Source organism: Peromyscus eremicus, chromosome 5 (genome assembly GCF_949786415.1).
Source record: "Peromyscus eremicus chromosome 5, PerEre_H2_v1, whole genome shotgun sequence".
Lineage (NCBI taxonomy): Eukaryota > Metazoa > Chordata > Mammalia > Rodentia > Cricetidae > Peromyscus > Peromyscus eremicus.
Genome location: NC_081420.1, coordinates 49,920,183 through 49,992,271, shown reverse-complemented (window position 1 = coordinate 49,992,271; position 72,089 = coordinate 49,920,183). Strand labels below are relative to the sequence as shown.

Sequence of the window (72,089 nt, the reverse complement as noted above, 5' to 3'; positions counted from 1 at the left end):
AAAATCAGATAGGTATATTTGATGTGAAAGTAGAAGTGACATTGTGCTGTTGGATGGTCTTTCTGTATGCTGTGAATATGTGTTGCTACCACTGGTTGATAAAGAAGCTGCTTTGGCCAATGGTAAAACAGGTTATAGCCAGGTGGGAAATCCAAGAGAGATACAGGGAGAAGAAGGTGGTGTCCAGAGAGACACTTTGAGCCACTATGGGAAAAGATGTAATGGGACACAGGTAAAGCCACAAGACATGTGGCGATACATAGATTAATAGAAATGGGTAAGTTTAAGATGAAAGCTAGTTAATAATAAGCCTGAGCCATAGACCATACAGTTTCTAATTAATATAAGCCTCTGTGTGTTTATTTGGGACTGAGTGGCTGCAGAACACAGGAAAACTCGCGGCTACAACACTGTCTAGTGGAACAATGTGGACTAATGAGAGTGAGGAAGGGGCAAAAGAGAGGGTGAGGAGATATGGAAGTGGATATGCTCATGCACATTTATATGTATAGGCAAGATGGCTCAGTGGGTAAAGGTGTTTGCTGATAGGCCTGGTAACCAGAGTTCTATCCTCAGGACCCACATGATGGAAAGAGAGAAGTGACTCCTGCAAGCTGTCTTCTGCATGCGTGCATGTGAGCGCATGCACGTACACACACACACAAACACACACAAACACAAATACACACACACATACTCTAAATAAAATGTAAAAAAAAATAACAACAAATCAACAAAAAGTCATACAATCTGGTATAAATTTGAAAGAAAGTCCGGGGCTGGGCATCTTGTCTATCAGCCCCACCCAAAGAAACTACTTGCTACAAAGCTTCATAAGCTGGACATACTCCATGTAGCATTATTGCTTCTAAAAGTTCAGTTTTCTCATCTGACCACTCATTTTCAGTTTTAACATCTTGACTCACTTGCCTGACTTGTAAATAAAAGGGTTTCACATTGCTGAGTCCTGTGTCTGTCTCTGTCTACTTTTCTTCCATCCCCTTTGAAACCTACATTCCACCAAACACATGTTTTCTCACTAGCTGCTCCTAATTGCTTCACAGATACAGTATTATTTGTTCCTGGTCCTGCTCCCAACATGAAAATGCACTGAAAGACTTTTAGTGTTATAAGAGGATATGAGACATGAATTAAGAATATACGTATGCATGATATATATATATATATAATTTTTCAAACGCCAAGGACAATGGATTCAGACCTTATATTTGTCTTAAACCACAACTGTCTCTCGGGTTATTTGCATTCATTAACTTATCTGTAACTTTTAAACTGCCTTTTCACTTGTAAAACATCACTGTTTGAAAGTTTGCTTCATCCTGCACTGATAATATATAAAGTAGTCTATGAACTGAAACATCTTACTTAAGTTACTACTGCTATTTCAATCTGGGCAGTCATTTCACCTTTAGACATCAGTGGCTCCTATTTTTAAACATTAAATCAGGATGGAAGTGGTCAGGAAGCTCTTTCCATGGTCAGGATGCTACAGCTCCTAGAATCTAATTCTGCTACTCCTTTCTTAATGAGAGAGAATGGGCCAATACAGAGCAACACATGCTTGGTTTATTATAGAATGTTGTAAGACAACTAGTCAATAAAACCAGAGACTCAAACTAAATCAAATACTCATTGATCCATCAAATATTTATTAGGTATTAGGAATGATGGTAGGAGCTAGAACTCTATAGGCAAGATAATGCATTTGTCCCTATGGCTGTATGGCTGACAAGCTGGTGTGGAAGATAGACACTACCCAGCAAACACATGCAGCAACAGGTGATCATACGGTAATAGCTGCTGGGAAGAAAAACACATGGAAGTCTGATAAACAGTGGTGTGTGGAATGGCCATGGACAAAGTTGGAAAAAGCTTTTCTGAGGGGATGGCAGCTGGAACGTGAAGAGCTGGAAGCAAAGTACTCTAAGAATTCAGAATATGAACAGGTGCACATACCTGTGTCTTTGTCTCTAAGACCCCATGTTTCCTCCACCACCATCCAACTGTCAGATCTTAGAAAAGTCCCCTGACTGAAAGGTTTAGACATGTAGGCAATAAAGAAAGACAACTGTATACGATTTCAGCGAAATTGGCTAGTCTCACTTACTTTGAGATCTTGAATTTATAGAGACAAGGAGATGTGCCAAGTGGAAGTGTCATTTACAGCTCTTGACTTTTCTAAAAGTTACTTCTAACACATCTGTGGAAGGCAGGCTCCGAAAGCACCCAAGGCAATTCTGACACCATGCTGGAATCCAGCAAGGGTGGCATGAGAAAGAAAGCAGCATGACATTTTCCTTTGACAGCATCCCATTTCTTCCACCCCAGAATGCATGGGAGATTGCTGTGGCAAGCCAACAGACTGTGTTTGAATAGCAGTGTATACATATAATCTGTGTGGTATGTGTGTGTGTGTGTGTGTGTGTGTGTGTGTGTGTGTGTGTGTGTGTGTATGTATGTATACATATACAGTTGTGTGTGTTCATGTATATGTATGTATTTGTAGGTTTATGTACATGTAGAGGCCAGAGTTCAACCTCAATTGTTGCTATTCAGGAGCAGGCTGCCTTATTTTTTGAGCCAGGGTTTTTTTTACTAGGACTTGGACTCATCCATTAGGCCTGGCTGGCTGGCTACTGAGTCCCAGGGATCCACCTGTCTCCATCTTCCTGGGACTGCAATCACACACAACCAATCCTGGTTTTTAACAGGGATGCTGGGGATCTGAACTGGATTTCTCATACATCTGTGGCAAGCATTTTGCTGTGGCCAGTCACTTAAAAACCATTTTTTAGATGCCTATTATACCTTGGACACAATTATACCATGGACCTATGAAATAACTAATGAGCATCCTTGTCACTGGATGCTGCACAATCCATTTCTCTTCAACACAGAGGGAAGTATGTGAAGACAGGTTTGTTTCCAGCCTGCACTCTGATGCTATTAGTTGTGGCATGCCTGGGCCTAGTACAGGTTAAGTCCTTCAGCTTCAATTTCTTCATGTATAGGATACTCACATTCTGTTTTTAAGATCTTGGTGATAATTTCATGAGGCAGCATGGCAATCTCTGACTACACACCATTGAAAATAATTCTACATTGTATTTTATTAGTCAATACACAACCTTAAACAAAAACACTTACATAATACATATGCATGTTTTATCTTCTGTTCATACAATCTTATTATCTGTATAAACAATATCAACGTAAGCAATCAACTTGATTCATGTCATTTTCTATTTTTCTCCCTGTTGTATTTTAGGTAGTTTACATGGGTGGGGAAACTTTACACATTACCATCCACTACACTGGATTAATTTTCTACCCCATATCCTAACGATGTTTGATACTTTGGGGACAGGGCGAGAGCAATACAGTCTTCTCAACTGAGAATCTCTGGGCCTTGGTTCACAAGGAATACCCACAAGAGTATTAATAATATACTCAAGAAAGTCACATCTGAAAGACTTGCAGTTTTGCTACATGACTCCTTATTCTGATGCGTGCTTTCTAGAACTTACACAATTCGTATAATGATATTTACAAACATTGAGAGCCACTTGCTCTAAAACAAAGCTCACTCTCCACACTGTAAAGTCAGGAAATTCAAAGCCTAAATGTCTCTTTGTGGACATCTCTACACCTAGGCTTTCAGCACTCCAGAATGCCCATTTCCCCATGTCCCTCTCTGTTATCTGTTGCTGTGTAAAACAATCAGCCCCAAACATGGAGACTAAAACAATGGTATTCATTATCCACTCAAGGGTTCATTTAGACAGGAATTTGAGAAGGCTGGGTGTGGCTGCTTGAGGGTCATTCATGCAGGTGACCCAATGACCAAATATGAACTTGAAGGCATGAAAGAGGGCAATGAGGCCCAAAAGACATCCATAAGAAATCCTGTAGAAAGCAAAGAACAGGTGCAGACACGTGTTGTCTGGACATGGAGGGTTTACCAGGGCCTCGATGGGGCTATGCACCAGCTGTTTAGAGGATAATTACAAGGCTGGCAAGAGAGTGTCAGGTGGTAGCTAAAGGCTTCACCTCTTTCCACATAGCCTTGTCTTTCAGTGGAGTTTCTTCAAGTTTCAGGTGTTGTGTTACAAAACACCTGTTTCTCTTAATGCCAAGAAATCCAAGAGAGGAAGATAAATGTTGCAAAGCGTTTTGGGACATAGCTTGGAAGTCATACACTCTCAGATGATTAAGAAAATATGCTCATGTTAAAGGGATCAAAACATTGGTCTATTCTCATAGAAGGTTTCTGTTGTTTCACTCTTAGAGAACTACAGTGGCTTGAGGAGAAGCTCAGGAGATAAAGTTCCTCCAGCAAGATCGTAAGGACTGGAGTCTGGATCATCAACACCCATGTAAATGCTGGGTGTGTATGTTGGTATGCTTAGAATAGCACTTGGTGGAGACAAGGGATCCTTGAGTTAGCTGGCTAGGTTAGACTAGTTGAATTGGCAAGTTTTGGGTTCAAATGAGAGATCTTGCTACAATAAAGAAAAGTGTAGGTAGTGGTGGCTCACACCTCTAATCTCAGTACTCTGGAGGCAGCGGCAAGTGGATCTTTGAGTTCAAGTCCAGTTTGTTTTACAGAGCAAGTTACAGGACAGCCAATGCTATGCAGAAAAAACCCTGTCTCAAAAACAAAAACAAAAACAAAAAAGTGTAGAGCAATAAAGGAAGATACTTAATATTAACCTTTGCCCTCCACATACATGTGCATACATGTTCATTCGCCATATCTCTGTGTCCATGTGCATATACACACATGCATACCATCTACACATATACCCGTGCACAAAAGAACTATGGTTAAGATAGCAGTATCCATCTTTCCCATAAGTACCTCCTATGCTCAACAGTGCAATGAAATTTCATAACTTCTACAAAACACATACATCGAAGAAATCCTTTGACAACTTACTGGAATTCATATGGTATAGTATTTCAGCATCAGAAATCACTTCAAACACTTAGTGAATAACAAAGATGTACATTTATACTCTCTCTATTTATGGGAAACTATTATTATCATGCTAACACTTGAGAGTTGCAGAAAATTTTTTGGTGCAGAAATTTTTCAGTGAATAATTACTGAAAGAATCTGAGTCCTTGGAAGATGGAGAAACCCGTTGTCTTATGTTTTTCTCCTTCTTTTTCTCCCCACTCTTTCTTCGTGTGTGTGTGTGTGTGTGTGTGTGTGTGTGTGTGTGTGTGTGTGTGTATGTACTTGGGGCATGTTCATGCTGAGACCAGAGGTTGATGTCATGTATCTCCTTTGTTCACTCCTCTCTCCACTTGGTGTTTTGAGACAGGGTCTCTCACTGAACCTGGAGCTCATCAGTTAGTTGACTATCTGGTGAGCTCCAGAGACTCTCCTGTATCCTGCCACCCTCAGCCACCCTGTCTCACTGGTATTAGAGATCCAAAATCAGATCCTTGTGATTTTTATGACAAGCACTTTTGATCGATCCATCAAAACAGTTCCTCATTGCATTCCCCTATCCCCAGAGATCCTTTACATACACAAAGTCCCCACTTCACTGGGGCCAAGATTCTGAAAATGAAGAACATGAACAGGGCAAGGCTGGCCTGACAGCTATCATTGGTCCATGATAGCTGTCAGAGACTGAGACTGCAGAGACTGAGACTGTTCCATTTGATGATGGCTACAAAGCAGGATCATCAGTCACCAGCTAAAAGCTGCCATCTAGATTGGTCGCTGAGACCCAAAATGAGACTTCTGGATGCTGCTACAGAAATGTGGGAGGACCAGCTAATCTAGCTCATTTCAGTACAACCCTGAATAATACAACACATTCAGAAGGATTTCCTGCATGTTTCTATTTTTATACTCTCTGTCAATCCTCCCTCCTTAAAGTTCATATTGGGTCAAGTGTGTTTTTTTTTTTTCTTTCCTATGTTTCATAGTTATGTAACTCCAAAGAGAGTGGATTTTTAGCAGGATCCATTTGCAACCCTTCCCAAGTTGGTGCTAACAGCATGCCATATATGTACAAAATGCCTTGGATTGAAGTTGCCTTTTGAAAGTCAACAGATGCCTCAGCAAATACATCAAAGTCTCCCTCCAACAAGGTCAATATTAGATCTGCTCAAGGGAGCTTCCTGCCACAAAGGTTAGAAGAACCTGGTGTGAAAGCTATTTGAATTACTGGCTTGACTTAAATTGTGACACACGCGTTATGATTGTTAAATACTGGATTACTTATGGGTCACAAAAAAATTCCATTTCCAACCATTCCTAATATAATTCTATTTAATTTTTGTATTCATTTTTGGGGTAAAAAAGTATCAATATATTGTAGAAAAATAGATTTTCTCAGCAATCATTGGGCAAATATAAATATTTGGCTTTTTATATACAGGGTGATATATTTTGAGCCCCAGGAGGTAAGGAAAGTGAATTAATTGTTTTTTTAAAGTTCTGAGGATGGAATGCAGTGTCTTGCATATGACAGGAAAGTACTCTTTTGCTGAGCTGTATCCTCTGTCAAAAATAAGTTTGATCCACATGAAAATGAGAAAATAAGTTCCAATATCAATAAAATTGGGAGAACAGTATTTTATGGATAACTATTAGGAAAGCCAAATTAATTCTGATCAATGTTTAATATTCTCTGTTAAAAATCTTTGAGCTAACTGTTATTTGACTCATTCTAAAATAGGTCCTGGTGATGAAAGAATGTTGATTCTTGCCTTGACCCAGCTAATGAACTGTACATCAATCACTAGCAAAATAAATGTCACAAAAAAGAAAGCCATATGCCTAATATCAAATAAAGAATTAAAACTTTGCAAACTCACTTTGACATGTCTTAGAAGACACAAAAGAAGATACATTTATTATGATTATCTCTTAAAGGATGCTTTATTTCAACTGTAATGTCACCTGAGCATCTTTGTTTAAATTTGGAATTTTAATTTAGTTTCCAGAGAGAACGGTCTACATAGTTTTTTTTTTTTCTTATCTAGAAAGTTGTATATGACATGCTAAATCTTATAGTATTTATATGGAGCAAATAATACTCAAGTTAGATGTACTTGCATTCTTAAAGTAAATACTTGTGAAGATATTATTTTCAGTAGCCAATCCTGAGTCTAGTGGTGAGCATATACTAGACTTATCATTAATTATTAGATAGGTATACTCAAAACAATCAAAGAAGTAAAGCTGAGAAAAAAATCGTCTGTTTCCCTTGTAAATAAGTGTCTGGGAAGTGGAAATAAAAAGGTGATTTCTCTTTGATCTCACCACCAGATGCTTTGCAAAATTTCAAGTAAAAGTGTCAATTCAGTCTAAAAGGCAAATCTTTATTATGCAAATTCCCTTAGTCCATTATTCTGTAGTCATACCAATCTTTGTATAAAAGCACTGAAGTAAATTCTGGAGAGTTAATGGGGCAACACAGATGCCTGGTCCATGAGCATCCCAAACACTACCATCTGCCTTTGGGAGGAGATTTACCTGGAACTAGTATATATCAACTGCCCCTGATGAACACTATGTAGAGGTTTTCCTGCAATGATCCCAAGTCATGTTGTTGTCCTAACTGTAGTAATGCTTTAATTGCTTTTTAAGACATAAAAAAATCAAAGCAAGCAACAACTTCTGCTGGTTTTCCTCAAAACTTTCAATTTATATGAACATATGGGCCATGCCTATAAGCCAAGGCCAGCAACTGGGAGGCTGATGCAGGAGAATTGTCATAAATTTGATGCTAGATCAAGTTATATGGTGAGTTTCACTCCAACCTGGCATATATTGCAAACCTCAGTCTCAAAGTAAATTAAATAATTAATAATAATGAGAACAAGGAGGAGGAACATAGAGAAAGAGGAGGATGAAGAAGAAGGGGGAGAAGGAATGAGGAAGACAAAGGAGGAAGGGCAGGGCGAATATCCAATATAGAGAGAAAATGAAAGAAGCAATGTTTTACCAGGTAGACCAGCTGTCTACATTTGGCTACATTTATATTTTCTGTCTCCCACCAAGAACATCTATCTGGTGGTCCAAGTCTTTATTTTGCCACACATTAAAGCATAATAATCTATAACTGATCAAAGGAGCTTCATACTTATGTTATGAACCTGTCAGGAAGTTGAGAATGGCTTGTAGGGATCAGGTAAAAGAATAATCTGTCTCAGTTTCTGTGGGTGTGACCTTTATGTAGCTACTGGAGTGGGTGTTCTAAAAAATACACAACAAAACAAGATAACAATTGCCAATAACTTGATTTGTGAAGAGGTGTTCGCCCCACCCCTGGGAGTCCTGTGGAGTGGGGCCAATGGTTTTCCTCATTTTGGAGATAAGAAACCAGAGAACTTCTGCCATGCCACACAACTGGTGGAAAACAATCAGATCTTCCCCAGACTTTTTAATACGACAGCATCCTGGACCTTTGATAAGCAAGTCAGAGCTTGAAAAGCATCCCAAGTCAGATGCAGTACTATTAACATTGCAATGGATGTGGTCAGTGCAGGGCACATTCATAGGCAACAGCTCTACAATTTTCATAATAGCCTTAGGAAGTAATTTCATGCTCATTTTACAAATAGGCTGAAGGTCTAAGGCTTTAGGTCATATTTTCACAGTTCCAGAAACAGCTTGCAAATCCGTTTCCATGTTGAGCTTATATATGGTTCTTGCAAATAAGCACAAAAACTGCCTCTCAGCTTTTTCGCATTCTAGACCAAAATGGCATGGGAGATGGGGGTAAGACAGCAGTGACTTATCTGTGTTTTAAAGGCTATTAAAAGTAATGTTAAAGAAGTTGGAGAGAAAGCTCAGTGGTTAAGAACATTTCCTTACTCTTACAAGGACTTAAATTTGGTTCCAGTAGCCATGCAAAGGTGTTGGTAGCCAATGGTAACTCCAGTTTCTGAGGATCAGATGCCTTCTCCTGGACTCCACAGGAACCTGCACTCATGAGTACATACCTACCCACATATGCACACATACACATAATTAAAAATAATAAAAATAACTGGGTGTGGTGGCGCATACCTTTAATCTTAGCACTTGGGAGGCAGAGGCAGGCAGATCTCTGTGAGTTTGAAGTCAGCCTGGTCTACAAAGCAAGTTCCAGGACAGCCAGGGCTATCACACAGAGAAACCTTGTCTCAAAAAACAAAACAAAAAGATGGAAAAATAATAAAAATACATTTTTAAAATGTAAGGTTAACAGGGTGATTATCTTACCATCCCAATCACAAACATATCAAACAAAGCTGTCAGATCCTTAATTTCATAGCTCATATCACTAAGGAACTCCAAAGTCTTCACTTTATTTTTATCTTAATAACTACAAATTATAGCAAAATTTTAGACATTTAGCATGTTCCTGAGGATAGCATAGCTTTATTTATGGTGAAGTGAATAAATCACATTTTGTTTGGTTTTGGCAAAATAGAGATGGAGTCTAGCAACTTCCATCTAATTTTATTCATTTAAGATGAAGATTTCTGTCTGCATAAAAGAATGATGAAAATAGTTAAAGGCCTGTCACTTCTTATTTTTCACAGTAATTGTTTGTCTAGAACACATTTGTGGGTATAAAACATTCGTGTAGAAAATAAATGAGTTAAAGTCCAGAGAAATAATTTCTCCTTGGCTTACTGCAGAGAAACAAGACTCAACAGATCTCTTTCTCTCTCTTGAAGTCCAAATACTACAGAATTCTTTAAGCAAAGACAAAATATAAAAATATTACCTTAACACCATCATTACTCCAGAATATTTTAAAAAGCTATGAGCAACTGCTATCTTAGATATTCAATTAAAGTAAAAAGTTATATGTCATCAATCTAATAGTTATAAGCCATATCTATGTTCTTGAAATTTTTGACAGTGTTTAAAAACTTATAAAGCATTTTGAGTAGCTTAAGGCTATTTAAATGAATATTTGAATATTTAGTTCAGCTCCAGAAAAATGCATGCATGCATACATACACTTTAGTCAAACAAGACATACTTTAAGTTTTAGGCATGATGGCTCTTGGAACCACATATTGATAAAGAAAAATCCAAGTATTTCAATGTACAACTTAGCAATACACTTACTTATTGTTCTGAGAGGTACTATATGTGAACATATGGGAGATTATATGGAGGATTAAGACAATCTTTAAATTTTAAAATTTTATTTTTGCCTTGGTCTAAGTAATGAAATATTTCTGTTTGCAGTGTTTCTTCCAGGTCAAGTTCAGTAGCCAGGACTCATAGTGGAAGGACTGAATTAAGTAATACACATAAGACACTTAAATTCTGTGCATGGAAAACACTGACACTCTGAAAACCTTAAAAAAAAGTATCTCATAGGTTGAGGTTGTGAGAGTAGGAGAGCTGGTCCCATACCCCTTATCTGCCAATGTGGTGGGGAGGGAAAGATGGCTTCCCGCTTTGCTTCTTGCTGCCTGTGGCATGCCAGAGAGCTCATGCTACCCCTCATCAGCTGTAACACTCAGAGTGGGCACTGTAGGTCCCCTAGGCAGCATAGTAGAGCTGACCCTGTTGTTGGGGCATGGGTGAGCCAGCCCTGAAGGCGTGAGAGTGGGAGATCTGGTGCCACCTCTCTCTTGTGCCATATGGTTGCATAGGCTTGAGAGAGAAGTCCCCCCTCCCCAGCCCCCTTTCCTCTGCCTTTCTGCCTGTGGCAGGTAGGAGAGCTGGCCCTGGGGACACAGAGCAAGAAAACTGGCCCTGCCTCTCACCAGCTGTAGCACTAGGGAGAGTGGCCCCTGCATCTTGCCTGGCCAACACAGCAGAGCTGGCCCTGAGGTCAAGGTCATGACAGTGGGAAAACCCCCTTCTGCTTGCTGCATAGGGTGAACTAGCCAGAATTAGGGTTAGGGTTAGTGGTGGTGCTGGAGAGCTAACCCTGGTGGTGGGGATGAGGGAGAGCTGGCAGGCTGACCACCCAAACACAGAACCAGGGCTATATGTTGGCCCATCCCAACATCCACCCCATCTGTGATCTGCTGGAGCACATGAAGGGGCTGGTCCTGTGGACCCAAGGCCTCAGACATCTCCAGGACACAGGATAACAACAGGATATCCAGGAGGAGTCCCAGTGAGGATAGTGTAGTAGAAATTAGAGGCCTTGAACCAGATCAACAACTCATTGTAGTGAATACTTGCAAGTAGAGATGTATGGACTGAAGAGTATATTGTGTAACTCACTGTGTCATGCTACAACTTCCACGATGAGTTTTTTTTTTCTTTTTCTTTTCTGTTAAATTTTATTTTGTTTTATATTGCGGGGGCAGGGGGGTTGCAAAAGCAGAGGGTAGATCAGATGTAAAAGAACAGGGAGAAGAGTGGGATCAAGATACATAATGTGAAATGCACAAAGAACCAATAAAAAGTTAAATTAGAAAAAAGGCATCTCATGAGAAATGGGAAGTTATATCACTAAGAACTGGAGCAAGACAACGATTGAATGCTCACTGCTCCTTTTCAGCTTTGCATTAGAAGTCTTAGTTACTGTGGGAATGTGAGAAAAGAATATAAACCATATACCAATAGAGAAGGAAGCACGGAACTGGTTTTGTTCATACAGAGCCTCATATTTTATGTAGGCAACTAAAATAATAATGATCCTGGAATGCCTGGAACCTTAACAAGGTTATAATGTGTGAGGTAAATGTGTCAAAGTCAATCATTTTCCTGATTACCAGCAGTAAATAAGAGGGATTTGAAATCTAAAGCACAAGACTGTTTACAGTTGAATCCCAAAAAGTAAAATTAGCAAAATAGGTATAAAATTTATAAATTTAGTAAAGAAAATAAAATAACTAACCAGTGGAGAGACAACTTGATACTGTTCAAGTACCTTTTTTTTTTTTTTTTTACCATCTTGATGTATACATTCAATGCAATGCAAATCAAAATCTTAGAGGGTTATTTTATGATATTGAGGAACTTGATTTCATCATATGTAGATGTAAAAGACTAAGAATATCTAAATTCTGAAGAACAGGGTTGGAGGGCTGATAGACCTGATTGCAAACCATTCTATAAAGTTACTCTAATCAATGTGATGGATTGTTGAAAGAACAGACGGAATAGAAAAAGTCAACTGACTTTTGACAAAGGAGTGAGAATAATTCTATGAAGCAAAAATAAAAATTTTAATAAACTATATTCATATATGCAAAGTAAAAACAGAATTTTACAGTATTCATGCAAACTAATTCAATGAATAATAGACTACTTTATATAGAAATTTACAATATATAGCTGCTAAAAGAAGCCAGGGCAAATTAAAAAAAAACCCTGGATTTGACCATTAATATTATTCATTTATATATATCCATATAATATAATAATATTCATATAATGCCAAAAGCATGATCCAAGGGAGAAGTAACTCTGACCTTGTCAAGAAGAGAAGATAACACACAAATTGGGAGAGGACATTTGTGGAGCACATACCTGATTCAGAATTTTTTTCCAAACTATGTAAAGAACTCTGAAATCCCAATCATAAGAAGACAGTAAAAAAAATCCATTTTAAACATGGGACAAACACCTGACAAGACTCTCGAGTCAAGAAGATATGTAGCCGGGTGGTGGTGGCACATGCCTTTAATCCCAGCACTCAGGAGGCAGAGGCAGGCGGATCTCTGTGAGTTTGAGGCCAGCCTGGACTACAGAGTGAATTCCAGGAAAAGCGCAAAGCTACACAGAGAAACCCTGTCTTGAAAAACCAACCCCCCCCCAAAAAAAAGAAGAAGAAGATATGTAAATGGAAATCCAACACAGGAAAGCAGATTCAAACTCACATGGCATTAAGGAGGAAATAATTAGAGGCTGGAGAGATGTCCTATTGGTTAAGAGCACTTCTTTCTCTTACAGAGGACCTGTGGTTTGGTTCCCAGCAGCCACACAGTGGCTCACAACTATTCACATCTCAGTTCCAGGGGATTTGACTCCCCATTCTGACCACTGAAGATAGGTGGTGAAATACACACACAGCCAAAACACTAATACATACACAAATAAAATAAAACATTTATAAGGATTTAAAAATTAAACAACAGAAGACACACTTAATGGGACAGCCCACATCTAAAACACTAACATCACAAAGTGCCGATTACAACCTGGAACAACAGAGAATTGCTGGTGGAAATTCAAATTGCTCAGTTTACCTTGAACAGAACTTCACAATATTTCACAAAATTAAATACAGCCTAACCATATGATTTAGCAATCACACTCCTTGGCACTTACCCAAATCAGGGAAAACTTAGATCTCTGTGAAGCAGCACAGATGTTTATATATATGTGTGTGTGTATACAACAGTTTTATTCATATCTGCCAAAACTTGGGAGCAACAAGACGTTCTTCAGTCGAGAATGGGTAACTAAAATGTGGTACCTTCTAGACAATGGAATCTTGCTCCATTCTAAAATTAAATGGGTTATTGAGTCATGAAAAAACATGGAGGGTATGCCAATACATATTGCTAAGTGAGAGATGCCAAACTGAAAGGACCCTTGTAAGACTTCATCTGTGTGGCATTCTGGGAGAGGTGAAACTAAGGGAATCAAGAGACAGTAGGAAGATAAGCATAGCCAGCGTTAAGGGGAAGAGGGAGGAAAGAAGCAAATCATTGATGATTGTTAGGCCCCTAGAGAGACTCTGTACGACACTGTGATGTTGGGTAAGTGTTGCTGGATCTTTGTCAAAATTCTTAGGATCACAACTTTAAGAAGGAACCCTGAACCAGGCAGTGGTGGCACACGCCTTTGATTCTAGCACTTGGGAGTCAGAGGCAGGTGGACCTCTGAGTTTGAGGCCAGCCTGGTCTACAGAGTGAGTTCCAGGACAGCCAGGGCTGCACAGAGAAACCCTGTGTAGAAAAACAAACAAACAAAACAAACAAAAAGAATGAACCCTGGGCTAGAGTGATAGCTCATCTGGTAAAATGCTTGCCTTGTAAATATAAGGACCTGAGTTTGGTCTCTCAAAACTCATATAAAAAGCCAGGTGTCATCCTCTCCTGCACCTAAGGCTCAGGAAGCATTGCAGAAGAGGAGTTGGAAAAACTGTAAGAGTTGGAGGACCAGGAAAGCTGCTGTGAGGTTGTACCTCCTAAGAATGGTAGGGAAGCTTCACCTGTGCTGCTGTAACAATATGGCTACCTAAACAAGACTGAACAAGGACAATACTAATAGATATGTTAACATGGAAGAGGGAATCTCATAGGGCCCCAGTTCTAGACAAAGAAGTACAAGTGACTAAGGAATGCTGAGGATGGGAGAAACCGTCTTCTCTAGGGATGAGCCCCTCATCTGGTTAGCTATGGATTTTGAGTAGTGGTAGTGTGTTGACAAAGGTTTGTCAGTTATAGCAAACGCAACACTGTGGCTCGGGATGGTGATGGTAGGTGTGCTTTTGGGTGTGTGGGGGCAGGTGCCACATGGGAACCTTCTGTGCTTGCCACTCAGTCTTCCTAAAACTGCCTTCCACAGTAATAATAATTACTTTTGTGAAGTTATGTCATAAGTGAGTTGTTCTTTCAGGTGCAGTTTTAACTGCCATTTTCATTCACAAAACCAACTCTAGTTGAAAGAGGAAATAGCATGAAAGCTCTGCAACAATTGTTGGAACCTTGATAACAGGAAGTTTGTTCACAATGACTCTCCAGTGCCTGCAACAATGTCTGCTCACTGCTGTCACTGTTTGTGACAAATAACTGCTTGGATTCATTTGTATCATAAATCATAGAAAAATAATTTCATGAAACCATTTATTAAAGGTGACATGTACATATATGTATACACACATATTTATAACACACACACACACACACACACACACACACATACACACACACACACTGGAGAGATGGATCAGCAATTGTAAGCACATACTGCTACTATGTAGGACCTGATTTAAGATGCCAGCACCAACATCAGTCAGCTTACAACCACCAGTAACTCTAGCTCCAGGAACTCCAATATCCGATGTTTCTTGTCTCCAATGGCACTTGAACTCATAGGCACATATCTCCTTACCACCACACACACACATACAGACAAATAAAAATAAATCTTTCAAAAGTTACTTATATATTTATAGCTCAAAAATATTTGTAATTGTTAGAAATTGTAGAAAGTATGTGAGAGACAGAAAAATGACTGCATTGACAATAAAAGGTGTTATTGTGAAAAAGATAAAATTCAAAAAGACAGATTTAAAATATAATATAAGAATAAAGAGCTGTAGGGTATAGGATCAGGTTATGGTAGCAAATGTTTACAGTACCCTTATTATTATCCACATTTGTATTATATCCATGGAAACAAGTAAAAATATATCATTGGAAAATATTGGATTAACTTCCCAAATCTGGATTTTGTTGTTAGAGCAAAGTTTCAGAAATATGACTTAAAATGCTAAATCCCTCCAATGGCAAAAGATCCATTAATGCTGAGGACATGAGTGTGGGCACAAGGATATCCACCTCCCAAAATCCTGTGAAGGTCTACCCAACGTAAAAGAAGGTGACCACCAGACCTAACTGTGGAGGGGAAGCTAAAAGCAGATTGTTAAAAAAAAAACCTCAATCTGCTTTCCCTGGGGCATCTGTCTGTTCACCCAGGAACCTTGGTTCTAATAATCTTCAGACCCAGATCTGTATGGCAGGGATTTGGAGTAGAAGGTAATACATAAAGCTGCAGTCCTCAAGGGGTATACTTTTCAGAAGGCTGGGCACTGAAAACAATGTCTGTCAACAGAAGGGCAGGGACAGGACTGAAGAAAGGCATGGAGATCAGAGTGGGAAAGGACTGACAGCTGCCTTTCACATAATGTCATCAGGTGAGTTCTGCAGTTCTTGGTAAATAGTGATGGAGTGGGTGTGCATGGCTCCAACTCTTTGCTGCTTCTCAGACTCTCTTTCATGGCAGCCATTTTCCAAAGCCTCTGAACCAGGCATTGGTGCAGTTAGACTACTGTTGATTTAAAGGCAAGAGCTATCCCCAGAGCTCAGGCAGTCCCCATTCTCTGCCAGAAGTCCCAGATGCAAACCCTTGAATTCTACCAGCAACTAGAAAATACTGGCTTGTGCAACCTAGGGTATGAAATTTGTGTTGCTCTCAACCTTAGCCAGAGAAGGCTCTTTTTGTAGGAGGGTAGTGAGAAATGCAAAGGTTCCTAACTGTTCAAAGTGCTGAGAATAAGCATCTGTGAGTGCTCAGCCTTAGATGGAACATCAGTATGAACCCTGCTTCCTCAAGGCTCAGGAAACATTGTGGAAGAAGGGGCAGAAAGAATGTAAAAGCCAGAGAACTGAGAGGAGTGCTGTGAAATACTGTCCTCTGGACATAACGTGGCTGCACACAGGAACTCACAGTAACTGTGGTTAAGCAAGGCAGATAAGATGGCAACAGGGGTGGGTAGGGGCTCCTGAAGTCTCATGCCTAGCTTAGGGGCTATTGGGAGGGCAATGAAAAGGTCACAGAGTTGATAAGGAGATATGCTGGGAAGACTTGGACAGAGTTCACAGTGAAGAGTAGGAGGCAGATGTGATCAAGATACATCATTTACATATATAAAATTCTCAAAGAACAAAAAAATTATTTTTACTTGATTCTACTTGGAGTGATTTCCCATGTTTCAAATATTGTGTTTTTCAATCAGATTCTTTTCATCCAGAATTTACTACTCAAAAGTTGGGCTCACCTGGGATTTGAACCCAGGACCTATCACACCCTTAGTGAGAATCATACCCCTAGACCAAACAAAAAACTCAGAATAGCTAAAACAATCCTATACAGTAAAAGAACTTCTAGCGGTACCACCATCCCTGATTTCAAGCTGTACTACAGAACAATAGTAATAAAAACAGCATGGTGTTGGCATAAAAACAGACAGGATGATCAATGGAACTGAATCAAAGACCCAGAAGTAAATCCACACACCTATGGACACTTGAGTTTTTGACAAAGTTTTGACAAAGAAGCCAAAATTATGCAATGGAAAAAGAAAGCACCTTCAACAAATAGTGTTGGTCCAACTCATGTCAGTATGTTGAAGAATGCAAATAGATCCATATCTATCATTCTGCACAAGACTCCAAGTGGATCAAAGACCTCAACATAAAACCAGATACACTGAACCTGATAGAGAAAGTGGGGAATAGCCTTGAACTCATTGGCACAGGAGACAACTTCCCGACCAGAACGCCAATCTCACAGACACTAAGATCATAATTAACAAATGGAACCTCATGAAACTGAGAAGCTTCTGTAAGGCAAAGGACACTGTTGATAGGACAAAGTAGCAGCCTACAGAATGGGAAAAGATCTTCACCAACCTCACATCTGACAAAAGGCTAATATCCAAAATATATAAGGAACTCAAGAAACTAGACATCAACAAACAAACAAAAACCACCAAATAATCTAATTAAACAATGGGATACAGATCTAAACAGAGAATTCTTGACAGAAGAATCTCAAATGGCTGAGAAATACTTAAGGAGATGTTCAACATCCTTAACCATTAGAGAAATGCAAATCAAAATGACACTGAAATTCTGTCTTACACCTGTCAGAATGGCTAAGAATAAAAACACAAATGGCAGCTCATGCTAGAGAGGATATTGAGCAAAGGGAACACTCCTCCACTGTTGGTAAGTATGCCACTTTGGAATGTACAGCCACTTTGGAAATCAATACAGTGGTTTCTCAGAAAATTGGGACTCAATCTACCTTAAGACTGAGCTATACCATTCTTGATCATAGACCCAAAAGGATGCTCCACCATACCACAAGGACACTTGCTCAACTATGTTCATAGCAGCTTTATTAATAATAATCCAGAACCTGGAAACAAACTAGATACCATTCAACCAAAGAATGGATAAAGAAAATGTGGTATATTTACACAATAGAGTATTACTCAGGTGTTAAAAACAATGATATCATGAAATTTACAGATAAATGGATGGAACTAGAAAAGTTGATCCTAAGTGAGGTAACCCAGACCCAGAAAGACAAGCATAGTGCGTACTCACTCATAAGTGGATTATTAGCTGTAAAGTAAAGGAGAACCATGCTACAATCCATAGACCCAGAGAAGCTAAGTAACAAGGCAGGTTCAAGAGAGATGTATGAATATCACTGTGAAGGGGAAATAGAATAGATATTACCAGTGGGCATGGGAGGGGTCCAGATGGGGGATGGGCATGGGAATAGGAGAGATCAGGTAGGGGGAGGATGGAGAGAGAGTATTGGAAGAGACAACTGGAATCTGGAGACATCCCTGGGACAAGCTAGAAACCTAGTGCAATGGAAACTCCCAGCAAGCTATGAGGGTGACCCTAGCTTAGACTCCTAGCAATGGGGGATATGGAGCCTGAACCAGCCATCTCCTGTGACCAGGCAAGACTTCCAGTGGAGGGATGGGACACCAACCCAGCTACAAACTCTTCAACCTACAATTTATCCTTCCTACAAAAAGTGTTGAGGTAAAGATGGTACAGAAATTATGGGAGTGACTAACCAATGACCGGCCCAGCTTGAGACCTATACCATGAGACAGAGCTTACCCTGAGGGCCAGGACCCAGAGGCAGGATACCCCAGCAACCTAGGATAGAACCAAACATGACTGGCAATCTAAAAAAAGTAATGAAATGATTCCTATTGATATTCTGCCTTACTCATAGATTGGTGCCTAGCCCAATTGCCACCTGAAAGGCTCCACCCAGCAACAGTTGGAAACATATGCAGAGACTCACAGCCAAACTTTAGGCAGAGGATCTAGAGGAATCCTGTGGAAGAGGGGTAAGGAAGGACTGTAGGAGCTAGAAAACCCACAGAATCAACTAATCTAGGCTCATAGGGGCTTACAGAGACTGAACCAATAACTAGGGAGCCTGCATGGGACTGATCTAGGCCCTCTGTACATCTGTCACAGTTGAGTAACCAGTTTCTTGTGGGACTCCTAATGGTGGGTGACTCTGTTGCCTGCTTTGGGGACCCTTTTTTTCCTACTGGATTTCCTCATCTATCCTTAATAGAAGAAGAGGAGCCTAGTCTCACAGCAACTTGATATACCGTGGCTGGCTGATATTATCCATGGGAGGCCCAGCCATTTCTGAAGGGGAACAGAAGGGGAGGAGTGGATAGGAGGGAAGGAGAAGAGAAAGGGGAAGAGGAGAGGTGAGGGAGAAGGACTGGGAGGAGAGGAGCGAGGGGAAACTTTGGTTGGCATGAAAAAACAAAACAAACAAAAAATCATTTTTTTAAAAAAGAGAAATAAAATATTTTTTTAAAAGAAAATAAAATTCAGGCTTGCTGTTCCTTGCTTCTTCGGAAGTCTTGGCAGCCTGGGGGTTCACTAGGGCTTAGACTGAAGCTGGTTCCTCCTAAAACACTCTTTCTGGACTTCTGTTTATGCCTTAGATCCTTCTTTCACACACCCAGCAGGCCAATCCACTTTCCATGCTGGAACTTCCTCTGGCCAAGATCTTAGAACAAAACACCCTTGCTCACTTTTGGCTACATTTCCCCCATTCCTGCACTCATCCTAACCACTCAACACATCCCTATAGTCTTCCCACCTTTAAGTGAATGTAATGTGTACATGCAATAAAACTCAAAATGCTCATTCATTATAATATCAACTGCTTTAAGAAAAGTTTATTTCACCTTCTGGATCTCTTCATATGGCAGTGACTAATTTTTTTTGCACTTTTCCTCTTTATTTCCCATGTAACATTTTTCATTTCAATCCACAGACACATTTGAAAATATTTGTTGTACTTCACTGGAATTAAACTTAATCAAAATAAAGATTAAATTTGTTTCATATCAGGAAAAAAATCTTCCAAATTTCTCCTAATACAGTTTGATGCCAATCTTGAACTAATTGAGCCTGATTTATTTATTAAATATCCCAACATTGAAATCATTTCATGAAATAATGACAAAAATGGAATAGACTTATTCAATCTTTTGGAAATCTGTTTTTCAGGGAGAAAAATAATCATAAAAATTAGACTTGACATTTTCATTTTTTCAGTGCTTTAAAAACAATCTCTGCAAAGGGAAGGAAGATTTGCTTTCAGTCTTGTGGTCACAAAACTGCAACAACAAATTAACTCAGCTTTTTTGGGTCTTGATTTTAAACACAATTGAAGTATAATAGCTAGAAGAAAGCTGGAGGCAGTGACCAACACAGGGACAGATGATGTCCTCACATCTGTGTGTAATCAATTGAGCCATTTGTCCAGCAACTTACTTTAAAATTTTTTATTTCTTCTTTAATTGTTATTTTATGTACATATGGCTGTTTTTTCTGCATGCATGTATTATTTCACATTAGACGACATCTAAGTGGTTAGCATAGACTGTAAGCCCATTGTGATCCACGGATGCCACTAAAGTCCAGGTTTTCCAGGTCTCTCAGTTGTGACTTTGGATTTTCTGTGCTGGCCACACATTGGCTGTGACATTAGACTCAACATCAGGAGAAAGAGTGAAAAGAAAAAAATGTTAACCCATTTCCCCTCCCCATGAACAAGAACATTGGGCAGAACCCTCCAGCTGGTTCAGCTCCTATCTCATGGGCCTAGAATCATGCATATGCTCTTTCCTAATCAATACTTGGTAGGTAAAATGAAATTGTCTTTAACTGCACTAATAATCTAGAAGATTTGGGTAGGGGGAGCATCAACCTCAATGGCAGCTCCATCACCTACAGGAGTTCAGAATGGTTACAGAATAAACAGCTCTTTACTTCTTAAAACTTTTCAATTATTGATGAAGGAAATAAAATCTAACACATACAATTTCTAAGTAAAATGGGTGCTTAGAGAGATACATAAATATTTCATGTACCGAGGATTGTCTCACACATAACAGATTCCCATTATTCTTACAGATATTATAACAGAATAAATAAATAGTTCTCAGGGAAGCATAACTTTTTGGAAGCCTGGTCCTATCTGCTACTTACAGCATAAACATTTCTATGTCCCAGGATGGTTTTTTCATGCTTCCAGAAGCCCATGAGTTTCTTGCCTAGAGTGCACATGGAAAGCAGTCCCAGGTGCACCTGAAGAAAACATTTGCAAGCACTTTATACCCAAATTCCTTCAGAGTTGGAGGCATGGGAGCTGTTGAAGACTCAAGGTTAGTTTCCTCTTTGTAGAAGGAAAACAGCATTTCCTGGGTTAACACCACTGATGGAATTTGTTAAAGTAATTTCAAGACTATAATAAAATCAGTAGTTACTCAAGAGTAAAAGTAAAAATGTCCCTGCTTTCTGGCATACCACAACAAAGGTTAAAAGAAAGAATATTTCCCATTTAATAATAGGAATCCAGGGTGTAGAGATGATTAAAGTATTTGCCATGCAAGAGTGAGGACCTGAGTTCAGATCCTCAGCATGCATGTACACTGATAATCTCAATATAGGGGAGGTAGAGACAGGAAGGTCCCAGGGGCTTGCTGGCCAGCTAGTCCAGCCAAATTGATGAACTACACATTCAGTGAGACCCCCATCTCAGAAAATGAAGTAGAGACCAATTCAGGATGATACTTTTCATTGACCTCTATTGTTCATGAACACCCAGAAAAGCACATACATGCACACATACATAACACATATACACACATACAGATGTATGCATGCACAGAAGTGTGCACATGTGTACACACACACACACACACACACACACACACACACACACACACACACACTTCTAATCCAATTTATTTACCCTTACCATGCATTTTTTCATTAGTTAGGATCTCAGGATGCTGTGACTGGAGGCAACGTGACAAATTCCTTAACACTGTCAGAACTGGTCCAGATGGCCAGTGAGTATTTGTGGCTGGAAACACTGGACATGGTGTGAGGTACAGCCTCAATCTTCTCACTCTAGGGTCAGAGTATTTACTTGCAATAGTTTCAGTAGAAACAAATTCCTGATTCTCTATAGCTTTTTACTTGGTTTACAAAACCCACAAAGTTGATTTGCACCTCATCTTTTCCGGACTTATTATCTACTATTTTCAGACATGTTATCTTCTTCCCAACACACAGGTGAACTCCCTCTAAAATGCAGATATTTCAATAGATAAAAATATTAAGATCATAAGTGATTGACTTATCCAGTATACTAACACAACCAGGAAAAGAGCAGGATGGGATTAGAATGGAACTCACATAATCCCTGATTATGGGTCAATTAATCAATAAATATATGTTGAATGCCCACCAAGTCAAAAGAACTTTTTAGTAAGCTCCACAGCTGATTTCACAAGAATGTGAGGATTGAATTATAAATAGGAGGTTTGGGGTAGAATAGTAAGAGTAAAAACCAGATTTCTCTGAGTTAAGGAAGGGAACAGGGCTACCGAAGTAGAGTCAGTTTTACCTTAAGCCGTAGACAGAATAAGAGTGATTGCAGGTACTAAGTTATGAACAACATAAACAAAACCCACTGAACTAGGATCCAAATAGAACTACTAATACAATTTCAAGAAAAAGACACTATGCTAATATTTGATGCACAAACATATCATTTACATCTTACTGAGAGCTTCTGGCATTCATGATAACTCACTCAAAATGCAGAAACTTTTGGAACATTTTTGGCACATCATTTGGGCCCCCTTGTGTTGTATGGAATAATCCAACTTTATAATTACTTTTCCATATTCAACTATCAGCTTCTCTTGAACAGAAAAAGTGTAGCCTCACTTCTCATTTTTCTTTGACTACTGACTTTGGAGATTTGATCAGAATCTTTTCTTTGATATTTGAATTCAATTAAGACACAAAGATTTGAAGGACAGGCCTATCTGATATCACTTTATCTGTTAATGCCTCTTTTGTTATACCAGGTAAAATTGATATTTTTCTAACTTGGACCCCACAGAATTTTGCTTGAAATAGTTACTGGATTCTGCCTTGTATTTCTAGCAGGCATATCCCACGAAGATTGTTTCCAATTGTACTTTCAATGATCAAATCACTTCATTACTCATAAGCGCAGAGTTCACATTTCTTCAGGGATGTCTTTATACATTGTCAGGATATCCTACATGCAGCACAAGCCCCGCAGTGCAAGCCCCACAGCACAAAACAGAATCTCCTTCTTTATTTTAATGGCCATTCTTCACCTAATCAGTACAGCTGTGCTTGACACACAAAGTAAATGAAAGCAGTTCCCCAGATTCCTTGAGTGTTAGTCCATTTATATAAGTAGGAACACAAACACAGCATTGGCAATATTACACAGTGAATACACAACCCATAGAGAGGTGATCTGTATTCTATCATCCCCATTATTGTCAAGGCTAGCAACAGCAGCAGAAGCTCTACCATTGTCACCACCATACGTACCTTTTACCAGACCTCTGGCACTCTTCTACATGTTAATTTCATTTATTTTACATACCATGGTGATGCAAATATCAGTATAATCTCAATTTTAAAGCTAAGCAACTAAGGCTAGTTGAGGTCAATATTACTTTCAAAATACACAAGTGATATACAGTGAAGATTTCAGTTCTTATTACAATAGTATTTAATGATTCACACGATCAGTTATGGTGAAGCATGAGTGTTAAACATGTTAAAGAAAGTAATGTAATATACAAGAAATAATAACTTGATTACAAAATTATATGCAGAATTTTGTATAACTGTGTGGTTACTTATAGATATGATAATATAATTAGTTAATAGTAAAACTAAGAAAGGACTTAGTTGTCAGTCACTAAGCACTACTGAAATGTAAAGTTAGTGAAGATTAATAACCCTTTTCTATTTACAGTCAGTCTGCAGTTTGGGCAGGGAGCGGGGAAAAATTCACTGTGTTCTCAGATAACTTTCCTGGGGACAGGAAGACTGCCTTTCAAGATGGTGCACCAGTATGACCACCAGCTGGGAGCCTGTTGGGGCTGAGTGAAGGAGGTCTTTGCTTCTGTCTGCAAAGGATTCTGGTGTTTTGGTCTTAATGATAGCACAGTAGGTAGCTAGTTTCCTAGAGTGACTATTTCAATACAAACAGGTGATAGTTCTATGACATGGCTTTGGAAGTTGCTCTCATTTTATTGTTTGTTCAAAATGGTCACAGAAGTCTCTAGAACACATGGCATGTGAGCCATGGTGACACCTCTTTAAAAATACAATCTACTATAGAGACTTGTGCAATCCAATCCTAGCCACCTTCAGTCCTGTAACTCCAACCTTCTCAGCCATTAAAAACTCCATATTGTATCTGGACAGATCTCAAACTTCCTTTTTTGCCTAATGGGTGCATTTAAGGCATGCTTGTTAAGTGAATGACTCTTTCCTCTGCCTAAAATGTCTACTTTTAAAACCTAACTTTGAAAATTATCTCCTGTGGAAAGTCAATCCTGATCCTTCCTACTGAAAACAGGTTTCCAGTCTGATTTACAGGAGTCCTTCCTTTGTACTTCTTTAAAGACATAACATACCACCAACTGAATTTCTAAATCTACAAGTCAAATCTCTTCTACAGCATGGGACCATCAGAGGTGGCACACTGAACTAGAGAGATGCAATGTGTTCTTGTCTTTCTCTAATCTGCTTCTGGACCTTCTAAGCCATGCAGAGATCCTAGTCCACATTTCTTAGAGTTGAAGGGGTTATCAAAATAAAAGTCTGAGCTACAAGTACCTTTATGTGTACAGATAAAGTAGGAGCGGCATGTAAGAGAGTGTGAAAAATGAAGTGGATGCAGCAGAGCCCAGAGGAGGGAAAGATCAAACAAACTAGGTCAAAGGTATAATTGTGGAGAAGCTTGTAAATGTGTATAACCTGGAAATATCTATTAAAGTTCTATCAGTCGTCTGCTCCGGAGAAGGATAAGAGGGCAGTGGTACAGTTTACATGAAACCCTTAGAAACTGGCTTGCACGCAAAATACATCAGGCTTTGGCAGATACTTCCATTCTAGTTCTTGATGTTAAAGGGACATCAATTACACCTTGATTAATAATTTAGAAAGCAGTCAGAAGGTTTGCTCATAAGCAATCTGAAAATCTTTGCTTATGGTTTATGTTTCCTAGTGTGCTCTATTTATTAGTTTAAAAAGAAGATGTGATCATCTGTTGGTCCAAATGCCCTTTAGAAAATGGAGATTACACATGAAAAAGATGTGTGATCTGTAAGGTAAAAATTTAATATAATTTAAATAGAATTAATTTTTAGAGAGTAAATTATTTCTCTCTCTGTCTATTTCTCTGCCTCCATCTCTGTCTCTGTCTCTCTGTCTCTGTCTCTGTCTCTGTCTCTGTCTCTGTCTCTGTCTCTCTCTCTCTCTCTCTCTCTCTCTCTCTCTCTCTCTCTCTCTCTCTCTGTGTAAGCCTGAAGTTGATACCCAGTGCCTTCCTCAGTTGCCCACCACTTCTACTTCCTTTATTGAGAATGTGTTGTTTGTGAAACCAGAAATGTCTGACTTTGTGAGACTGGCTAGCAGCTTTCCTGTGGCTTTGTTGCTCAGTGCTTGGATTATAGGCAGCCATCATACCTGCCTAACTTTCTATCCAGGCTCAGAATACCAGTCCTTAAAGTACAGTGAGGGCTTTATCCACTGAACCATCTCCATAGCTCCACAATTATTTGTTAGACATTTGTATTATTTGTTAATTATTTGTTAGACTGTTGTATTTTTAAGATAAGATAATGACCATAAAAACTAAAAATACATGTGATCAATTGTATGTAAAATGCTGAGTAGTTCTCTAAATCTGAATAACTTGACAAATTGAGTTTTTGTACTTCAAAGGGAAGAAATTGGTGTCTGAAAGGTTCTCTTTTCATTTTACTAGGCAAGTACATGGATATTAATTTGCATATGATTAGTAAAACAAAAAAATCAAATTCTTAAGACTTCAAATCAATAATGCTGCCCATCCATATTTCTAATGTTGTGGCCTCAATCTGGCTTTGTGTGTAGCCTCTAGAAAAGACATTCATTTAGGATGCATGATTTTAGCCCTTTCAGTCAGTCAATTATTGATTTAGTTAGTAAAGATAATGATCATGAAGGTTGTTTTACATAAGTCAATAGTTACTGCCTCATTTGAGCAGCACAGAGGCCCAAAGACTAGACTTCCCAGATGGCTCCTATTCTGAAACCACTGAATGACTCTAGCATGGAGTGGGTGCTGCCTGTACCATGGTAGTTGCTTACAGTGATGCATATTCTTGCTCATATTGTTTCTCTTCCTGGTCCACACTGACAATGGTCTTCTTGCCAAAGTTCATCACTGTTGCTCTGAAACTCCTGGCTTCAGACTTCCATCTACCTCTCCACTCCTTGACACAGAGAAAAGAAGACACAAAAACCAAGTTTCTACAAGTTCTTCAGCCTCTCACTTTCTTTCTAAATAAGGAAAGGAAGAATTCAGAAGAGATGGTCTGGTCTTTTTGCTTCTTGGAAGGAAAGTGATGGAGGAATAGCTTGTGTAAACAAGAAAAGAAATTAAAGATGCACAAGCAGGCATGAAATTGGTTCTGAAGCTCAGTGACACCCACCAGGTCTCTCATATCATGCTGCCCAATTCTACCTGCCATTGCTCCTGCTCAGAGAAAGCTGCTGACAAATGAATTCATTGATTCATTTATATTTCAAAAAGTTAGTTGCATTTGAGTGCTTTTTAATCAGTCCAGATTGCAATGAACAAAATGGAAAGTAATTGCAAAATCAAGACTGATTACGAACTCTCCTCCTCATCACTAACAACCTTCCAGAAATGTGCTCCTTCCTGCCATTCCTTGAGATTGCATTTCACTCTAAATTTACTCTTCCAAAACATGACTCTACTTACTGTTTTCAATAGACCATATTTGGGAAGTTCCATGCAACTGTATTTTCTGGTCTCTTGAGTTATTTTAGCACACACTCATCCCAAAATATTCCTTACTAAAAGTATGAGAGGACTAATTTGGTGTCTGCGAATGAGGTATAGATAAGAAGATGGTTCAAAAGCTGGAATTTTCAAAAGCAATTGAAGCTGAGCACAAAATTCTCTAGAGCAGAGAGATGGAAGATGCATGAAATTATGGTTACACATGGAGATTGTGTTACTTTTTATTAAGTTTGTATTTATTCCTTGAGATTATATAATCTACTTTGTATATAATATTCTTTGATCATATCCACTCCCATCCCTCCCTCTGATGTTTTCCAGATCCTCTACTGGTCAACATTCCCCTCCCTACTCCATGTTTCCTTTTTATAATCTGCTGGGCCCCACTAATTGCTCCCCATATGTGCATGGGTATAAGGACCATCCAGGCCAAGAATCCACGGCTAGGGAGGTCCTAGGTCCTAGGGGAGAACCTACTACTATGATTTGTTTTTTTGTTTGTTTGTTTGTTTGTTTGTTTGTTGTTTGTTTTCAAGACAGGATTTCTCTCTGTAGTTTTGGTGCCTGTCCTGGATCTCGCTCTGTAGACCAAGCTGGCTTCAAACTCACAGAGATCCACCTGGCTCTGCCTCCCAAGTGCTGAGATTAAAGGCGTGCGCCACCACCACTGGGCTACTACTATGATTTTGCTAAATGTATATAACACCAAATTGCCTTCCAAATATTCATCAATATACCCATAGGTTATGGCAGTTCTAAGCCATTATCAGAGAAGCTTCTTTTTGCAGTAGATGGCAGTTAATAGAGATCTACAACTGATAAAAATGCAAAGAATACATGGCATGGCTGTGCAGGGCTTAGTAGGACACCTACATCACACTCATTCCCCACAAGGCTCAAGAAGCATAGTGAAAAGGAGGCAGGAAGGTTCAAAATTTAAAAGCACAGGCTGTAGAAGTACAAAATATGTACATAACTCATACAAAGTTATGTTAAAACATGGATAATTCTCAATATCAGTGCAAGTAACTAAATAAGATTAATTTCTAGTATAATCTGGAAATAAACAAGGCAAGAATTTTCATTTATTGCAGAGAGATCATTGCATCTATAAATTGGTTTATATATAATATATATGATATAAATCTGAATATATCAAACATATAAATATACATATATATTAACATATTAGTAACATTATATATTGATAGGTATATTAAATATAACTATATATTTTACAATACCTGTTATATATAAACTTTCTCAATTGCTAATTTATAAGGTAAGCATTATGCAAATTTAAGAAATGAGGAATTTAGGATTTAGCTATATAAATCTTTAGAACTAATGAGTTGTGGATCTGGTACAGGCAATTGGTTTAGTCTCTACAAGGCCCAGGATTCTTTTTTTTTTTTTAATTTTCTTTGAATTTATTCTTTGTGTCTTTCGCATCATGCATCTCGATCCCATTCATTTCCTGTCCCTGTGTATCTGACCTCTGTCCTTGCAGTGGCCCCCCCTCCCTAATAAAACTTAAGAGAAAAAAGAAAAAAGGAAAAAAAAGGAAAAAAAAATCGCATCATGGAAGCTGTAGTGTGACATAGTGAGTCACACAGTAAACCCTTTTGTCCATATATCTTTACTTGAAAGTGTTCATTGCAGAGAGTCATAAGGCCCAGGATTCTTAAATGTAAAATAAAAATAACAATATCCATCCTGTAGCCAGCTGCTGCTAGCCTACCCTCCAATAACATGTCATGCCTCTGATTTGCCTTTAACTGGTGTCTCCGTCTATATACTCAAGTAAAAGATAAATAAGAGATTCTGGCAATAAAGTGGTATTAAGTATTTTGTAGAATATGGGGAAAGAGGAGGAGTGTCCCAGGCAGCACAGAATGTGCCTTTGTTAGCGGTAATGGGTACGGGTAAGGGTGCGTATGGGGTACATATGAAGGTCAGAGGACAACCTTGGATTGTGTTCCTCACTTTCTACCTTGTTTGGGGCAGAGTCACTTGTTGCTCAGCAGTACATAAGCCTGGCTATCTGATCTGCAAGCTTCCAGGTAGTTTGTCTCCACCTCCCATCTTGCCTTAGGAGTGCTGGGATTACAGATAAGTGTTGCCATGTCTGGTTTTCTTAAGTTCTGGGGAATCTGAACTCTGGTCCTCATGTTTTCATGTCAACCACTTTACCCATAGAGGCATCTCTTCTGCCCTGTTAGAAACTAGTTTTCCTTTTAAACAAACTTTTCAAGAAACTTCAACTATAAATAAATGTCCATCTTATAAATAAGTGATAAGAGAAATTTCCCACAGACTAATTTAGAGGAGATATTTTCAGGACAGGATGGGTAGGATTTAAAAAACCCACATATCAGATAGAGTTGAGATAAAAGGCAGCAACTTGAGAAAAAAAACAGCCTATTTTATATCATTTAGCATCAAAACACTAGCTACCCAGATGGACAACAGGATGCTTCCAGATGGATCTTGCAGACCTGGTCAAGAAATAGTATGTCTGATTATGTGAACTACACAAAAGATACTCAGAGATCAGTATGTATACTAAAATAGCATATTCCTAATATTTTAAAAAACACGATTTCTACCCCAGGTGGCCTCAAGCTTTCTATGTAGCTGTGGGTGACCTTGAATTTGTGATTTTTTTTGCCCCTGTCTCCTCAATGTTGGGTCATAGGTGCGAAACCACCATGCCAAGTTTATGCTCGCTACAGCACCCAGGGCTTCATGCATGCCAGATAATCCCTCTATCAACAGAGCTATGTCCTGATCAGCCTTCCAATATTTAATTATGTGAAAAGACACAATTCTGTAGAGTTTTGCTTTTAATGTTTGATTTTCTTTGCAGTCTCTTCTCTTATTGGAAAATACCAAACCATGTTTTATTATCAGAACAGGTATTGTTAAATGTACACATTTTTAAATAATTTTGAACCTCAGTTTCTTCAATTTGCAAGTTTCCAGAACTCTATTTCTTAAATAGTGCATTACTGAAGTTTTGAGAAGAGATTCAATAAATGCCACAGACTTCTCAGATAATTTTTAGATAACTGATATAAAGTCAGATGTAAGCTATGGAGGTCTTTATTACTCTGAGTGCTGATAAATGTTGGCTTAGAAAACAGGTAGACTGAGGCTGACCTCTCTACCTGCTGCAGGCAGCCAGGGACTCAACAGGTCCTAGTTTTCTTCAGTTCATAGTTTGTCCAAGGGCAGCAATAGCCCTGTTTTCTGTAGACAGGAAAGAGTTTTGCTAAGCAAAGTGAGTCAGAACACTCTGATCACACGTCATGTCTTATCTGCAAGGTTGATCTTTAAGGATAGGGTGAGGAGGTAAAATGGAGATGGGAGTGTTTGAGGACATCCCTCCCCGAAATCATAAAAAGGGAAGAGACATTTTCCTTTGACAAATGAAGCTGACTCCTGCCTTTTTAGGACTGGAGGAAGGAGGTGTCATGTTTGAGAAACAAATTAAATAAAGAAGTCTTCTGCATTGGAGCCATACAATTTATTGTTTTCTGTTGGCTATCTGTGGTCCATGGGGTTCAGGTAACATACTATGGAGGCACCAGAAGTAGTTTGCAATACCAAATTCTGTCTTCCACAGGGAAGAGAGGGACATTAGAGAGGGGTGAGAAAATCTCCAAAGAAGAGGAAGACATCAGTAAAGAATGGAAGGGTTCACTACGGTAGGAGTTAGTTGCTGGATTCCTGTTAGTGCCTAGCTATCTAGTTGGCTAGACATACTTATTTAATCAGTGCCCAAGTGTCAATCCAGAACTTTCAAGTTGTGTGTTCTTCCAAAATGTTTTTGATTCCATAATTTCCTCACTTGTCACTTTCTTCGTGACTAAATACACCGTTACAGGATTTATCCCAATACCCATGCACTTGTAGGTGAGTACCTGGCCCATGGGTAGGAGTACGTGAGTGTTCACTAAATCTCTACTGTGGCAGTATTTGAGTCCTACCACTTGCCATGTGTTGCCTCTTATCTTTCTTAAAAGACAATCTAGAAGGCTTTAGAAGGCAAAGTAACGAAAGCATTATGTAATCAACTCAGGAAATATTTATTGACCCCTTAGTTCTGTACACAACAGCAGGCATGTAAGTCATTGTTTCTGAGCAGCAGCCTCATGTCTGGTGGAGGAAGACAACTGAAACACCCCACCCGAAAGGGAAGAGACGTACAAAGTTTTATTTGACCTGAGTTTTATTCCTTTTAGTTCATAAATGCACTTAGAGATGTCAGACTCAAAGTAGGAATCCAATATCATATAACGTAGACAACATGTGATCTTTATTTCAACCAGAATTTTAAATATAGATTTTCCTAAATGTTCTCCTGACCTGTTACCTATTCTTCTAAAACTTGTATGTGCCTAAAATAAAATATATATTAGGCAGAGTGTATTCTTGCTGGCAGATAGTGTATGCCTTTATACCACATTGATAGGCTACATCATACCTTCAAAAGTATTTCTATAATTAGGATAAGATAAAGACAACCCATGGCATACTCCCTCTAAGTGGAATGTGAAAATTCTTGACTTAAGAAAGTAGCTGTTTACTAGAGTTATACTATGACCTATTATTTTTGCTGTTAATTTCTTACTATGCCTGATTTATAAATTATACTTTATCATAGTTCTGTGTATATGTGGAAAATAGTAACCAAAATTATATTTGATACTTTTCTCACTTTCAGGCATCTACTTGGGGTCTTGGGTGACATCTCCCATAGATAACAAGGATAGAGTACTACATTTTCCTAAGTAAATGCTTTATTATATTTCCTTCTGCTGCTTTTCATGGAGTTTTCAGGCTTAACAAAAATAATACCATGTAAAACAATATAATTGCATACTTATTTTGAGTTTAGCTCCCCCCTTCCAATCAATCATGCACAGAAGTCACAGGAAACAGCTTTGGCTTTCCTGCCAAACTTAAATGTCATAACCTAGGGCCTGTTCCTCACATCTGCTCTGAGTCTATTGACTCTACACAATTTAAATTTTCCTTACCAGCATTCACAATTGACAGGAAGAAAGAGCGACACAGTTCGAGCAAGAACCATCTGGGCTCATTGTTTCTCTCCATGAGTTCTACTTAGGAATTGGGAATGGTGTAAATGTCCACACCCAGAGATTTCAATAACACACAGCTAACAGTTCTTCAGTGCTTCTAGCACTCCATGTCACCAGACATGGAGGAGAACAGAACTTGGCTCTGTACCTATTGTTAAGCAGGTCAGTCCTGCCTGGCAGTGCCAGCAGAAGAGGTGGAGTGGTAAGTAAGAGGAAGCAAGAGTGCTTTCCGGGTGGTGGTGCCTCAGAAAGCAGAAAGTTGGGAGGGGAACGGGGCCAAGGAGGGAAGGTATTCCAAGTCAGGGGAGCGGGACTATTAAATGTGAGCCACTTGTTTTATACATGAAGTTTTATTGAGACTCAATCACTTTCGTGTATTTCATTGTTTTATAGCATCTTTCCTCCCTTTTCCCTTTTCTACTTTCAAATCCCTTCCTTCTCCTTTCTTTCCTTCCCTTCCCTCCTTGCTTCTCTTTCCTTTCTGTTTTTTATTATTTACTTTTTTGGGAGGACAGGGTCTCATGTAGCCCAAGCTGGCCTGGATCTCACAATGTAGCTTGAACTCCTGATCCTCTGCTTTTGCATCCTGAGTGCTGTGATTACAGAAAACACCTCGATGTTGGTTTGCTTTCTCTGGACACCTATAGAGGCCAGCTACTGCATCAAAGATCATATCTCCAAAAAGCAGAAACATTCACCAAATGGTCCTTTATAAGTGCTTTCCAATCAGTTCTAAATCATGTCATGATCTAGTTGCCATAGGCAGAAAACAACAAGCAATTTTCTATTATTCCTGGAGGATATGGGGTGATGGGTGGAAGCCAAAAGGACTGGCAGTGGGTAGAGGGTCTATGGAGGTGTAAGCTGTAGCTAAGAATGATGTCTGCCTTGGCTTAAGTGGGCTCCATGATGAATAAGGGTTGATATAGAAAACTGACCACAGACAGTCTGACTATAGCCTTCAACCAGGTTATAGAGTTGAGATCACATCTGCTAGTAGGTGCAATTTTGGATGCTATTAGGTGTGGCATGACCAATACAGCATTGGAATAATAAACTTGATATTCAAACAGGAGAATGTGCAGAAAAGAGACTGCTGAATGGGAGTCTGTTTGGGAATATGGTCCCTTCACCTTTGTGCCCCAAGGACCCCACAAGGTTTACCTGCCCAGCGGTCACACTGGGTGTTTCTCTTTGACTAAGTGAAAACTAATGTATTATTTAAAGAGTAAGTTAATCACAGTAGCCCTAGGTAGTATTTCACAGAGGTAGACAGGGAAAGAAAGCTTTGAGAAAATGATAGAGAAGAGTATAGATGTTGAATAGGCTGCTAATAACATTATAAATTATACTGAGGGTCTTGATCTTGAGGGAGTGCTTTCAGGAGAAGAGCAGTAGTGCTCACAGGAATTAGTAAGTAGGAAGTAAAGTTCTTGGTAAGAGGTAAGAAGCCCCAGTGAAAATGTCTGGTACATAGTGGCAAATGGAGGGCTGGGGAGAGTTCAAAGGTCAAATGATTAAATATGGCATTCTCATGGGGTCACAACATATTTTAAGGGACATTCATTTAAAACCAAAAGACTTTTGGGTCTGCAAGATAGGTCAATAGCTAATGGGGCTTGCCACCAAGGCTGACAACCTGAGTTTGATTCTCAGTAGCCACATGGTAGAAGAAGAGAACTAAATCCCCCAAATTGTCACTTGACCTCCATAGGCATGTTCTAATGTGTGTGTGTGTGTGGGGGGGGAGGGCACACCTGTGTGTGTGAAATAAATAAGAGTATATTTTAAAAAACAAATTGGGAGATTTAAATTATGATATCTGGGTTTTTTTCCCTTTCAATAGCAGCAGAATGGGCTATACTATCTGCTAGTCGCATGTGATGATGACAAGCAAAGATAGGATGGAGCTCTGCATTAGGGGGCCAAGGTCCTCAGCATTCTAGAGCCCCCAGGATTCTTTGATGCCATCTCAACTAAGGATGCCAATAGCGATTTTCAAGTTATCACTGAACTTGTATTTTACTTTGTCTTAGTGGAGAAATAAATTATGATTTACATGACTCTTATCAAATGATAAAAGACAGGTCGCTATACAGTTTTTTTTTAAAAATGACTAGCAACATAGGCCCTTGAGACTGAAGACATGAACCTCACCTATATAATAGTAACATGCAACTCCTTAGTTAAGTTTTTCCATACAAATCATATGAAGGTAACACACAGCAATGGACAGCAGTTAGATTTCCTAGGAACACAAAGACAGCTACAACTATTAGCCTATGGAGTTTTTTCACGCTTTGATAAAGTATATAAGCTTGCTAGAGAAAAATTAATCATGTTATCTTTCAAAGTATTAATAAAATACCAGTAGTTGACTGACATCTGGCTATGAGTGATAATGAAAGAGAAAAGTAGTCTACAAAAATCAACTAAGGCTGGACAGCTGGTAAAATGCCTTTGACCCAAGGATGAAGGCATGAGTTTGGATCCCCAACACCCACAAATGGAGGTGTGCTTCTATCTGTAACACAACTGTCCAAGTGGCAGAGACAGGTGGATCCCTAGAGTTCATTAGGCAGCCATTCTAGCTGACTGGATGAATTCAAGGCTCAGTTGGAGACTGTCTCAAAAGAAAAAAGAAAAGCAGCAAGTAATCAAGGAAGACAACTGATGTTACCATCTGGCTGCCATCCACAGGTGCACACGTATGCATGGGCACTGCATACACATGTTTACACATACACATACATAACACACCTGCACATACACATCTAACTTTGAGATGGTCATAAGCACACATATTCCTATTTAATAAAATTGTATAGAAAAAAATTATTGGATCAGAAACAAAGTTCTTGTTTGTAACATGTGTTACATGGGGGATGCTTTCACTCTAGACCTTTCCCACTTTTGCTCCTGCTTTCTCACAACATAGTAGCTCAGGGACACGCAGCTGATGTTGTCCCTGCCCCATACCTGACTTTGTCCTAGTCTAATAACCACAATATTTCAAGTTGGAGTTATACATTAGAACCATTAAAAAAAAGATGTAATGATCATAATAAGAGAGATGTTTCAACATTGAAAAAACATGCGCTCATTTTTTTTTGTAATCACATTATTTTTTCAGTAAAGTCTATTGTGGTTAAATTGCTGTTTCCTTCCTGTAGAAAATAAGAATCCAAGAAAAAAATGTAGCTAAATCAGTAACTGTGTTAGGAGACAACAGTATCCTGGTTGTTCATAAGCAACACTTGTTATGACAGCAAATTATCATTTTAGCCAAATCTGGATCACCTCAATAGTAATAATTTACTTGGTATGAGGGTATAGAAGGGTCATACTATGTATCCACTGCTAACATTACCCTCTGTTTACTTGGATCATGTCTCACCAACGTTCTTGAATAGTTTTTCAGACCCTATCCAATTTATCTCTAACTACAGCTATGTAGGTGGCAGCCTTTCAGATTAAATTGTCTTCCAGTCACTTCCTCATTAAAGAAAGAAAAAAAGATGTCAAGCAGATGACAAAGCATCTTGTCAAAATGATTTCATAGTTGAAGATGCTCTACAAAGGAAAACTTCTCCCCACGGCTCTCACGAATCCTACTCTTCTGAGCGGCTGTGCTTTCTGCTAGGTGGGCGCCATCTTCCCGGAAGTCTGTGAGTGAGCCTACCCTTCCAGGCCCAGGCGCAGAAGATCGGAAGTTCAAACCGGAAACTCAGCAGAGGAGAATTAGCCAATTTACAGAAATCATATTAGAGCGATTTAGAATTTCAAAAAAAGCTTTCCGCAGGCTTCTGGAGAGGAATGGTCTACTGGGTAACTTTCTCGAGGCTCGCTTGAGTCAGCAAATCTTTACTATGTACTGTACATACGTGTCCATACCGAGAAAGTTGGGACCAAAGACACTAGTCGGCTGTAAGCCATGTAATATCCTCCTGTCGCCGAAGTATTTTCTTTCATACTGTCTATCAAGCTTGTAAATCATACATCTTTATTTCTAGTCTCCTCAGAGTATCACTCTTTCTCCCTCAAATTTAGCTTCAGAGGGCCCTGAACAAGAGTGTTCCCTAAAAAGACCCATTTGATTCAAATAGTGTCCTTTAAAAACATGATCGTGGAGCCAGCAGCAAAGAGTTTCAGTGGGGCTGGGGAAGAGAGTAATGCTTGCTAATACAAAAATTGTCAAAGGCATCAGAAAAATTTTGAGGCATTTAGTTTCACTGAAAAAAACACGAAGTCTCCCCCCCACCCCCATGTTTAGACCACAGTATTCATTGGATTTGAATATTTACTGGGCATGCCCTCATTTCTAGCTGTTAAGCCAGACTTGGCTCATCATAGGTGAAAATGATGAGTGGGAGACAAAACAATAGAATCAGTGATCTATAGGGGTGTATAGATATATGTACCACTGCATCTGAGTGCACAGGGAAGCTAGGAAAGTATTTTAGTTTTCTTTCTGTTGCTGTGACAAATGCCAAGACCAAAAGTAACTCAGGTAACCAAGTTACTGATTATATGTCATTTTCAAGGGAAGTCAGCAAAGCAACCCAAAACAGGAAATGCAGTAGAATCCTGGAGAAATGTTTCTTACTGTCTTGTCCTCCATACTTTGGTCAGCATTATTTTTACAGAATCTAGGACTGCCTGATGGGGTATGGCATACTTTGATCAGCATTATTTTTACAGAATCTAGGACTGCCTGATGGGGTATGGCAATACCCACAGGAGGCTGGCTTTTGCTCTTCACTATCAATTTAGCATTCAAGAAAATATCACCACAGACATGGCCACAGTTCAGTCTGATGAAGACAATTCCTCAGTTGAGATTCCTCTTCCCAGGCATGTCTAGATTTGTGTCAAGTTGATAAAAAAATAACCTATGGATGTCAGGGCTTCCTGTGAAAAGTGACAGGTAGTCTCAGATCATGCTAGGTAAATGGGTTGAGCAGGTGAATTGTGGATAGGGTAGAGTGAGGAAGAGAAGGGTGCTCTAGAAATAAGGTTAACTTGGTTTTATTGATTAAAGGAATTGCATATAGTTCAGGGAGACTTTGTGCCTTCTGAGCTCGGCCCTTTAACATTTAAGGACAAGGAACTTGAAAACTTTGGAAAGGGGTGGGAGAGGGTCCATCCTCGTGGGTTCCAGAGTTTCTCATCAAAGGTGCCCACATCCATGTGGATAGAAGCTTATTTAAAAAGAAAGGCAAGGAATGAACTGGATGCCTTCAACAGTAGATTGAGAAAATGCTTTTCCTGTGAGTAAGCAGAGAGGCTCATAAAGTATGTGGGTGTTACAGGGTGGATGCTGCCTTACCCACACAGGAATAGAAATACAAGAAGAGAGAAGTCGAAGAGAGAGAAGGAGGCTGGCTGACAACAGAAAATGAAAACAGTCTGTACAATGAAAAACAGAACTACTTTCAACAATTGCTTCAAAGAAAAACCTCACCTGGCCAATCACATTATTTTCTTGTTTGTTATTTTCAGACACAGGAGACTGAATGCAGGGGCTTGTGCATGCCCCGACAAGTACTTCACACCCCTGACCTAAATTCCCAGCCTTCTTTTTGTGGGAAAGGGGCTTACCATGTTGTCCAGGTGGGTCTTGAATTCTCTCTGTAGCCCAGGTAAGAGTGAAATTTGAAATTATCTCCAGTGTGTAGGGTTATAAACATATGCCACCATCTACAGATTGTAACACATTATTCTTATTGTATCCAATTCTTTTCCATTCAGAATTATGTGATGAACATTATTCCAGTGCAAATCTTAAACACTTAAATCTACTCATTTCCATTGAACAGCAAGCATAGTTTTAGACCCTCTGATTGTGCAAGAAACATACACCTTCTTCATGCATTGTGCAATGCATAGATAGAGTCAAGGGCTTTCGGCTTTGCATTTTAGTGACTCTTGGCATGTAACCTCATTTATAAGAGCTTCATTTTCCTAGTTGATCAGAAAAACTGTAAGATTGCATGTTATTGTGGGTAAAGTATGTTAGCTGGCTTACTGGCAACAAATTTTGAATAAATTTTCTGTCTTATTTTTCTATGATGCTATTATGTCAGAGACCATTCATGATCTATGAATCTTAAAGTATACCATTGTTTTTAAGTTTTGACAGTAAAATTTAAAGATATAATAATGTTCATATTTTATATACAAACACATATACAAACACAAATCAAAGAGCCCTTTGGTTTTACATATATTTTTAATTCTTTATCATTCTTCATTTCTATCTTTCTTTTATCGACCTAAGATCACGTTTCCCATTAGCCTAAAATATTTCTTTCCGTGTTTCACTTAGTATAAATTGGTTATCAAAAAATGAGCTTTTGCTTTCCTGAAAATGTTTGATTTATGCATAAGGGGTGGATTTCCTAGATGTAGGATTCAAGGTTGACTTACATGTTCAGCCCTTTGAAAATGTGGTTCCATCATGAGTTGGCCTCCACAGGGTCAGAAGTTAGCTATCATTCTCATCAGTCTTCCCCAGCAGACCATATATCTTTCCTCTAGTTATCTAAAGTTTTCTTACCCATCTTAAATCCATTTGAACATAGTACACGTATGCACGGTCTTCTTTGTTTAGGGCTTCCTGAGTGCAGCACAGCTGCAGATGCAGTGCTTATTTAATTTGGTGGAAATACAGCCATTGTTATATTCAAATGGTTCTTCATTCTTAAAGTAATTCCAGAATGCACTAATATCAAATGTTTGATATTTCCCATAGTTTTTTTCAGTATTCCATTCTATTTTTGACAACTCTTTTATTTCCTACATAAATTTTATCTTTTTTATGGGTAAAGAATCTAGTGTTATTTTTCTATTATATATCATTCCTTCTGTTGAATTCATGACAATTTTTTATGTCTTATATGCTCAATGAATAGTCTTGCTTTTGTGTTCTCTTTCACAGTCTTTGCTGTTGTGTTGAAACTCCAAAGTGCTGACTCAGTCCCCGTTTCACTAGATCTTTAGGTATGTTTATTTTGGGCATTATAAATTCCTCATGTAAGAATGCTGACACCTGTGCCATTTCTTGATTTATGTATGCTGACTCTTCTTTTGACTACTAGCTACCATTCTTTGCTTCTTTAACTTTTTGTTTTTGCCTCATTTTGCTGAATAGTGTGTGTAAAGATGAACCGCATGTTCTCCCAGCAATAGGTGTACCCCCTTTTTCCATCCATTGTCTAGTGGGGAGTATGACTTTTCTTATCTGAACCTGAACTATGTTTGGGGTTTTCATATCTTTGACTCAGTTGACAATGGTATTAGTTGCTTTTCTCACCATTATGACCAAATACCTTACAAAGCAACTTAAGATAGAAAGGATTTATTTTGGCTCATGGATTGAGAGGCCATAGTCTACCATAGTGTGGAAAATACAGTGGTGTGTAGCTAGAGTTTTCCTGCCTGGCCCACAATCAGGACAAATCTCTGTTACCCGCCAGTCCCACAGCCGCTCAGACCCAACCAAGTAAACACAGAGACTTATATTGCTTACAACTGTATGGCCGTACCAGGCTTCTTGCTAACTGTTCTTATATCTTAAATTAATCCATTTCTATAAATCTATACCTTGCCACATGGCTCATGGCTTATCAGCATCTTCACATGCTGTTTGCCATGGTGGCGGCTGGCAGTGTCTCTGACTCAGCCTTCCACTTCCCAGAATTCTTCTCCTCCTTGTCCTGCCTATACTTCCTCCTGCCTGACTACTGGCCAATCAGTGTTTTATTTACTAACCAATCAGAGCAACACATTTGCCATATAAAACATCCCACAGCAGTGGTGGATGATTACGTGATGGTGGGAGCATGTAGTGGCTAGTTATATTACATAGCAGTCAAGAAATAGATCAGTAAGCAAGATTGCTAGGCTGTTGTCCCTCTCCTACAATTTACTTTGTCTAGCTAAGCCCCATCTCCTAAGGCATCACAGCCCCTAAAACAGCACAATGGGGACTGCATGTTAAAATACACAAGTCTTGCTGTGCATTTCACATTCATTGGTTTCTTCAGATAGAATTAGTATTTTGATCTATTGAACCCTAGGAACTCAGCCCCAGCAGGCTTCCAGATACTTCTTTTTCTTACAGTCCTATGTGGTGTGAGTTCTCTGTTTGCTTTTGATCCTGCTGCCAGTTCATTATGCCATTTTCATCCTCTCTAGTTCTACTTCTGGCTTTCTGCACCTCTCTTTAGCCCTGTCCCAACTGCCTTTGGCATCCTTTGTGCACACTATAAAGCCTGAAGAACAGGGCTGTAAGAAACCTACTCTGTTAAAAACCTCAAGCTGCCGGGCGGTGGTGGCGCACGCCTTTAATCCCAGCACTCGGGAGACAGAGCCAGGCAGATCTCTGTGAGTTCGAGGCCAGCCTGGGCTACCAAGTGAGTCCCAGGAAAGGCACAAAGCGACACAGAGAAACCCTGTCTCGAAAAGCCAAAAAAACCAAAAAAAACCTCAAGCTGCCACAGCACTTGGTAAAGTCTAGAGTCCTACCAAGGAGTTTATGTCAAGACTTCCTCTCTTCCCCTCTACTATCTCCTTCTTTACACTTCTTGAAAGCCTGGGTTCTAGAAAGTGTTGTCTCTCTTTATCTCTGATATGTCCCACTTTTTCAGCTATACCCTCATCTCATACACTTCAAAACATTCTGCATAGCCAGTGAAGGTTCATTGGAAAGACCTTGGAAAGGGTGCTAAGGATTTTCACCCAGAGTTCTCATTCAGACAGAGGTTTATTGATGTTTAGCTGGTCCCCTCTTACTCCACCAAATACAGAGCCTCCTTTTTTTTGCCGTCATTCTGAGAAGAGAGTAGAGGGAGTATTTCACTTTCTGGATTTTTAATTTATATCTCTTGGCTTTGGTCTTAGATTTAACAATTGATGATGTCATACCATGCCTAGAGTGTTCCCACTGCCAGGGTGGCAGCTACAGTCTCCTAGGACATCCCCACTCTTAACATGAAATGAAGTTCCCATAGGCATTTGTCTAAGAACTCAGAAAGAATTTCTCAGGATGAGCACTGGTCTTTCCTCAATTTTAGAGTAGGAAACGGAGGCACAGAAAGAACAATTTGTTCAGTTCACATAGCTAATCCATAGTCATTTTTTTGCCTGTAGTAATCCTTACTTGTTTTTAATTAGCACATGAAGCATTAGGTATCACTATGATATCTTCAAACAAAAGTTGTTTTGGTTGATTGTCTTCTTCCTTTCATCTGCCACTCCCCCAGGTTTTTTCCTTTTCACTTTCATGTCACATGTGCTCTTTTACTCCACCCCCTTCCTTAGCACTTCTTTTCATCCTCTTTGGGTCTCCTTTATAGTTTTTAAGATCTACTCACATTTACATCCATCTATATACATGCATGTACACATTGCAAGCTAGGGTCCGCAAGAAAGAACATGCTGTTTTTGCTTTTGTGAGTTGGTTGCCTTGGTTAATATACTTTCCAGATCCATCCATTTTCCTACAAATTTCAAACATCTGTATTTAGTGCTGCTCTAGTCACAATAACTAGCAAGTGGAACCAGCCTAGATGCCCATCCATGGAAGAATGAGTAAAGAAAATGTAATGCATGCACACAATGGAATCCTATCTTAAGTTATACAAAACTATGTAGAGTTCTGTGAAGTAGGCACAATGCTCACCTCCATACGTACCTGGAAGCCCAAGTGTCTCCTCCAGACAGCATGTGGATCTCATTCCCACTCACCCCCAATACCAACACTGCTCATCCTGCCTTCTTAGCAATGCTTTGTACACCCATTTCCCAGAAAAGTATTTAAAGATTGTTTTGCATTCGAGTTTTATTTTGTCAGCTAATGATGGCATCACTTGATTTCAATTTGGAGAGCTTTTCCTCAAAATTTACCTGAAGGTCCCATTTTTATTTGTCTATATCAGCCATAGACACAAAAGGTATTAGGGTTTATTCTTATGTAATTTTCTCTTAACCAGACTACATGTGATTTTGTCAACTTAATTTTACTTAGAAATTAAATCATCTCATGTTCTTAATTGTTTTGTTGTTCTTCTTACAACTTCCTCTTAATTGTGTATATCTGTCTGGTACTTTGGTGTCCTGAAACAAATACAGGCATAAAAGTGTAGCCTAACATTTTTTTTTCTTGTGGGCAGACAGTGTCGCTGGCTCTGCTTTGAGCCCCAATAGCACACAGCATCACAAATTTCTTTGAAGTAAATATGGACTAATATTGTAAAATTCCATTAGTTTATGATTTTCAAAATCATAAAGTGTTAGTTATCCAGTTATGATGGTTTTAGATAATTTTTGGAAGGGGAGATACATTAGTATTTATTTATTGCATTCTCTTTATATAACACTTCAATTATAGCAAATTCCATCTACCAAAGTAATAGTTAGCATTGCTTTTCTTTTAATATACTGAATTCATTTACTTAGAGCTGTTTATTTCCCTTATCAAAAATCACATTAAATCTTGATTCTTGATGTTATTTCCCTAATATAACATTCTAAAATTGCTTACTTTGCTCTGGACAGGGATGTATACTCCACATTCTGATGACAAAATGATGTGAAGGAATTAGGGAACCCACACCAGGAAGAGTGTGTGTATAAATACATATGCATATACACATGATGCATATGTCATACTGACTATCATGTTTCTATGATTGTGGCTGTTCATGTTTATATACTCGACTAGGTCACTGATTATTTATTTATGACTGAGAATAAAAATGAGAACAATACTATATACTCTTACCTCAAGTGCTTCCTGAGGAGTTAGGGTGCCCAAGGGAGGTGAGAACTTTGCAGAATGCACAATAATAGGTCATAACAAAACACAAATACAAAAAAAATTGAAACTTGTTTATAACTAAATTACGATAAGTGGTTAAAACTTTTCTCATTGTCTAGGCTTAAGCACAAGAAAGGGATGATAAGGGCTGTCTTCAGGAGGGGATGGGCCAGGAAAGGAATAGTCAGAATGACTGAGGCACATAAGTGATTTTCCTCTGCCCTGAAGTTTCATGAGATCACAATCATCTTGGTCCATCCATGCATGGCATGATGTCAGACACAGCAAAATAAACACATGGAATTTCAAAAATCTTTGAGCTGAATATTTGTCTAGTATCCATAGATTGGGGAATATTTGTCTACTAACCATAGATTCCTTTCTATTTGGAAACAAAACAAAATGTCATTGGATGAGCTCAGTTTCTAGTCTAGTTAGAAACCTACACCTGGTTTCTGAAGTCCAATCACAGGACACTACAGAGGGGTCTTCTGGTAAGCCCCCCCAGACAAGCTCTGCTTCATCCAGGCTAGCTGCCCTGCCAGTGTGCAGAGCAGCCTCTGAAGGGGGCTGCTGCTCATGTCTTTGCTCCTTCCTACTCATGTTCTTACCATGTGAGTATTCCAGGTTCAGCACCTTCAATCCTATGGATCTTTATTACAGGGGTCCTAAAGGAGGTGGGACAGGGGACCTTTAAGACAATGTTCACCTAGGATCCAGTGAGGTATATGTCCCTGTACCTACTCCTGAATTTTTCTTGTCACCTGCTGCAGACCTCAGAGTCCTCAAAGCCTTTAAAGCCTTCATTCAGTTCATAGCTCTCTCAACCATGACAGGGCCCCACATCCCAGATCAGCTCAATCTGAACCCATGCATCATCCCATGGGGGAAATGGACCAGGGTGAGTAAGCACCATCTCAGCCTTTAGTATCTTTATTTATAACATTATAGAAAGTGAGGTAAGATGTGATTCAGTCATTCCTGGCTACTGGAACACCTACCAGCTTCTCTCTGTCCTCTCTCCCTGTCTTTTAGCTCAGCTCTTAATGCATAGATAGAAAGGGTCTAACAATAGTGAACTATTAAACAATTTAACAAAGATTTACCAGCGTGAATTCATATACTTTTTGAAAAATTTCAAAATGCAATTAATGGTTCATTGAATTGTGAATTTATCCAATCAGCAAATTTAGGCCCCTTTCTTAGAATACTTAAGACACTAGAATGATCCATAGTTTTAATATATAAAATAGAAAATCTTGTATAAATGTAATTGACAACAGGCTGGGAGTTCAGCCTGAAGAGGTAGTTTTTTTTTTTTTCCCTAGAAACCACTTTATTTGGCCAGAACTTTTGCAGAAAAGGAATTTAGTTTTTAAAAGGACCCCCCCCATGATTCTTGAATTTAATGTGTGTATTTTCCTAGTCCTTTACAAAGTGCAGCCTGAAGCAAGGGTTAAACTCCCAACACTTTATTTGTGGAGTCTAACTCAACAGCAGTGATGGGAAAGTAAGGACACAAAACAAGGCCATGCTGCTGTTCTCTACTCCACAGTGGGCTGTGAAGAAAGAATTCCCTCCCTAGGTGGGTGTCATGGGAGGGCTCTGCCTGAGGCTTGCCTGGGATGATTTCAAGGGGCAATCACACTATGCCTAGTACAAGAAAGGAAGAAACGGGGAACATTGTTCTGTTTCCAGTAGTTAAAGTTAACACACACACGGTGCTGACACCTCCACAGTTCTGTTCTGTTCCCTGGAGTTCTCTGATGATTACATCACAAGATCTAGTACCCCTAGTACTGGAGAACTGTGCCTTGATCTGCTAATGCTATGATACACAGAAAATTACCTACCACAAACTGAGTGGCATAGTGGGGATATAAATGATGTCAGCCATTGCAGAAATCAGTGTGAAGGTTCTAAAAAAAAACAAAAACAAAAACAAGACAAACAAACAAAAATCCACCAAGAATTGGCATATGACCCAACTGTATGTACCACTTTGGGTATTTACCTGAAGAACTCCATCCAAGTCACAAATGTACCAACATATTAGTGCTTAAGGCAGCACTATCCACAATTGCTAAGTTATTATCTGCCCCCCCCACACACCTCAGGATTTATTTTGGCTCATGGTCTCAGAGTACAGTCTTTATTGCCCAAAGGTCAAGACAGCAGAAGCTTGAAATGGCTGGTTATGTGATATTCACAGTCATGAGTGTGAGAGCAATGGATTCTGGTATTCAGCTCACCTCCTCCTTTTTTTTTTTTTTTACAGCCTGGAATCACAGCTAAGGAGTTGGTGACAATCATAGTGGTATAAGTTTTCCCATCTCACTTAAGGTAATCAAGATAAAGCCCCACAGGCATGCCTACAGGCCCATTTCCCTGAGATCCCAATTCCTGTCAGATGTTGCCTTGGAATGAGAGGATACAAAGCACTTTCAAATATGTCTTGTTGATCACACTGGGATTCTAAACTCTAGTGAACCCCCCCAGAATGATGTCCAGATTTCACTGTTCCTAATTTCAAAATGTGAAAGTCCAATGGTAAGGTTCTAAACACTTGGATGAAAACTCCAAAACAGTGAATTAAGACTCAGCTGTCCTATGTAGGAGCACAGGAAGTTACTCCTGAACTAGTTGGTTTTGTTCTTATAGGACTGTGAACTTCACCCTTAGTTAGACAGAAACATAAAGCCAAACTTCAGCAGATTTAATTTCCCTAAGAAGAATCATAGTTTAAAATGTATGCATACTGAGTCATTATTCATGAATATATATATATATATATATATATATATATATATATATGTACACACACATATATATGTAAAATATATGCACACATATATATTCCCCTTGTCATGAAATTTCAAGAGTGAAAACAGATAAAGACTTTCTCTCATTTCAGAAACTTCCCAGAAATCCCTTTAATAACCTCCTAGAGCCTATGTTCTTTATCTCTAGAGCTGGGAACTGTGGAGACTGTTCTCAAAAGCGGCCTAGGGAATCAATTGAGCATTCCTCAATACTGATGTCACGTGGGATCTTGCAGCTTAGGACAAGAGCTGTGGGGAGAAGCAGAGATTTCTTTATTCCCTTTGCAAGAATATCCAAGCCCCTTTCATCACTAAGATTGGGTTTGAGAGCTTTTTAAGGAAAACATTACAAGAGGCCGTGTGCTGTAAGCAACACCCCATCTGTTTTCCACTCAGGGCTGTTTAACACCCTCAGACTCTGAGATGACAAGTGTTCACATTTTGTCATTTTTTTCCTCTGGGAGGAAAGGGGAGAGGGAAGAAAAATTCTTGGATAAAATAATGAGTTTTATTAAAGGACAACCTCTGGGAAATACAGATAATAAAATTGATCCTCCAAAGGACACAGCTTTAATTATGAACCCTTTAACCCAAGATTTATATGACCTAATCAGAAATGTATGTGCCACCTAATGTTAACATTATGGCTGTGTGCTTTAAAGGCAGAAAATAGTGCTTATAGAATGTACTTATGGCCACTGCAATAATGGACCTGACTTTCACGTTTGTGTACCTGTTACTCAAGATGTAAAGACATTTTTCAATTGTAAATAAGGAAGATATATTTCAGTTGCTCATTCTGAAAGCTTGTGTTCATCTTCTTTCTTTTAAAAATATTTTAAAGTTTTTTTTTCCAAGAATTTTATACAGGAATATAGTACATCATTTCTATCCCTCCTTCTCCTCCTTCCAACTTCTCTTATGTTACTCCATCCCCTCTCAAATTATTGACCTCTTTTAAAATTTTTATTGTTTTACACACACACTGAGACCATTTAGTATTGCTTGCATGTATGTGTGTTAAGGGCTGACCACATGGTCAGAGAGCTCATCCACAAAGAACAGTCAATTAACGGCTGCTGAGAAAGTTAAAGCCATTTTTTCACATTCATTCACAATGGAATCCATCTCAGCATAAGGAATTTAAAACAAGTACAGTATCAAAAAAAAAAAAAAAGACAAAGAAAGCCAAGAAGCTACTCATTTTTAGGTTGTATATCTGCCTTTGAAGTCCCTGCAAAGATTTTCTTAATGTGATTAATTGATATATCTCACAATGAAGAAAAATTTTTTAAATTATCAGAGGAAAGTTCAGGGCATTTAATCACCCTTGTAACGAAGGCAACAACAAAATGCTGTTTTATTTCTTTGTAATAAAATTGCATGTTTCTATCATATGTGTAATCTAGATTTAATTATATACATGTATATATATATACACACACACACATAATATAATATAATATACATACATGCTACTACTGTGGTTTTAATATGATATTTCCCCCAAAGCTCATGTATTTGAATACTAGGTAATCAGCTGGTATCTCTGTTAGGGAAGGTTGTAGAGTCTCTAGGAGTGAAGCCTCATTGGAGGATGTGGGTCACTGGGGGTGGGCGTTGAGGATTTATAGCTTCCATCTCACTCTGCTTCCTGAGTATGGTTACAAGGTGACCAGCTAACCTCCTGTTCCTGCCTGGCGCATGTCTCCTCCACCATGATGGATTGTATCACTCTACAATTGAGCCAAAATAAAGCCTGGCTCCTTTAAGTTGCTTTTGTCAGCATATTTTATCCCAACAACAGGAAAAGAAACCTATGCACACATGGATATGGCATAAAAACAGGAACGGCACAACTTGAGGGAAGAAAAGAGATCAGCAAGAGAGGGGAGTGAGGGATGAGGGAAGAGGGAGTAAATATAAGAAAAGTACAATGATGTATACATCTATGTAAGATACAATGAAACCCTTTCTTTTGTATGCTAACCAAAAAGTTAATAGAAAAATAAATATTTGGAGATCATTGATAAAATATAGATTTTTAAAATACCATCCATTTTCTCCATATTTAAAGTTCCTTTTAAAATGACCAGAGAAGTGACAGGGGTAAAAGTTTAAAGACTTGAACTTCATTCCCAGTTCTCTGTGTAACAAATGAGTGTCCATGGGAGATGTACTAAAGCTCTCTGAGCCAGTTCTCTTCAGCCAGGCAGTACAGATAGCATCTTTCCCCTGTTCAAACACGGGCTTTTTATGATGCAAATAAATTTAATAGATTCTTAATTTATAATTTGAACATTAAGTACTACTTCATGATTAATTGTAAATGAAGAGTCCTTCATAGTAGCATATTTTCAGCACTCAGTTTGAAGTCTGCAATTATGCAGTGAGATAGGATGCTGACTAAACCAGTTATCTGCTTGGCAGCAAGGCCGTGGGAAGACACTCTTATAAAGGTTCATGGCTTATCTCATATACTGCCTGGCATGGCTATGGAAGGGAAGACAGATACAATGGCTCGGATGATAAGCCAAAGCAAGATGCTACACAGGAACAGTATGAGCCAGTCATCCACTTCTGTCTACAGATCCTCTCTGGCTGTGTCTGACACATCTTGCCTGATGATGTCCTTTAACCTCTTCACTCTATTCGTGCCTCTACCTCTAGTTCACTTGCCAGCTGAAGTTGGAAAATTTCTCTCCATCAAGTACAGGCAGGGCTGGGGTGAATGACATACCTGCGGATAAATATCTGTGTCATTTCCAGATGTCTGGTTCTCTTACTGCAACCCCAATAAAGGCTTTCTTTTGTTCCCTCGTTCACCTTGTGAGAAGAGTGATACACTTTGGCTACTTCATGAGTACCCTGCACAGTGCTGGATTGACATTTGGGTATTTAATCCTGATTTTTTCATAGTATAAAAAAAATTCAGGCAACTTCACATCTCCATTCTATCATTTGATATTCCTATAAAAGTTTTGCATGAAGACTTTTGTAAGCATTAGAAGAAATGGAATTAAATTTCAAGTAGATAAATCAAATCAGAAAAATAAGCTTGACATTCTTATTAGAAAGGCATTGGTACAGTGATATTTTATTCATTCATCTCCACATTATTTTATTTATTCATCTCTGGACATCATGGTTCACTGGACATTGACTTCTTATGTGATGTACATGTGTACATGCATACAATAATATAGGATGGGTTAAGTTTCTTGGACTTTTAAATAATGCAGCTTCATCATTAAAAGTATCCATGCAAGTACCTTGGGTAGATGCATATTTATATATGAATTGCAAGCATCTCTTTTATAAGATGCAATAGAAAGGATACATCAAATATTATCTTTAAATTATATAAACAAATGCAGACCTGGGGATATGGCTAAATGCCATACAAGCCTGAAGACTTTTTTGTTAAAGAAAAGACTTCTGTGTGCATTGTGGCATGGGCACATCTGTACACACACACACACACCACATCACACACACGCATAAGATAAAAAAAAAACTACATACCATTTTAAGCTATTTTACTTGCTTGTTTTTTTTTTGTTGTTGTTTTTTTTACTTTTTAGATGACCTGCTTTGGAGAGCCCTAGACTCCATGTAAGACCAGATGCAATACCATGTGTCTGCAACCCTGCTGTTCCTACAATAAGATGAGAGGTGATGCCTAGAGAATTCCTGAAAGCTCATAGGCCAGGCAGCCTGGCTCACACTGTGGTGAACAATAAGAGGACCTGTCTCAAACAAGGTGGGAGGCAAGGACTAACACCTCAGGTTGGACCTCCATGTGCACTGTGGTATGCATACACCTGCACATGGTTGCACACACACACACACACACACACACACACACACACACACACACACACACCAAAAAAAAAAAAAGCCCTGAAACATCTCACACATATGAAGATAAGAAATACATAGGTAACATCTTAAAGTATAACACTCACTTTTATCACTCAGATTGTTTTTGGTGACCTGTTTTGGGAGACTGTCGATTGAGGAAAACACTTTTGAAGAAGAAAGTGGAGTCAGGAACTGCTCCAGACCTTTCTTTAACAAAAAGACGCAGAAGCAGACTTAGGACCATCAGACTTGTCATGGGATGGCTAAAACAATCATGAAATATAAGGGTTCTGGGACAAAGCATGCAGAAGCTACTCACTTCTTAATATTCAGAACTAGAAATCAGTTCAGTGTCCATCCAGCCAAAATCTTGATCCCAGCCTCCTAAAACCTGCCCAATACAAGGGCAAGGTGTAGGAACATCACTTGGGGGGAAGACTTTGAAATGATTTTTGACAGTCTTTAATGTACCACATCCAGAAGCAAACATAAGCTGCAAATGTAAGTTGGATGGAGCTTTGTGTGGCAGAAGAACATATTTCAGGCAACAGAAATGACACTCAGAGTGTTCACCACAGTGGATGTCAAACCCAGTACAGGAAGCTTCCAGAAAGACTGCGTGTTAAGGCAAAATATTAGACTTGTATACATGCTTATCAGAAAGATATGAGTTTTCTTTTTTAATGTGTATGAGTATATATATATATATGTGTGTGTGTGTGTGTGTGTGTGTGTGTGTGTGTGTGTGTGTGTGTGTGTGTGTACCACATGCATGTCTGGTGCCCCTGGCATCCAGACGTGGCCTTCAAGTCCACTGGAATTGTTACAGACAGTAGTAAGCTAAGTAAGTGTTGACAATTAAAACAGGTCCTCTGTCAGAGCAGTAAGCACCCATAACCACTAGGCCATTTCCAGCTCCTATGAATATTTTAATGTTCAAAACAGAGTCTCACTGTGTAGCCCTAGCTTGCCTGAAACTTGCTATACATACAAGCTGGCCTCAAACTCACAGAGGTCTGCCTGCTTCTGTCTCCTGATTGCTGGGATTAAAGATTTCTACCATCATGTTCAGGCAATTCTGATATCTTAATCGGCCAAGAAAGTGAACTTCTAATCATATTATTGTTGTTTGTGTGGTGCCAGTGTTGTTCCTGTGTTATTGTGTGGTGCTGGGGATTGAATCCCAGACCTTGGCATCTAGTCAAGCATTCTGACTCTGCCTTGCATTCTTACAGTCAAGTTATTTTCACACATACACTGGTGGCAGCTGTGGAGGTGTGAATGTACAAAATGAAGTGCTGACTTCTTTAATATCCTCAAGACATCATAGTATAAAACAAAAGCAGAATTTATGGTTTGGCACAAGAACATAAGGACAACAAAGTTTTCCTTTTGATGAGTATGAAATTTCAGAATCCTAACTTTGGAAACAAATCAACTTTAGGTTAAACACACCTGGTTCTGGTGCACATGGCCAACCCGGTGTGGCAACCATCTCTGCTCAGATAAAACTGCTTCTGGAAAGTAAAATGAATATAAACCCAGTTTTCAAATTTAACATGTATCACTAAAGCAAACTTACTAACTTAACAAGCCTGCTGTTTATACTCTTTGTGCTTCAGAGAAAAGATCATTAGTACTTCAGAGTCATCCATTAGCTGCCCGGGAGCAGGAAGAGGAAGCATGATGGTTAAGTACTGTGTTTAGGACCTTTCTTGCTTCAGTGACAAAACACTGACAAGACTGACTTGTAGAAGGCAGGGTTTATTTTGGCTCACGGTACAGTCCACTGTGGCATGGAAGGCTTGGCCACAAGATCATGAGGGAACAGGTCACATCCGCCACAGCAGGGAGTCAGAGAGAGAACGGGAGATGAAAGCTACTGCGCAACTCACTTGTCTCTTTTCCATCTTTTTATGGAGCTCAAGAGCCCAGCCTATGGGATGGTGCAACCCATATTCAGGGTGGACTTTCCCTCCTCAGATAAATCTCTTGAGAAACACTCTCACATTTACACCTAGAGATATGTATCCCAAGCAATTCCAACTCTAATAAAGTTGAATGAAAATTAACCACCACAAATATATTCAACATAATTAAAATATAGTTCTATTAAGAAAAAAAATAGGTGGCAGTCCCTGAGGGGGAGGCTCTAGAAGAAAGATTAATTGAAGAATCATCATTCCCTAGCAATTATTTAATTTTGAAAATGAGAGGAGTTTGGTAATTGGGTCAGTGATAGAGGAGTGCTTAGCATGTGAAGGGCCCTGAATTCAATCATCAACAGTAGTAGTAGTCATAGTTGTAGTAGTAGCAGTAGAACTAATAAATTTAAAAATAAATAAAATTGGGGCTAGGCAGATAGCCTAGTTGGTAATGTGCTTGATGTGCAAGCATGAGGACCTGAGATCAATTCCCAGGACCCACATAAGAACTATCCTCATGGTAGCTTATAATTTAGCACAGGGAAGCCGAAGACAGGAAGATTTCCAGGGCCCCCTAGCCAGCCAGCCTAACCTAATCTATGAGTCCAGGGCCAATGACAGACCTTGTCTCAAAAAAAAAAAAAATCAAGGTGGACCACACATGAAGAATGACACTGACGTTGTCCCCTGGCCTGCACAAGCACACCCCTCACAGGAACACATACTCACCCCCTCAAACACACGCACAGACACACAGACACTCACACAGAAATAAACTGGAAAGAAACTGAATGTGGAGAGCAGGAACTAAAGGAAGGTAGATGAGAAAATAAGAGAGAATGGCCTTGGAGAGACGGGAGGGGAAGGGGTATACATACGTTTCAGCAAAGGTGGAGAATATGTGGAATATATTGGGTGTTATTGAAGACTAAACAAAATTACTTTGAAAATCAACTAGAAAGGTCACTACAAATTATCTTATCGGGGGATAACCAGCATGTGCACATATGCATGTACATTATCTAAAGGGTTCTCTCCTAGAATCTACACTAAACATACGTAACACAAAATTTTAAAATATGATTTCTTTGTGAATGTGTAAAAAAAATCACGTCTCTGGTGTCATAATTTCTTTAAAACATATGTTTAAATTAATACATTATTAGAGTTTTGCAAGTTTTGTCTCCTTTATACATTATTTCTCCTCTTAAGTTTTGTTTGTCTCCACATCAATGGTCACAACCTAACACACTATTTCCTTTACTCTTTTCATTTATAGCTACTTCTGTATACAGCTGGCCTGCTGTACCTGTATCCCTTGGATTCCACCAATTATGGATTAAGATATTTGAAAAGAAATTGAGTTTGTACTGAACACATACAGACATTTTCTTGTTATCATCCTCCAAACAATGCCTTGGGACAGCTATGTATACAGCATCTCTTTTAGTTCAGGGTAATTGACATAATCTAGAAATGATATAAAGTATGTGTGAGGAGCTGTGGAGGTCACCCCAAACATGTGGATCTTTTACTAAGGGGCATGAGCATCTGTGGACTGTGGTATCCCTGGGGTTCCCAAAAACAGCCCGCACAGACATGGAGTGAGCTCTCCATAGTCCACTTGTTTCTTCTCTTGGCTCTGATGTCGGCTCTCAGAAAACTAGATGTATTGTGAAGCTGGAAATGACCCATCTCCCCAAGGCAGGCACTCTTGTTAGCCACATCAAGGCTGCATGGGATATTTAACTGATATCTGCAAATGGATCCTCACACTTGAATAGCAGTTCCCATCACTGGCAGGAGCAGGCGTGAAACAGTTTTGCAAGTTAGTTTGTACCCACAAGAAGCTACACTTGGCCCCACCCTTCAACATAATATCAGATGACATCACTTTTGCTCATGTCCATCAATAATATTCTCAAGTAGCTAACAATTTTGAGAGGATCATTTTTTTCTCAATGAAATGATGTTAAGAAGAGCTGACTTTTCTTGACTAGTAAACCAGGCACTTCTGAAGCAGGTGTCTTATCCCAAATATGCTTGGTGATCTGGCTTCCCTTATCTTCCTCATAGCCTCGATATTTAGTTTTGTTCTTCCAAAGTATGAAAGTTTAATATACATAATTAAACTTTGGCTTTGTTTACTGTCAGGTAAGACCTCAAATTTAATGCTTATGGGAGCTGGACAGGGCCTATTCAGGTGCCTTCTGACACTATTTTTCTATTTGTCAAACTGAGAAATACTATGAAGGGCTCAAAACAGAGCTTTGAGAGGGGCTGGGAGATGGGTTGGATTTGAAGAACTTGCCCTGAAAACATGAGGACCTGAGCTCAATGCTCAGAACCCACATATAAGCTGAACATGGCTGTGTGTGTCTGTAATCCCAACACTGAGGAGACAGGAGGTTGGAAGATTCCTGGGGTTCATGGGTCAGACATTTTAGCTTAATTGGAAAACTGAGACTCATTCTAAAAATTAAAAAAAGAAAGAGAAAGAAAGAAGGTGGACAATGCCTGAATAATGATAGTCAAGATTGGCCTCTGACCTCCATATGCACACACACACACACACACACACACACACACACACACACATACACACACACACACACACACACACACACACACACACACACACACACCAGCTCAAAACACAGTGATCCAAATGTTTTTGGATAATAGTATAAAACACACAAATAACACAGACACAAGAATTATAATCACAATACAAATTGCTGGTATTTTATAAGGCTTACTTCGTGTCAAGCATCATGTTGATGGGTTTCAACCTACTTTTTCATTATATCCTCACCTTCAATCCTTATCATCATTCACAGTTTACAGTTAAACTGTTAAGGAAATCAAGGCTTACAAAGTTAAGTAACCTGTGTCTGACCCTACAAAGAAACAGGGAAACCAGGAACTAAATTTAAGTCCCAGAGTCCACTGGGTCTTAAGAAACAAGGATAAAAAATTCAAAGGATGAATTAGGCTAAGGATTTATGAAAATGTCAATCTCTTTTCAGCCCTTGATAATGGATGGCTGAAATGCCATTACAAAGCAAAGATGCACGTCTGTGAACAGATATACAACAAGCCAGAGGTAAATGAGTTTTAAGTACTGCTCCTGTGGATAGAGGTCTTACTTTATATAGTAGTCTTTAAGTTGTTTGTGGGAGCCTCTGCTCAGCTCTCCTTTACAGATTGAATACTGGGAAAGGATATATTGTCCATCTCTAGCAGTGATGGTGTGTGTGTGTGTGTGTGTGTGTGTGTGTGTGTGTGTGTGTGTGTGAAGCAGGAACACATTAGGGATTGAACCTAGGACCTTCCACTGTTTTGTGGGCGGTAGTTCCCACCTGGCCATATTCCCCTACTAGTAGTATCCCCCTCCTGCCCCACCTATCTACTCCCTCTCAGTAGCTAAGTATGAGAGAATATGGTACTATACCAGATGATTCTTGCCCAATAATGTGGCTCAGAGACTTCCTGTGACATTATCAATAGCATGAGTTTGGTTCCCCTCCCTCCCCTACATTCCTGGTACACAGTTCTAAAAACCCTGGAATCCCTAAAATCCCCAACATGCTGTGTCTTTCTCTATGCTAATGGGATATTAAGGGGTGTGTGTGCATCTTTCCAGGGTGCCACACCTGTGACTGGGGAGTTCATACCTAAATCCTTACCACTCTGCCTCTGGGGAGGAGGTTGTGCTGGTCACCAATTCCTTACACATCAATCATGCCTGTGTAATGAATTCCTCACAAAACACCAAGAATATCACTTAGAGAGCCTTCCAGATACTGAGAATGGAGTCACAGAGAGCACAGGTATTCTAAGTTCTTTCCCTACAACATACCTGTTAGCCATGGTTGTACCATTTTGTAAAGCTCCATATCGGATAAACAACAACAATTTCCCAAACAAATTTGGGTCCTGGATGGCTTTTTTTTTTCTAGATCCTTATTCTTCCCACCCTGTTGCCTTCCATAATAGCTGATCACAGGAGATGTTTATCAATCACTTGACACTGTTTGGTAATCCATAACTCACTAACTGGGTAGTCCCAGCAACCCTGGACCAAAGTTCCCCCTTTCTGCATCATATTTATCCCAACCTGTAAGTAGACTACAGGTCCTTTTTCTTGAGCTAGAGTTGCCCTTGGCAGGTTTTTTTCCCAGATAAAACATGTGCTGTGGTTCTTGTCCCATTTTGTCTCTTTTATCTCCTCACTGTCCTACACATCTCTCCCATCTCTTTTCTTCTAAAACCAACAGGACAATATACGTAAAGTATTAGTCTAAGTTCTAGGAGTCATTCTAGCCAATAAGCAGTCTCTTGAAAGGGGCTATGGGGTCCCTTGACTTGTAGCTGTCAGAAGTTTGGGTGGCTTGAAAATGCATTTGGCATCTGAAACGGGGGGGGGCAGTGATGTGGCACTGAACTCCCCACTTATGGGACCTGACTCTCAGCCAATGTCCAGTCATTAGAGATTAACTAAGTTGTGGGGTACTGACGTGTCATCCTCTAAAGGACTGCATGGTTCATGAAGGAAACCTTCATATGCTGGTAACTTGAAGTTAAGTCAGGAAAAAAGGAGTTCCTTTCTTCCTGTTATTACAGCATGGATGAGAACAGCTCAGAGGTACACTGCACTCTGACAGTTCTGCATGCTCACCTCTTTCACCAGCATGGGTTCTGTGACAACGGGGAGCCCTGGGTTAAAGGGTGCCCCATCTGCTGACATTCACTCCTCCATTTTCCTTCAAAGGCATTATCTCACTTGCCTCTCACAAACCTAAATCCCTCCCAGGCTGCCATAGTCAGATTGCCCCCAAGAATGTTATCTCTTGGAGAATGTTCACAGCATCTGAGGTTATTTAATAGTGCACACAATTGCTTTCTTATCTAGAAAGAGGTATCATTTGTTTCTATATGCATCCTTCTAATTTTAACAGCTAAGCTTGTTCGTTCCTCTTTGGGAAACACCCCTGTTTGCCAGGTGGGAATATAAGTAAATATGTCTTGTTTACAGCAAGGTATAAAATGTGTGCACACAGTAATTCTGCCCACGGATGTAAGATGTAGCTGTGTCATTTCAGATAACAGCTTAGATGTTATTGCAGGCTTTGTGCATATCTAGAAAACCACATTAAGGAAATCCACCCATTTCTAAAAATAGGCATTTGAGTTTAGCTTTGGCTTAAAGGACACTGAGGTGGGGTGGGGGGGTGTAACAAATTCATTTCCATTTGTTATTCTCAATTAGCTGTAACATTCCCATAGGCATAGAAGATGATCTGGGAAACAATTTATTTTTCAGAAGTTAGGCTGAGCTACACCATAGAGGGGAAGTTCTCTTCAGGACAGCCTATTTAAACTCTGAGGTGCTAAGGGTTTTGAGCTGAGTCTAGTCCTTCTGGTTTCTCTCATCATTCTCCAGAATTTAATTAAAAGCAGGCCTGAATACCTGAAGAATGCATTTCATCTCTCTCTCTCTTTTTTTAAAATGAGACTCATTTTAAATCTGTCAGATATGAATCTGGTATTCTCTTTCCTTTTATACTCCCTTTTACAGATTAGGTTTGATACCTTTATTAACTCTTTGCAGACATCAAGCAGTGGTCTCTGGTGAATCCTACAATGTGATGCTCAGCTTAAATTTCGGTGTAATCTGTTGGCTCCAGTGGAAATTGCTAATAGGTTGGTATACAATTTGTGCTGTCGTCCTTCAGGGAGAACTTTTAAAAATAGGAAACTACCTTTAAAGGGGCTTAATGGAGAAATTACCTTCTCAACTTTCTGGGTTATTTTATAGGCCCAACTTTCTAGAATTTTTCTCATTTATCCATACAGATATTCATGAGAAGATAGCATGACTATTTGTTAATTGTTCTCCAATAACCAATATGAGCTTTTAAAATAAGTTGTAATTCGTTTCTAAATATGAACTCTATGTTATTGGAAACAAACCAATTATTAACAAGTAATTGAAGCACATGAATTCAGTTATTTTAATATGGAGGTCCTTTCTTTTATGTGGTCTAAAGGAGAACAGATTATGGGATATGTGAACCACAAAAGTTGGGTATCTTTTATAAAGCATACTTATAAGAAATCAGTATACATTTTAGAGAATGCATTCATATTTTTCTAAAGTCTACTTAAGCACCAAAGTTGGATAAGAACAAAGCTAAATACAACATTTCACTTAAGTTGTACATATTTTTAATTTATTTCATTTTAACACAATTTAAATGTACCTTTATTGAAAAACATGATGAAACAGGTATACTAAAATAAGATTATTTAACTTAGATATGGTGAAAGCATCTAGGAAAAGATCAAATATCTTATGGATACACACAATCCAAACTATTATTAGTGTATTTTTGCATGCACTAATCCATTAAAAATGTAACATTTTCCTTATATTTTTACATACCTTTGTTGGTTGTTTTCCATTAGTTACCATATTAAATATATTAACAAATGTTTTTGAAGTTTGAAGGTTTTAATCAGTAGAAAATGCAATTATAAAAATCAAAACAAAACAGAGTATCAGATCTTTTCTCTAGTGCTATACATGTGTGAACATGTTTAACCTCGAAAACATCTATGATGTAAGTACTATCATTTCTGTAGCACAGTAATAGCCACAGTGGCGAAACTGAGGAATACAGATGCAGTGGCTCTACTACTTATCAGGCCAGGTTTTGAAATCTTATTGCCAGCTCCTAACCCTGATTCATCACACCAGCTCTGTGCATTCTTGACCTGATCCATTTCTCTTCCGGCCTAAACATTCCCTCTTTTAATAACCCTGCATGTCTGACATCACTGAAGAGTTAATTCTGTAGAAATGCAACAGGTGGGGGTTTCATTTTGCTTCCAGTGCAGACAACAGTGGTGTATTTCTTTGAACTACTCAGAACTGATTGTGTCTGTGATGGACAACTTTCAGATTTAAAACTGCCACTGCTGTATGGACACTAACTTTATAGTTCATCATTTTTTAAAATCAGATTAAAAAAACCCCATTTAATAAGTATTTTCAATAATGATTTGAAAAGAATGATAAAAAGATTTAAGGAGGCATTCCTCACCACTTATAAATTATCAGTATCATATGACTCTACATGATACAAATGGAATATAGGTCCCACATGGGAATTTGTCAGATGAGCTTGGGTTGTTTGAAACAGGTACATTAACCAATGTTGGGGCCTCATCCATTGCTAACAGGGAATATTGTATGTGTGTGTGTGTGTGTGTGTGTGTGTGTGTGTGTGTGTGTGTGTATTACATTTAAAAATTTTTCTATAATACTCAGAATCAAAGGTGGAATTAATATAAAGTATTTACTTTTATGTGTATGAGTATGCATCAGACTAGAAAACTGTTATCTTCTCTTATTTTTCACAGCAGGCTCTGCCTTAGAACCTAGGGTCCAAAATGACAAAGGAAGATTTTTCTAAGTTTTCCTACACTACTGAATTAAAGGTGGAATTAATATAAACTATTTACTTTTATTATATGTGTGTGTGTGTGTGTGTGTGTGTGTGTGTGTGTGTGTGTGTGTGTACCAGCAGGCAGTAAAGAGGCAAGATGGTTGTGAGCCACATTGTAGATTCTGGGAACTGAACCTAGGTTTTCTGCAAGTTCTGTTAACCATGGAGCCATTTCTCTAGCCCCATGAACTCACTTTTTGTAACCATGTTCCATTTATAGCCATCACTGTGTAGAAGAAGAAGCCTGCCAGAGCTGATCCAAGGCATTCTGTAGTCAGTGTTGAAATCAGAGGCTCCGACAATGTTGTGACACAAAAGATGAATTCTATAGTTTTAAACCATCAATAATTTAGCATCAACACTGGAAATGTATGAGAATCAGACTAGAGAACTATTATATCTTTCATCCTATGAATTATATCCCCTCTCATTTTTCATAGAAGACTCTGCCCTAGAGCTTAGGATCTAAAAGGACAAAGGTACAGCCTCTGCTTTCCAGGAATTTGCAACCTAGAATGGTGAGAAGTAAATAAGTCATGAAAATTCAGTGTGATGAGTCTTGCCCTTGCAGGAGGAGCATGATGAAGAGAGTACCTCTGGACAGAGCTGGCAGAGGAGCAAAATGATGCAATCTTTTTAGGAGAACATTTGGCAGTTTATATCTAAGCATTAAAAATGCACATACCCAGGAATTCTTCTAAGAATGGGTCCTGCTGAATTAGGATTGGATGTGCATGAGAATTTTTAATGAGGTTGCCATTGTGTCTTGCTTATAAGAGCCAAGTATTTTCAACAGCTCCTTTCAACAGGAGAGAAACTAGTATATTGATTTTGCTCTATGTTTGATGGATTATTATAAAAATCTGAAAACTGTTTTCTATGAATATTAAAAACTAAAGGGGCGGCAGAGACCTTAGGGGTTGAGAATACTTGCCACTCTTCCAGAGGACTGAAGTTCATGTCAAGTGGCTGGCAACTGCTTGCAACTCCAGCTCCAGAAGTTTCAATACCCTTTTCTAGCCATTACAGCATGTGCATACATGTGTCCTCACAGACACATGTATGCACAAATACATAGTGTTTTTATAAATAGCTGTGAAAAATTCACGTGGTTTACTAAACAATGGAAATGAGAATATAAAAACATATAAGCCATTTACCAAATCAGTTTTCTTATTGTTAATGCTTGTTTTGGATTTGCAGACTGTAAAATTAGATGTAAATATACAAAAATACTAACAGTATTTATTCCTCTTTGTGCAGTTATGTTGATATTATTTACTCTTGTATTTGTGAATCTGTCTATGTCATTAGCCATCAGAGAGCAGAGTTTTGTGACAGCAATAAAGTAGTGTCTTAGAGAAGGTGTCTAGGTGTGTTACTACAGCCATTTTTGTTGTTGTTGTTGTTTGTGTTCTTAGTTCTGCTGCATTTCATTGATTATAGCTGATTTGTTCTCTTTCTAGAGTCTCCTGGATATGCTCATTCCTCTCTTCAGTCTGAAGTATTGTTTCCAGTGTTGTCTTTAGGGTTGTTTTGGTGGATATGAATTTGTTTAGGCTGGTTGTATCATGGCAAGTTTTTCTTTCTCCTTTCACTGTGGTGAATCATTTTACTGGATACAGTAGTCTACTAGGTCGGTGGTCATGGTCTTTTAGAGTTTGGGATGCATTGCTTCAAGCTCTTCTGGCTTTACGAGTTTTCATTGAGAAATAGGGTGTTATTCTGATGGAGTTTTACATATGTGTGACTTGTGTTTTTTCTCTTGCAGCTTTCAATACTCTTTCTTTGTTCTGTGTATTTAGTGATATGCTGTGGGGAGTTTCTTTTGGGGGCTTGTCTAGTTGGGTTTCTGTGTGTGATTCTTATATCTGTATAGGTATGTCTTTCCCTTAGTTGGGAGAAGTTTTCTTCTATATCTCTTTGAAGAGCTGGCCTAGGATTCTTAGCCTTCATCTATGATTATAATTTGAAGATTTGGTCTTTTCTTGGTATCCCACATTTCCTGTATGTTCCTTTCCAGTTCTTTAATTTTTTTCCACAGTCTTGGCCTGTGTTGTTTAATTCCTATATTTTATCTTTGAATTCTCTTGGTGGTCAATCAAGTTTTTGTGTCTTCTTTAAACTCTTTGAATTCTTTGATAAAGTTTATGTTTTTTTTTTAATTCTGTGTCCTAAGGTTCTTCTAGAGAACATTTCTATAGGACTACTGGGATTGATGGAAGAATGTTGTCTTGGCTATTCATACTGTTTTTGTGATGTGACATGCGGACTTCTTTCTTTTGTTATGTGTCTGATGTGAGACTCTGCTCATTCCCCTACCCCTAGATTGGGCCAGTGACCAGATCTAGGCCAGGTTAAGTGGGTGCATGCCTTGTATGAGTGGCCTAGGCAAAAATGACTCTATGACAATAGGCCTATAACTAGGCCTGTGGGTATGGAAATGGCAGCATGTGGGAGAAAGGGGAGAATGGGAAAAGAAGAAAGATACTTCCCAGGCAAAGGGGGCTCATGTTGTTGTTTTGCGTTTTGAGATAAGGTTTCTCTGTGCAGCTCTGGAACTCACTCTGTAGATCAGAGTGGCCTCAAACTCAGGTCTTCCTGCCTCTACCTCCTGAGTGTTGGAATTAAATGTATGCACTGCCACCACCCAGCCTGCAGAGGGGACTTTTAAACAAAGACAACAAAAACCTGGAGAGAGAGAGGGAGAGAGAAGGAAAGAAGGAATGAGAGAGAGAGAGATGACAGAGACATAGACAGAGAGGGAAGGAGGGAGGGAGAGAGATTGAGAAATAGTAGTTTAAGATGGAGGTGAGCATGTGAGATGGGGATGGTGGGCCTCGGAGAAAGAAGTAACTAACAGTCACCTTGACAAATGGAAAGAGCACAAATCAGAGACAAGAGATGTTGAAGATAAGTGAGGTCCATCTGACTGCAGCCTGGCTTAGTCTTCTACAATTCCTGTTTTAATAGCAAGCCAAAGATACCCAGTTCCCCACATGATTCTAAGATAAGGAACAGCATTTGAGAGGTGAAACTAAGCCCCAGCTATCCATGTTCTTCAGGCAGCAAGCCATCTAATGCAAGGTGAAGAAGGAACTTGAACTTGTCTTCCCATTTCAAAGCCACACCTTGCTCCACTCTGCTGTCTTTTTGTCATCTTGTCTGTCTGTGAATAGTTCTACACCTGCGCCAGAAAGTGGCAGTAGAAAAGGAGAATGTGAAGTCTAATTTAGTTACGAACATTGTCAACAGAATGCCTTATCTTGCTGGCACAAATTCGACTTAATACAGAAAAGAATTTAGAACTCCCTGCAAATCCCACAACATTCCCCTCACATGTTCTTTCAGTCTCCATGAGAGCTGCTGCATCGATCAGTTCATCAAAAGCAACATGGAAAATAATGTGTTATCCTAACCATCCTTCCATTGTTAACATCTTTCGGTTCATAAAATGACTTTCATGCTCACTTCTCTTGCCAATTTAATATGTTGAATTTTATTGTTTAGTATGTTTTTTATATTTCTTTTCATTTTTAAAGAAGCAATTAAAACATACTTTCTCTGAAAAAAACTTAGCTGATTATTCTATTTCGAATACCAAGAGTTCTCTATACTAAAATTACAGCAATTGTTGTCTTTGAGGTTGGACCAGATAAACTAAATTGAGCTGTCATTTTTTTTTAATTTATTTGAACAGCAGAATTGTAAATGCATGAGAAAACAGCTTACTGTAATGTAAATAGACTTTCCATGTGCTGTGTGCAGGACAAGTTTATTTAAAGTAATGTGTTACACTTACCCATCATTGCTACTTTTCAGTTTATACTTTTATGATAACAAACAGTTAAAATAAGCAGAGTTGTCATATTAAAATCAAATAGAAAGCTAGGTAGCCATCTTACTGCTGAAAAAATGGGATATTTCTCATCTTAATATTCTGTGATACTTAGAGACTCTCACACTACACTATTGACTAAAGGTCCTCAATCACTAACGTTGACTTATAAATAAATTCTGACCCACACATTTTATCCCTAGTCCCTGCCTCCAGTATCTTCCATCCACCTTTTTCTCATTATAAGCAACTTGGAATGAAAAGGTATTTTTCAGGCCCGGGTGGTGGCTCAGTGGGAAAAAATGCTTGGTGTGCAAAAGTGAGGACCTGAGCTTGTATCTCCAGCACCCACACGAAGCAGGATGCACATCTGCAATCCTAGTGCCCCCATCTGTGAGATGAGAGGAAGAGACAGGTGAATCCCTGTTAAATTGAAGGCCAGTTAGCTTGACATATGCAGAAGTGTGCAGCAACATCACCCTGTCTGCAAACAATGGAACCTGTCCTCTGAACACCAACACATGCACTGTGGCTCATGTATATAGCCCCACACAGCTACACACCTATATCATACAAACAAACACAAGAAACACAGACACAAAAGAAAAAGAAATCGCTATTTTCCTGTAATAAAACTGCTAGGGAGCTTTGTGTTAATAATTAACACTAATAATCCTGTATTCTTTTAGAATTCACTATCCAACAACCTAACCAATGAATGGGTTAAAGATATAAACAATTTTCATAAGATGAAACACAAATGGCCAATACTCATATGACAAAGTAGTCAACAGTACTAGTCACCAGAGAAATGCAAATACAAGCCACACTGACATTTCATTTCACATCAGTCAGAAAGGTAATCATCAAGAAAACTCCTAATGACAAATACTGGCAAAGTGATGGACAAAAAGAAACATTTATGCACCACTGGAAGGGATGCAAACTAGTCCAGCCACTATGGAAATTAGTATGGAGGTTCCCAAAACAAAAACAAACAAAACGCCAAACAAACAAATAAACAAACAACCCCCACCAGCATAAATCAAAATAAAATGTTTCAGCATTTTAAAGTTAGTAATTTAACCAAATGTCCAAACTGTCTAATATCTCAGGTGTAGAAAGTGAATTATATAGGAATATCACATGCACTTTTAGGGTCCAAAGTGGTATAGATGACACTGTGACAGTGGCTGAGTAGAAAAGATGTATTTCTTATGTGCCAGGCCCTTTGCTAGCCCCTTTTCTAAGTTGTCTCATTTCATCTCTTCAAATCATTGTTACAAAGTGTTGTCTATCATTGTTTTAAAACAGCAGCACTGGCACTAGGGGTGTCTGAATCCTCCTCCCAGACCAGAGACAGGGCCATGGGAGAGCCGTGTTTTATCAGGGTCTAAGTTTAGTGGTTCTCAACCTTCCTAATGCTAGGCCCCTTTAACACAGTCCTTCATGTTGTGGTGACCCACACTATCAAATTATTTTGTTACTTCATAACTGCATATCTGGTATGCAGGATGTCTGATATGTGACTCCTGTGAAAGGGTCATTTGACCCCCCAAAGGGGTCAGGACCCATGGATTGAGAACCGCTGGTCTAAGTGGTGGGTTGAGTTAAATCATTACTGTACCTGAAGTAGAAGGACCTAGAGTTGAATTGAGTGATATCCTATCAATCCAGCCAAAGTGCAAGAAGCTTTTAAAAGGGATGGGTACACCCAGAAAAACACATTCATTGTGTTATCTATTAACCTGCTAGAATCTTCCTCACAGAGTCCAAATTTTAGGCTTGCTTTCCAATCTGGACCCAAAATTCCAAATTTAGGTTAAGTATTGGTAAAATTTTATTTAGTGGGGGAACCTTACATCCAAGTGTTTCGAAGAAAAAACATACAAAAATAAATACATTTTTTTTCTTCCTTAGATATCCTCTCTGTCCAAAATTCTTGGGATAGTATAAGGAAAAAATGCATATGGAAACTAACAGGAGAAAATTACATTTATACAATCATCTCTTTCTAAGTCTGGTATTTGGCATGCATATAAAAATTCGTTAAGAGTTTTTTCTTTTCTCTAAAATAAAAATATCCTGTGATTCCAATTTAACTTGTAAATGATTCTGAAAAATAATAAACATGAAATAATTTTGTGAATATTTCAAATGTTAAGTAAATTTAAGTTGCTGATGAAGCTGATTACATGCATACAAGCTCATGAATTAGATTCCATTAAATAACACTGGTAAAATGCAAAACGTTAAATAAGTGGAAGGGAAAGCTCCTTAGTGACTCATCACAGCTGACCACTGGGACAAAAATAAACACAGTTTTAGTTTCTGTCACAAACATCACTCTGCACTGTATTTTACTTTCTATGCTGTTAAATGAGTATTACTGGCATTCTCTAAATATCTTTTAAAACTACTGTTTACCTAGCCACTCCCCATTTCTAAATGGATATTTTGATTGATGCAATTTCCCCTACTTATTATAATGCAAGATTGAAAGTGCACATGGCCTTAATCAGACCAAGCAACATTTCAGTAGGATGAGTCCTCAAAGGTGGACTTGCACATCAGCAAGCTGTTTTCCCAGGGATTCTGTCAATCGTAGTGCTCCTGGTAGTGTCATATCTGGTCCTTTCCATTGCATTTTTACTGCTGTTGAAAATTTCATTCTGGATCTGGATTACTTTTCTCACTGTGAGAAAGTTTCGTGTGTGTGTGTGTGTGTGTGTGTGTGTGTGTGTGTGTGTGTGTGTACAATGTGATAAAACTGCTGAAATAGTTTATGTTAATAACACTAATAATCCTGTCTTCTTTTACAATTTATTATCTAGCAACCTAACCAGTGAATGGGCTAAGGATATGACTACTTTTCATAAGATGACGTATATGTATGCCAAGGAAGCTGCACCCTTGAAATCTCAAAAAAAAAAAAAAAATGTGGTCACCAATACAACACCTGCACAATGACACCACAAGCTGACATGTCAATATGGATAGAAAAAATTTTAAATAAAACTCCATCCCTTGATGAAGAACTAGAGGTAATAATGGCTGCTGTGAGAAGAATTAGTCTTTCTAAGGACAAGTCCCTTGTCCACTACAAGTTTTCCAGTCTCTTACTATTAGCCCTAACACACATATATGTGAGCAACACTGTGGTGGCTAATCTTGATTTTCAACTTGACTATGTCTGTAATAAAAAAGTCTCATACTTGTGAGGGATTTTCTTGACTGGATAATTTAAGGTGAGAAGACCCACCCTAAATCTGGGGCATACCTTTTGTAGCAGCTCACATAAAAGGACATGAAAGAAAGGAGCTTTTCATTTTTGCTTGCTTGCCCTTACTCTTTCTGACAAGTTCATCTATCCTGCTTTTGTGACATTCCTTTGCTTATGATAGGACCTACTTCTTTGTGATTCCAACACTGACGGAAGACCAGCAGCTCTCTAAGACCTGGACTCCAGCACCAGCACCATATTGGGACTGCTGAGATATGTAGTCTTGTGAACTGAACAACTACTGACTAATACAACACACCAAATGGAGTTATCAGTATATATATATATATATATATATATATATATATATATATATGTAGCTATGTAGCTGGAGAGGGGGGCATGACACAGGAGAAGTTGGAGAGAAAGAGGGAGGCAGCAGAAATGATAGGAATATAGCACTCAGGTATGAAATTCTCAAAAAATAAAAAATTAGATAAAAAATTAATGGGTCAAAAATTTTACTATGATGGTCCTACTATTTCTCTAATTTTAATTGCAGTATTTCTTTTTATTCTTGCTTAGACACTTTCACTTCTATTTAGTAAATGATTGGTCAAATACATTGACCATTAAATTGTGCAGTTCTTAATTGTTACATTTTCTTGGTTACTGGCTATGTTCGTTTAATTCAGCTCCTAATTTGATGTCTTATTTCACTCCGGATATGTGCATAGTAACTCATTCAGCTTTGGATTTGTGTTGTTTCCTGTGTCTTCAAGAATTATTAGAAATACAACCTCAATTAAGATGGGTGGTAACTAAGTAAACCTTTATTTTTGATAATAGATCTGTGTCCCCTGTGGTTGGTTACTTTGTCTTCATTTCCCAGTGGAATATCCTTTAATGGCAGGCTTCATTTCTCTTCTTTATGAATTATCCATTGCCTAGTAAAACCCATTCCATAATTCTTATCTCCATGGATGGAAGGAAAGAAGGAAGGAATAATGAGTGAATGGATAATTGGATATATGAGTAGAAGGATGGATATTGGTGTTAATAATCATGCTTAATGGCATTTGACTTATTAAGCACTGTGCAATCATTAACTTGCTGATTCATGACATTTCCTATTGCTAAGCAGATTTATACATCAGTCTTAGAAAGGTGAGAAATCCACCTCTTAAGCTACAAGAGGCTAATTGTCAAACTTCTACCTCCACACCACATTGTAGATGAAGGCTGCACTGCCCACTAACAACCATAAGACAGGTATCTGTGCAAAGTGCTCAAAGAGTCAATCCAACTTCAGTGAAAAATCTTTCTTACTCTAGATCTGAACATGCCTGCTGTTTTGGATAACAATCTGGCTTCTTCCCTATGCCTTCTTCCACTTACTACCAGGAAGAATGTATAACCTTCCTCATGAGGGTCCTAAGAAGGGTAATAAGGACAGAGCAGGGCATCTGGCTAGAGTATTTCTTATCTACCAACATCAGCACCATTTTATTAGATCAATTAGACCTGACAAGGTATTCATTATTTTATTCACCATTTCTCCTCTGTAGAACCAGACAAGTTTTAGAAAACAATTTGTTTCAAACCTACATGGGTCAATTTCCCAATATTCCTTTAGTTTATACTGTATTATCACACACTAAGATTATCCCTCCGAAAATCACTGATGGTATTATTGGAAAATCCAAAGGTCTACTGAACAAAAGACAATCATCATGGGTCTCCCTACACTTGAAGTCCTTGCATCCTTCTTGTCCTGGCTACCAAAGACCCTGGACAATTTTTGTTCTTGCTCTTTTCATTTGCATCAATGACGATCAACCACCCTGCCCATTGGCTTTGGAGAGACCTTCTTTTCACTCCAGTTCTCTTAGTTCAGAACATTCTTTGAAGTCACTGGAGACCATACAATTTCCTCTGGTCATTTTTGTCTTCATTTCATATGCCTTATATTTTTCATTTGAGTGCTACTCTGAGTATACCATCCAATCAGTTTATCCCTTAAATTGTCCTTCCAATCCTACATCCCTCCTTCCCTCTCCCTGTGTCATGTGTGACCTTTTTTTCTTGGCAAAATCCTACCCACCTTTCAAACTGTGGTTCCTCCGGCAGGGCCTCAAATGGTCTTTCCTGTTCCCTCCAGCCGTTCCAGCACAAATTAATTGCTTCCTCTTTTATAAATCCCCAGTATTTTATATACTTCTCAATTTATTCAAAACATTCCTTCTATTACAGTTGTGTATGAAATGTCTGTCTTGCCTAATGTCTTGTTTATCTTTGGGTGACCCATTGTACCTCACAGAATAGCTGTGTGTCATTTAACTGTTTTAGACCTTCTGTTCTTTCTTTTAAAAAGAAAGTAAATTAAAATACATGGAGTTAAAATACAATAGGCTTTCAAGCCAGGCCTAGTGGCACAGGTCTGTAGTCCCAGCTACTCTGGAGGATGAGGCAAGTTCATGGCCTGCCTGGGCTACAGAGTGAATTCAAGACTAGCCTGGAAACCTGGTAAGAGTCTGTCTCAAAATTTAAAAAAAAAAAAAAAAGTCCAGGGAGTCTGAGAAGAAACAAAGGGGACCCCAACAGCCTCAGCCTGGTGAGTGGCCTTAGCAGTCAAAGGCTGTGATGATAGTTATCAAATCAAATAATATCTCTCAAGCTATGGTGGTGAGGCAGGGGCAAGCTTTAAATATTAAATGCAGAAGGACTCTGAAATCTGGAAAAAAGTATGGCCATATTTTAAACCATAGAGTAAAAGGAGTGTGAGGAGAAGGAAGACACCATAAATGTTTGCTGAGTTGGCAAACAACTGAGGTTCTACTCAGGTAACTATCGGTCTTACTGGACCTGATGGAGTTAAAAGCCTATATTGACTAATGCTAACAACGGAGTCTTCCTCTATATGTCCATTTTCTCAGCATTGTTTCAGAATTAAAGTAGGCACTTTCTTCCTGAGTAGTCTGAATTTATTTTTTTACTACTCTGTTTGCCACATTGTCCTCAAACAGCTGGAAAAATCCTCTCTTGGCAGCAGGCAGCAACTTTCTTCCATACACACTCTAACGTGATCTTTACAGGCCTGACTCCATCTGTGCTTGCATGAATAGCAATTATTTTCTCCAGACACACCGTCCATAATTATTTATTCAGAGAAATCACTACCAATTTCCTATTTATGACACTACAAAGTCTTTCTGGTCAAACTGCTGAAGACTTGAATAAGAACTACCCATTTTGTTGTAAGACAGTGTCAGAAAACTATGACGAGAAAAGTAAAAATTATGCAATCTCATGGCATCCCTCAAACACAAGCACCTCATGAATGACTTACCATCCTCTATATGCACCCCAAAACTGTAATCACACATGAGAGGAGAAAAACACTGTAAGACTACTTTAAGTACAGTTCCCGCATGCTTTGGTAACTCTACAAAACAGAACAAGATAAGCTTTGCTTTCTCACTATAAAATACATGCATACAGCTAGGCAGTGATGGCGCATGCCTTTAGTCAGAGCACTTGGGAGGCAGAGGCAGGCAGATCTCTGTGAGTTTGCAGCCAGCCTGGTCTACAGAGTGAGTTCCAAGACAGCCAGGGCTGCACACAGTGAAACCCTGTCTTGAAAAACAAAGACAAAACAAAAACCAAAACAACAACAACAAATGAATGCAACCATCAGGCATAAGATTTTACACAACCAAATAAAGATCTGAAAGGTGGGAGGCTTTATCACAATTGGCATTTTATCCTAAACTGTAAACGTATTTCTAATACCTGAGACTTGATTGGAGTGTAGACATCATCCCTTCTGCCCATACAGGTCAATGAGAACTACATTCAGTGCCAAGAGAGAGGGACATGCTGAGGATTTACCAGGACAGACAGGACACAGATTGGAAGTATGAAAAATGCCATGCTTATCTTACTCTGCCTGTGAATTGAAGAGAATGTTTAAAATACTGCCATCACGAGAGCCCTTTCAAGCCCAAAGAAGACCTGGTCCATGCATTTCATGCAAGTTTTGAATCCCTTGCTTGAATGTTTTCCCTTTCTCTCATCAGAACAAAATAAATCATGAGGGCATGCTCACCCAGAGCAAACTCAAAGAGTCAACTGCACATTCCCCATGTGGTGATTACCCTAAGATTACATTTTTTAAATTAAATTTTGGTTAGTAAACAAATTAATGGATTGCATTATGATATCTTTATTAATATACACCCTTTCCAGTCCCCCATCTCCTCTTTTGTTTGACCTTTCTCCATTTTCATAAATCCTTTCTACTTTCATGCTGCTGCGCATGCACACACACACACACACACACATTTAGATTTCCTATGAGAGAAAATATGCAGTAATTGTCTTTCTCAGTCTGGTTTATTTCACTTAACATGGTGGTTTCTAGTTATATCTTTTCCTGTGAATATCATAATTTTATTCCTTTTTATAGTAGAATAAATTTCCATTGTGTACATGTACATTTTATTTATCCATTCAGCTGTCACTTCTTTTTAATATGATGCTGGTAGTTGATCCTCAAATCTGGCATACACTAGGCAAGGGCTGTACCACTATGTTACATCCCTGTTACTATTCATTTGTTGATGATGGTTCCTTCCATACCTTAGCCGTTGTGAATAGTGTTGTATTATTATTTATAAACTCATCTACAACTGACAGTTCTAATAAATTTTCTAATTATAAATGTTTCTTCACATTATTTTTTCATTTTCAGAGCTATTCATCAGCAATTAGTTATACATACTTAAAATAAGCATGTGAAATTTTATAAACCCTTCCGCTAGTTAATAATCACTACCAGGAGGATTATTTTGACTAATTTTTTTACTTTTTCCCTCAGTCTGCTAGTTTATGAATTTACTGTCAATACTATAGATACTCAGCAATAATAATATAAAAAAACTGGCAAAATGGACAGTGGCTGAGCAGTAGAGCACTTGCCTGACATGGATGAGGTCCCAAAGTCAATCCCCAGTACTGTAAATAAGGTAAAATAAAGTTAAAACATTTCAAAGCAAAATACAATTTAGAATAATGCCCCCCTTAAACAGAGAGTAGAGTAAAATCAATCACCTCAAAAGGTTTAACCACTATACAACTATTTAAGGAATTTAAATACAAAGATGTTTGAGGTAATGTTACAGGTTTCCAGAGACTTGAAATATTTAATTAGGTAGAATCAAGAGTTGTGCCATTTTTACTCAATTATTAAAGATGCACTTGTGTTTGGGCTGAAAGCAACAGAGATTTGAGACCTGTTGTTTAATACACAATTTATTCAACAAACAATGTCTATGTACTGCAAAACAGGAATCCTTCACCCAAGAGGGAACATCTATTCTAATAGATATCATTCTAATAATAAATGTGCTTGGAGCCCTCTGAAGCCATTGAGTGTCTAAATACAGTAAGCCTTAACTAATTAATTCTAGTATTTCCCCTAAGCAGGATACACACACACACACACACACACACACACACACACACACAACACAAATACACTTAGCACACACAGACACATAAATGCATGAATGCACACCCAAGACAACAGCTCAGTTTCTTCTTTTTGAGCTCTTATCCCTTCTCTTTTGTGAGTCACTCACTTTCAACAACTATTGTATATACTTTTTTTTATATCTCTAAATACATCAGGTTTGTGTCTGTCCTGACATTTGCACACTGATTTTTACCAATATCTAATAATCTAACATGCTCCACTAAAAGGCATGGTGACTGGCTACTGTTCCCTCCTGCGCTTCTCAGTACTGATAGCCTTACTCTGTGTTCTTCTATATATGCCTAGCCTATACCAAGTACAAAAACCTAGGCAATAATAATATGCAGTGTCTACCAACCGAGTTCAAAGACTTAGGCAATAATAATATGTGGTGACTGTGATAGATAATTGAATCTAGAATAGTCTAAATTTAAAGGAACTTTAATAATTTATACCCTTTTAGATATATTTTAGTATTAAGTTTATGGATTGCATTCTCAACTATACT

The 72,089-nt window shown here is 38.7% G+C and overlaps 2 long non-coding RNA genes across 4 annotated transcripts; both read left to right on the top strand.

The window, feature by feature from the left end:
- The first annotated feature begins 35,726 nt into the window (after positions 1–35,726).
- LOC131910484 (uncharacterized) lies at positions 35,727–49,288 on the top strand. 3 transcript variants are annotated; one of them, XR_009379138.1, is made up of 5 exons: positions 35,727–35,865; positions 37,540–37,650; positions 38,978–39,039; positions 45,138–45,202; positions 49,266–49,288. It is a non-coding gene; the product is annotated as an uncharacterized LOC131910484 (long non-coding RNA). The 3 variants fall into 3 exon arrangements; XR_009379136.1 differs by having other exon boundaries at positions 37,540–37,679; XR_009379137.1 differs by lacking the exons at positions 45,138–45,202; positions 49,266–49,288 and adding an exon at positions 42,979–43,171 and having other exon boundaries at positions 37,540–37,679.
- Positions 49,289–52,739: 3,451 nt separating this feature from the next.
- On the top strand, positions 52,740–62,454 carry LOC131910486 (uncharacterized). Its single transcript, XR_009379139.1, has 4 exons — positions 52,740–52,926; positions 57,085–57,176; positions 59,884–60,026; positions 62,279–62,454. It is a non-coding gene; the product is annotated as an uncharacterized LOC131910486 (long non-coding RNA).
- Positions 62,455–72,089: the final 9,635 nt, after the last annotated feature.